The 72,089-nt window shown below is 32.5% G+C and overlaps 5 protein-coding genes across 6 annotated transcripts; 2 read left to right on the top strand and 3 right to left on the bottom strand.

Moving 5' to 3' along the window:
* The first annotated feature begins 595 nt into the window (after positions 1-595).
* LOC128241637 (uncharacterized) lies at positions 596-4,004 on the top strand. 2 transcript variants are annotated; one of them, XM_052958650.1, is made up of 5 exons: positions 596-916; positions 1,645-1,836; positions 2,333-2,430; positions 2,886-2,975; positions 3,161-4,004. In XM_052958650.1, the coding sequence occupies exons 2-5, from the start codon at positions 1,670-1,672 to the stop codon at positions 3,202-3,204; spliced, it is 399 nt and encodes a 132-aa protein (XP_052814610.1). In that variant the 5' UTR covers positions 596-916; positions 1,645-1,669; the 3' UTR covers positions 3,205-4,004. The 2 variants fall into 2 exon arrangements, with proteins under 2 accessions (XP_052814610.1, XP_052814609.1); XM_052958649.1 differs by having other exon boundaries at positions 1,629-1,836; positions 3,161-4,003.
* Positions 4,005-15,456: 11,452 nt separating this feature from the next.
* On the top strand, positions 15,457-19,010 carry LOC128241683 (uncharacterized). The gene is made up of 5 exons (XM_052958714.1): positions 15,457-15,662; positions 16,585-16,773; positions 17,204-17,301; positions 17,685-17,774; positions 17,966-19,010. Exons 2-5 carry the CDS (start codon positions 16,589-16,591, stop codon positions 18,007-18,009), a joined length of 417 nt encoding a protein of 138 aa, XP_052814674.1. The 5' UTR covers positions 15,457-15,662; positions 16,585-16,588; the 3' UTR covers positions 18,010-19,010.
* Positions 19,011-22,309: 3,299 nt separating this feature from the next.
* LOC128239844 (uncharacterized) lies at positions 22,310-24,773 on the bottom strand. The gene is made up of 4 exons (XM_052956286.1): positions 24,217-24,773; positions 24,033-24,130; positions 23,560-23,649; positions 22,310-22,609 (listed from the first exon to the last, which is right to left on the bottom strand). Exons 1-4 carry the CDS (start codon positions 24,339-24,341, stop codon positions 22,557-22,559), a joined length of 366 nt encoding a protein of 121 aa, XP_052812246.1. The 5' UTR covers positions 24,342-24,773; the 3' UTR covers positions 22,310-22,556.
* Positions 24,774-29,321: 4,548 nt separating this feature from the next.
* On the bottom strand, positions 29,322-32,700 carry LOC128241567 (uncharacterized). Its single transcript, XM_052958570.1, has 5 exons — positions 32,566-32,700; positions 31,580-31,820; positions 30,911-31,008; positions 30,488-30,577; positions 29,322-30,256 (listed from the first exon to the last, which is right to left on the bottom strand). The coding sequence occupies exons 2-5, from the start codon at positions 31,744-31,746 to the stop codon at positions 30,213-30,215; spliced, it is 399 nt and encodes a 132-aa protein (XP_052814530.1). The 5' UTR covers positions 31,747-31,820; positions 32,566-32,700; the 3' UTR covers positions 29,322-30,212.
* A 25,410-nt stretch (positions 32,701-58,110) lies between these two features.
* On the bottom strand, positions 58,111-61,275 carry LOC128241599 (uncharacterized). The gene is made up of 5 exons (XM_052958605.1): positions 61,129-61,275; positions 60,129-60,377; positions 59,474-59,571; positions 59,073-59,162; positions 58,111-58,852 (listed from the first exon to the last, which is right to left on the bottom strand). Exons 2-5 carry the CDS (start codon positions 60,293-60,295, stop codon positions 58,809-58,811), a joined length of 399 nt encoding a protein of 132 aa, XP_052814565.1. The 5' UTR covers positions 60,296-60,377; positions 61,129-61,275; the 3' UTR covers positions 58,111-58,808.
* Positions 61,276-72,089: the final 10,814 nt, after the last annotated feature.

Below are 72,089 nucleotides of genomic sequence, written 5' to 3' on the forward strand. Positions count from 1 at the left end.
AAATATTTTTGCAAAAAGCTACAGCAACAAGCTCATTAGCAAAAAGTTTAAACAAAAACCCGGTTAAGTGGCACTGGGTAAACGCCAAAGACATATAACATAAAATCACAAACAAGAAACATACATAAAACATAAAACATAGGTATGTTTATCAAGAATAGTTAGGTTGGAACGGTCAGTAAAATGTACATTTACTGGGGATTTAAACCAGTGTATGTGCAAAAACCATACTCTTATCCCAACAATCCTTATTAAAGATAAAACGCAAAAGGTAAATCTTATCAAAGTATCAATTAACTTGAGGAAACTTATCAATAAAACAAATAATAATAAACGTATAGGTAAACCCCAAGTACTTCTATGATTAGAGAATCCAACTCTATCTGCAGACGGAGGGATACAATTCAGAGCACCTAATGCAAAAACTTTTAAAGTTATAAATCTTGTTTTATGTGATATACCTCACCTGATATATGTTTAATATGAGTAACGAGCGGATTTGAAATTAATCATTTTGCCAAAAATCTTTTGATGGAGAAAAGGTTATTACAGAGCAAGAAGTATTTACTTCTTATCAATATATTCCAGAAACAGAGTTCCCAAATGATATATTTTTTTATTATTTTATTTTACCCTCAATCATCTCAACGGTATTTCCAGTTAATGTTCCCAATTTATTTCTCACTGGTGGGAAACATGACACCCGGAACCTCTGTGGTAATGTTTGTATTCACCCGTAATATTATACTCAACCCCCGCTAGTTTGCTCCTGAGGTATAAATTAGATACAAACGAATGAAAGTGAAAATCTCCAACTTGATTTTATATAAATAAACGTCGGATTTAAGTGAATTTAAAATACTTTAACGTAAAAGCATTTTGTAATATAACTGGATTATTCGACTTTGAGTCAAAGGTAATTATGATATTCTTTATTTATTTTATGTTATTTTTTCACTTCCATTGATTGTTCATTGCTTCTAGTGAAAATACTACGGGCCAAGAAATGGACAAAAATACTATTAAAACAATGAAAAAAGAAGTAGTTTATTTTAGAGTTTTATTTCTGAATGCAGATTAGGTATTTCAGTAAAGAAGAACAACATATGTATTAATATCTAAAAACATTATTTGTCTTTAAAATGCTATGATATATTTCACAAAATCTGTATTCGTTTGGTTTTAGTTTGTTTTAAATGCCGATACGTCTCTTTAATACCTTCAAATGTTTGTCTTACGATAGCATGGTTTCAAACAACGATTTATTTAAGCGATTGCGATTATGAAGTATATAAATTACAGTTGTGGTATGCATTACAGCATATTATTTAGAGTCTTTACCGTAATGTGAGGTGGTTGACTGTTTAGGAAATTCAGCTAGTTTTAATGTAATTGATATGCCTGTTATGTTAAATGACAGAAAACATTTATTGCGGATACCAATGTCGATGGGAAACATTTTGCTTCTGTAAGTTCGTCTAAAGAATGATTCAATCAAATAGTGTCCCACATGTGATTCTGATCATATAAAGAAATACTGACCAACGTTTCGGATATAAAATCTGAGTTTTAATAGTCATAAAATATTTGTTGTTTTACTTTTATTTTCCTTTACTTATCTTCAACAGAGCCCACGACCGTAACAAAATAAAGAAAGACGGTAAACCTTATGATGTCCGTTTACAATAAGAAGTTTATTCAAACGTTCCTGTTGGCGTTGTTGATTGCCACAGTGGCGGGACGAGCATTTGAACCAAATACCTCAGGGGAAGGAAATATATATAATGACGCTGTTGTCATTAAGGCTGAGGAAAGTTTGCGGCAATTAAGTGGACCGTAAGTTAAAATAATATGCATTTCTTATTTATTGGAAGAAATTGTTAAGTAATGTCGCTTTTAGGAACTCGTTTATAGAATCTTTATTTAAGATTAAACAAAACTTATTATGCTGACAACTGTTTTGAATGCTACTCTTTGAATTGGAACTCCTAATATATTAGACAGAGAGACTTTCAAAACCCATGTCAAAGATCATCTACATAATGCACGCTTAAAATGTCTTAAATTGCATAAGTACAATTTTGAATGTAAGTAATAGTTTTTAAAATAATGGCAAGTATTCATCAAAATCTACCTGAAACTTTTTTCAGAAGCAAGACAATCATTGTATTTAATTAATAAGGCAACTTCATTATACAAAGAAATGTTTTATCTTAAATATTGTAGAAGACAAACGTGAAAAGTTGTAAATTTTTGGATTAACACTGAATACGTTTCGATAAGATGCAGTCATGTGATAATTTCTTCCCTAAATATCATTTTCATATTTCAGAACAATTCACCATTTCGCAAGACACAATGTATGTAATCATCGGTTCGGCAAAGTCAGATTCTTCAAGGCACTGGCAGATTATTTCCAGAACATATCTGGTTAGTTTATAAGATATTATACATCTGAAAGATACTTGTTTTTGTTTATCGGACCGTTGCCTAATATCAGACAAATATAATGCTGGCTCTTGTTAGACCTTGCGATATCAAATACGATAAGGCATAATGAAACAAAACAAAACTGTTTTGCTACTGAGCTTGTTTCTGCAGCTTTTTGAATAAATATTTAAACCCACCCAGCATAACAAACGTTTTATTTTAAAATGGCAATAAAATGTACACGCGGAATAAATTTGATTACTAAGAAAGTATAATAAAACTGTATATCATAGTTGTATAGTATTATACTCATGAATTATTGCATTCAATTCATTTATCGGAATTTCTCCTTTCCGACATTTTAGTTTGTTCTTTCAAAAGTAAACAATTATTAATATAAATTTATTCTTTTGTTTTCCATGAAATATTTTAAGCGTGTTTTTGTTTCTTTTCAGATAATATGAAAATTGCCTTTGTACTTGACATTTGTAAACGAAGAGATCAGATGCTGACAAAGTGGGTTCAGGAAATATTTGACAAAGATGGTATGTCCTGAACTTGATCTAGTAAACATTTTTGTTACGCACTTACAGAATATGCTTTTATCAATAAAGGTATAATTTTACTTACACACGGTTTCAATAATATTTCCACGTAACTTAAAATTACTATAATTAAACAGAAACACTTATACCCAAAAAACTTATATGCTCAATTCTTATTGTTGAAGGTGACGGATACATCAGCCATTTTGAAATGGAGATATATCGATGAGCCAATTGTGTCTTCGTTCGGCAAGAAAACGAAAGACAAGAAGAGCCAATGCATATCTGAAAAGATATATAATTTCTACATGTGACAGTATTTCTGTCCGTGATAAGTAAGATAAGTCGTAAAGGACATACAAGTCTCATTCGGTACGCTACGAAATAAAAATTTGAGACCGGCCATTTATCTAAATGACTCATTCAATTATTCAAATGTGCTTGTGGTATGATTGTTGTTTACCAACACTTACCCTTATGTATCCAGCAATAGGGTTGTATTTCATCTGAAAAATTATTTTACTGAACGTTAACTGTGTTCCTGTTATTCAACACTACACACTGTGATACATTTTTTTCTGTTTATAAGTATTTTTATCATTCGTTGGTAATTTTGTATCGATGTGCCAAATTGTAATATCAAATGCTTGCAGCTTTCAACAAAAAATGTCTGTTGATAATGAATCGTACAATGGTGTAAATATTCGCTGATCGAGACATTTTGATAACGAAAATCATTAATTGCTTATTATTAGTTCAAAGTCATGCAATTTTTGGTATTGTACAATTTGCATTTTGCATGAACTTTACAAGGCCTGTGGTTATTATTTATTTAGCATAATGCTAGCGTTATGTAAATCTATTTGAATTCTTGTATATTCCTTTTTCTATGATTTGACGTCTGTTATTAAATCTGATTGAGTTTATTCCAAATTGTTTGTATTCATCCAATCTGAATTTAAAACACCAAGTTAAAAACGAATTACGTAACACGTATGATCCTATTTTTATGATTTTACATCTGTGATTAAATCTGGTTGAGTTTATTCCAAATTGTTTGTATTCATCCAATCTAAATTTAAAGCACAAGATTAAAAACGAATTGCGTAACACGTTTTAGAAACAGAATCGTTGACTATCCATCAGATAACTTCACCACATCCAGACAAAACAGTGATAAAACGGTAAACAGATTTGGATTATCACTAGTTGAGATGTGCTCGACACTAGGTATTCATATACTAAATGGACGCTATCCGAGCGACGCGTGTGGTCAATATACATGTTTCGCGAATGGCGGGGTTAGTGTAGTAGACTACGTTATAGCATCAACCGAACTGTTTAATTACTTGCAGTACTTCGTTGTAGACGAGGAAGATTTGTCTGATCATTGCCCGTTGACTTTCAAACTAACTTCCTACACTAGATGCCATAACGTCACAGGTACCACTGAAAATGTAACTGGCACAGTCACCCCGCACAAGCAAACGAAATGGTGCAAAGAAAAAGAAGAACTGTTTTTGCAAAACTTCACTGAGTTATATAATGACTTTTCATCCACATGCGATGACCTAAATGATAACGTCGAGACAACACTGCCGCAATTCACCGATATTTTACAGTCTGCAGGAAAATGCATGCGATCCTGCAACCGTCGAAAGAGCCTGTATCCGATGAATCAGCCAACATGGTGGGATAGCTCGTGTACCCAGGCGAAAAATCAAAAGTACTTGGCACTTCGTAACTTCAGACGTTTTCAACAAGACACGGACCTTAATAATTACCTGAGAGCAAAACGTTCTTTCAAAAATATGTGTAAAGCGAAACGCTTGTTATATGAATCGAACATGCTCCAGTCACTTGTCGACAAACGCAATAATCCAAAGCAGTTTTGGGATTGTGTAAAACGCGGCAACGGTACAAAGCATAAACCGATAGAGTGCTCAATATCCAGCGATACATGGGTGCAATATCTTTCACAATTGTTTGCAAATCCCACAAATCAGACCGAAAACAGCCAATTACTTTCGCAACTATATACCCCAGTAGACTGTAACGGCTTGGATATAGAAATAAGTGCCGATGAAATAACCAGTAGTATAAATTCATTAAAGAATTCATGTGCGGCGGGTGTTGATGGTCTTTGCATCGAAATGATCAAGAGCACGATTCACATTACATTACCATATTTACACAGACTCTTGAATAGTATTCTTCGCAGCGGACATTTCCCGTCACAATGGGCACAAAGTATCATTACGCCTATACATAAGAAGGGAGATAATAAAGACCCTAATAACTACCGTGCTATAAGTGTAAGTAGCTGTCTAAGCAAGATTTTTTATGAAAATCATATCGCGTAGATTAACCATTTGGGCTGAAGAAAACAAACTGATTGATGAAGCACAGGCGGGTTTTAGACGCGGTTACTCAACGATTGACAATATTTTTAATATAAGTGCTATCATCCAGAAATATTTAAGCAAAGCAAATGGTCGCATGTACATATTTTACGTTGATTTTCTAAAGGCATTCGATAATTGTTTACACCAGGAATTATGGAAAAGTCTTGAAAGAAAGGGGCTGTTACAATAAACTAGTGTAATGAAAATACTACAAAGTATGTATTCACAGCTTACATCTTGTGTTAAAATTACAGACAATGCATCCGGCATGCGAGTATTAAGTGAATTCTTCACCATAAGCAAAGGTACAAAACAGGGCTGTGTAAGCAGCACGATAATATTTAACTTGTTCATTAACGATCTTATCAAATTATTAAATACCAAGTGTCAAGGTGGAATATTTATCTCGGAATATACTGGTGAACTATACTCATTACTTTTCGCCGATGACGTTGCGTCATTTGCCGACACAGCATTGAAGCTTCAGCGTGAGATCAACGTAATCAGCGAATTCTGCTTGACCACCGGTATGGAGATTAACTTAGACAAATCAAAGATAATGGTCTTCAGAAATGGTGGTCCGTTGAGACATTATGAAAAATGGACATACCGTGATAATCCTATAGAGATCGTAAACTGTTACAAATATCTCGGTGCTTATTTTACTCCTAAATTGTGTTGGACAAAAACGAAAGAAATATTATCCCTACAAGCAACCAAAGCCGTGAATATGATTTATAAATATCAACGAACATTCGGATATTTTGAATACAATGATATTTTCAAATTATTTGACACTATGGTGAAGCCGATACTTATGTATTCGTCTGAACTGTGGGGATATGAAATAAACCGTTTTTGTGAGAAAATACATGTGCAGTTTTGTAAACGCGTAGCTTCATTAAATAGAAACGTAGCGGACCTATTTGCCCTCTCGGAGTGTGGACGCTATCCTTTGTTCGTTTCGACTGCACATCGATGTGTTAAATATTGGACATTACTGACCCAGATGAGTGACAACCGCTACCCTAAACAGTGCTTCATCATGCTGCGACAGTTAGACGCGGCTGGAAGAATCACATGGGCAACCCACATCAAAGCGCTTTTATACCGATACGGATTTGGATATGCATGGGAAAATAACGGTGTAGGAAATGTAGATGCATTTTTAACACTTTTTAGAACTAGACTTATTGACTGCAGTAAACAGGACCTGTTACATAATATAAGTGCATCTCCGAAAGCCTTGTGTTACAAGATTTACAAACGTAGCATTGACGTTGAACCCTATTTGCTAATTAAATTACCGTACGTGCTCAAAAAATCGCTAGCGAACTTTAGATGCTCGAGCCATGATCTCATGATTGAAAAAGGAAGACATATGAACATTGAAAGAGACGAACGGTTTTGTAAATACTGTGCAACACGATCCATATTAACTGTAGAAAATGAAGTGCACTTCATGATTGACTGCCCGTTATATAGCGATATTCGCGACCAGTTTTTAACTTTTATAAACATTTCTCATCTCAATAGCAGAGATGCGTTTCAAAAAATTATGTCTGATAATAATAGGCATAATATATTGCTAACAGCTAAATATATCACAGCTGCCTTTAAAAAGCGCAACCAATATTGTAGCTTGTAAACTGATATATACTTTCAAGGAAATGCAACTTGTAGTTATACATTTGTCTGCTTTATTTAACCCATGTGTAAATACCAAATGACTGTTACATAACAAAATCTTAAGTTATATAATCAATGTTACAAATCGATTATCTATGTGATTACATAAATGATCATATAAATAGCTTGATACTGTAGAGAACGTGTACTTTTACCATAAACATTATTGCATCGATTATATATCTATCTAATTTTGTATATATGCTTGTACATAAATATTTTGTTTATTCATTATCTGTACTTTGGAATGTGTTAACCAATGCGTAAAAAATCAATCGAATTGTGTAAATATGTTTATACACGACATCACTCTATATACTGCATGATATTGTATGCTTGTATTATGGGCTGGAGGCCTTATATATTACAAATAAACGACTACTACTACTACTACTACTAGAATCATTTAAAGGTTATGTTATCGTGTTTGATATTTTGCCTATTCAAATTAAAAGCATACCATTAAACTAGCTTATAGTTTGGTAAACGGTCTGTGAAATCGCCAAAGTCTTTATCATGGTTTTGATTAAATTTAAAAATACTCAAAGGTATTAGTTAAATTGTGACCCAGTGTCACCAAATTATAGTTATATCAATTTGCAATTCTTTAAACACATACTAATATTACATTATTAAGATAACGTATTAACCTTTTGGTCGAGATTAACTTGGTTATACTCGTGACATTCTGGCATGACTCATTTATCTCATTGGCTATTTATATGAATAAATACAGAAACAAGTACAGGAGTCGAAAGTTTAACATTAACCCCGTTTAATGGCACGGGGTATATATAAACTGGGGGGGGGGGGGGGGGGGGGTTATCACGGATTCTTAGGTACCGCCTTGGAACGGTCAGTAAAATGTAAATTTACTTGGGGGTTAAATAACTTTGTGTGCACAACTCGTATCCCAACAATCACGAAACCAAATATTAAATGTATTTATGTTTTTATTCGAATTGTTATAAGCTACCAACAATAGTTTAATGAAAATGATATCACCAAAATTAATAACTGCATTGGTGTTCAAGTACGGGTCAGGTTTCCAAAACGAACAATATGCCTAGTCTGAACTGTTCACTGTCCTCATTTAAGGTATATTGCAAATTAAAGGAACGGTATTGACTAAGATCGACATTTGAAACATTGTTTGTGAATATAATTCTAAGCTGCACAATAAGAATAGCGAATTGATAGGTTGTGTAGCCTAGAGGTTTCATTAGATGTGTCATGCCTTTCTGCCAGTCTCCTACGATTTTAAATATATTGGACACTCCAAATAAAACGTATATCACAAATACTACCTCCTATCCACCATGCGGTAAGATAATTAAACATCAGGGCTGGTATTTAATATAAGTATTAAATGGATCTTAGACGATGTAGCCAATCGGATGCCTTATTTTTAATAACTGACCAACAGATTGAATGAATTCAATAATGTATGACCATAAGATTTATTTAAGTTGAATATTGAATACCACCCCAGAGAGATGAAGTTAACATTGATCGCATTACATACTTATTATATTGTTTAATACATTAGTCAGGTGTGTTAAAGTTGATCTTTTTTAAGCACCCATATGACTAGAATGAGGAAAGCGAGAAAGTGAAAATTTGTATTTTGATTGTTATATTGGCTGAATTACCGTGATGTTAAACTTTTCACCCTATCAAGATGATGATACTTGTAACGTAGAAAAAGAATGAAATTGATTAAATTTGTATGTATTTTATATTGTTTTTAAAAGATACGTAAATCACCGACCAAAAATACAATTGGTTCTCTGAGGGGCAATGTAACCATAGAATTGCAATGAATTATATGTTTACGTTTCAACGTTAATAATTTAATTTATTTTTGACTTTCAATAAAACACTCAATATCCATGAACACATATTTGTTCCATTTGTCACTACTTTACTAAAATCTTCTTTCCATCAACAAAATAATTCCATCTCTTTTTTATTATCTAGGCCTTTGTTCTTCATGTATCCGACCCTCGATTAAGATGCAAGATATATATTTCTATTTTTGTTAATAATGTTTCATTTTAATAATTGCTGAACTTAATGACATATATTAAATACATGCCCAGAAATATATCATAGATTTATGTAATGTAGTGTGTATATTTGTATTGACCATCTTCTCAGTTCACACTCAATGGAGGATTGAGAGTTGTTTTCTTTAAAATGTTATAGTATGTATCTGCGTTGTATTCAGTTATATTTCAAAGTAACAGTACATTGGTATCAGACCAGACACTACCCTCCTTTCGGTTCATATACAATACCAGAGAGAGATCTTTCCGATCCTGCAAAATTGTTGTTGCATGATTCCGAGAAACTGTTCCATGTTTTATACGGCATACTATTGCATGTAATAGTAGTTGATAAAATGTACTGAAACCTCTTCGAAAATTGGAACTTCTTCCAACACATACGCGATCAAGTCGCAGCATTTAATGTATTTTACACATCACTATACCAAAGTTGCAGAAAATGCAAATATTAAGCAAAGTTTCCCAATTTATACTTTAATGTTTCTTGGTTTGTGTTAATTTAAAAAAATTGGGTGCACAAAATAAAACCATCTGATGCGATCATTTTAATTGAATCCAATTATCCGAACGAATGATTCAAAATTACTTTATCATAGAATGGATACTTTTAACGTCCCGTACGTATTGCATTGTAAAAGGGCCGTAGTTAATGATGTTATCAATATATAAGCTATATTTGCTAAAACTTAATAAACTGCAAACAAATGCATTACTAACAGAATTGTTGCTTGCCAAAAATTAGACTACGAGTAATAAGAGCTTTGTAGCATGTCTCATTATTTCAATTCGGGGAATTATGTTAACCTTTTTGAAACGGTATTTACTTGCACACGCATCGTGCACAATGTGATGTGAGGACTGTATTATTTTAATGATTCATCGGTCTATGTATAATAGTTATTTGATTAGTGTTTTGTTGAGTCATTGTTAATTGTTTGACCAATGTAGTCGTAGCTGTAGTTTTTTATGTATTTACTATAGACAGGGGATCTTGTGTACTTATTCAACAAGTAAACACATCCGCCTTTTCACGATCTGTCGCTTTGCCAGAAATACACTCTGCAGGTGCACGAAAATAAAAAGTTCGGTTCCATAAAACACTTTAAACAAACATTTGCAGGTCATTTCAAATCCTGTATTTCTAAGATGATTCGACAGATATGAGTTTCATGATTGATGATTTTAAACGAATATATAATTTTTAACGCGTTTATTTGTGAGCGCTATATCGCTATAATTCCATGAGTATCTGTCTCCATAAAATAGTTTGCGTATGTAAGACATCTAGATGTGGTTCACCAGAATTTCTAACAGTCCATAAAAACATCGCATCTTAATCTTTGTTGCACTGCAGGGTGCAATACCACAGTAATAAAAGTTATGGTCGACAATCAGTTTACCCCACGTAAATCTTTATTACGGATAGAGACGACGTGTATTGCATGTGTTACATACTGAAATTCATATGAATATAATTTAGGGCTATGGATTGGTTAAGACGAAAACACGAACAATTGCATTCTTAGCTAGACGTTTTAAAAACGTACTTGGTATGTTTCTGGTATGCGTCTTGATTAACACCCCTATTTTATTTAGTATACATGTGCTGTGTTGATTGAGGAGTGTTGTGCTGTTGTTCCATGTTTCTGGTTTGTGTTTTTTTTGTTTTGTTTTTTGTTTTGTGTGTGTTCTTTGTCGTGGGCGTTTTCCCTGTGCCATTAAACGGGTTTAATTTCGACTTCTAACTAAAGCTTGTTGCTGTCGATTATCAAATAAATATTTACGATAACTAATTTATCATGATATTAACAGGCATTTTAATGTGTTCTGTCATTTTAATAGTGCCACTGGCCGGCACTCTATTCTAGACAGTTCCCTCTACTTTATAGTTTTTATTCAATATACGAGTATATACAGATACACAACATAAACAGCCTGCCCTCTGTTAAGCAAAATGTCCGTTCTATAAAACGGAACGAGAAAGACGGATGAATAAAAACGTATGTAAGAAGCTTATACAACTTCGGGACGAAGATACGACGAATATACAACACGGAACACCAATGTGACAAGTATTTATTTCCTTTAAAATAACCAGTGTCACTTTATTCATGGAATTTACGTTACAATAATAGGACAACACTGCCTTAGCCTACTATTAGAAGTATGTTCACGCTGTTTCAGTGTATTTCTAAAACTCTATATAGTTTACGGGTAAGGCTTCTGATATGAAGTTACCCAACCTACGTCAGAATTCAACTTAAATATATATGTGCATTTATGAGACTGAATAGAGCGCCATAAAGTAGAATTGCAAACAGAAAACATATACTCTGACAGTTAGAAGAAAGAACAATATCTTCCTCCAATTTATCTACTAAATGAATGCGATTGAGTCACCGGACATTTTAATTTATTCCATGCTTATCAAAGAACATATCAAATATAATATACGGTCGGTCTCCGGTCACCGGTTATCTAAAGGTTACATAACAGAATATAGGAAACCTTAACGGTTTGGCGAATACATGTAACAAATGTGTGCTTAGTGGAAGAATTACACCAGTCTCCAACATCACGCACATTCTCAGAAAATTTCTCTATCGCAATCTCTTATTTTTCCACAAATATACGATGCCTCGTTCAAAATTCTAAATGCTTTACTCACTGACCATATTCTTATGTATAAGGTTAAATAACACCGTATGTTAATAATCCCTAAAAAGTAACTTTAGAGCTAATGATGAACTTTAGTAATACTCATAATTAATATAGTGTACTCAGGTTTTGCCCTGGAATATTATTTGGAACATTGACCAAATTTGTTTTTATTAACAGAATCTCAGAAAGGAAAATTGTAAAACTTGTAAAATTATGAATTTTTTTATATTGTTATGAGGTAATATTGGTATAGATGAGCATCGATAATTATCAAAGGTATTTCTTTAATGTTACAAAGATTTGATACGTTTGCCTTGAACTAAAAACATGAAGTTAAACTTGCATACTTGCAAATGTGTGTCGGGTATTCACCCTATGAGTTAAACCATATACCTAGGAATGATTATAAAGTAAGTTTATAGCACTTGCAGTAAGACTGTCTAGATTATGCACATATCTTTGCGCAATAAATGATACTAATTTGTAAAAAACGCCGAAAAAATCGACATAACCGATTAGCCGTAGATAAGACAGCTTCTAAGTTATAGTTATTTGCTGATGTGATTTCGTCTGAAAATGAAATTCACTAAACAATTTCGAAAGTGTGCGGGGATATAATTCAATGTAATATTATCATGTTAACGAGATGCTAATGCATGTTTCTGATCTAAACACAAAGGAATGTGTTTAATCAACATTCATGTGTACTAAGTTATTTACAAGTATAGTAGGCCTCGTAGGACCATCACGGAGTAAGGGCAGACATAAACTGCATACATGTAATTTAAGCGATAATTTCAAAGGCAACTCCGTATTCTGATTTAAAATAATAGACTAATCGCTAGTAACCTTTAAACAGAAACAAATTTTAAAACCGTGAAACTGTAGGAAGTATTTAGAAACAGTATTCTTAAAGAAATATAGCATGCGTGTCGTTTGCCTTTTGAACTACTTGAAAGTGTTTCAATTGATACACACTTGTATGTATACATGTGTTATTGTTTTTGTTATTATTATTATTATTTATTTTTTTGTTATTATTATTATTATTATTATTATTATTATTATTATTATTATTATTATTATTATTATTATTATTATTATTTGGTATTTGGTACTATACTGTTTTTCTTTGTGTTAATACAGAATAAATGTTTCGGGTTTTTTGTACTGTTTTATTATTCCTTTAAACCACCTTTCATTATAAAGATTAATTGTTTTCAATGATAGTAAGTATAAAGTGTTAAATAGAAATACCTGAAAAAAAGAATAATACGAAGTGTTAAATAAAAAGGACTTTCTACATAATTGAAAACAAATTCATTTGACCAATTAAACTAAACTAAACACAAAATAATAACTATGAAATACAAAATAATAAATATGAAATACAAAAATACCTATATTTTCCTTCTATTATAAGTTACGGGGTTAGTAGATGACCCGATATTGGATATACGGGAAAAAGGAAACCATATAGGGTGAAAGCGAACCTCGAACCCGAATATGTTTTCATGCATCCCGTGTATCCCAAATCAGGTCACATAACCACGTAAAGTATTTGGTCGACAACCTGTTTACATGATTAAATGTTTCATATTTATCCATCGGAATAATTATCGGAATCGGAAATTGGACGCCATTTTTGTACAATATTAATTTGATAACCAAATATGGAAATATTTCGTGTCACCGCGTGACCGGTCCAGGACCAATGACGTTGTGTCATTTCTGTTAAAGGCGTAATATTAACTGATACGTTGCAGGTACTGCCTCCCGTTTAAAGTCCACAGAAATAAATTGGTATATTCAGTAGAAGTCAATGTTACCTTGGATACTGAAACTGAGCTAATGTTCTCATTTTGAATCTCTTTTTATATTAAACTCCTCATTGATTACTCAGAGAATAGATTTCCTTCGAATTTATGATCTGACGGCGTGCAACGGTCATAAACGAATGTTTTATGTACGAATGAAAAACGTATACGTGTATGACGTCATTCCACAATAGTGACACCTGATGAAAATATATTATTTTGATCCCGGACAAAACAAGCAAACGGTATATATTGTATACACTGCATACTGTAGTGGACAATCATAGTTTCATTCACTTCATGCGTAATCAATTTTCACTTTCACGGCGTGATAATAAGAACTTCATTTTTTTATAAATAAAAACAACAACAACGTGAAGTACGAAAAAATGATTCATAGGGCTTACACTATTATGAAAAACGGATAATTTGTTTTAGTATCAAATACAAACTCTGCTCTTTTTTCATATTTGTGCAAAATTAAATTATTACATCTTAAATAAGTTGTGCCTGAATAGTGTATTGGGCGACTCTGGTAAATTTGTCGACTTGTTAAGGTTGCCGTGTGAATTTTAACAGAAAATAAAGTATAAGCATAAAGCATTAACTTAAAACACAATAGTAAACATGTTTTATCATTTATAATCACAATGCAGCTCATTTTTCGATAAGATGCGCCTAAAATCCCGATAATTCTTTTCTGAATAATAACGACAATATTGAATGAATAATTAATACATTGGCCGCACTTTGCTATGATAAAGTCACTGGTATCCGATTTTGGTTGTTTCTGACTTGTGTGTCTATTGATGTTTGAAATGAGCGTTAATGTTTTGCTTTAAAATATATTTAGAGCTTAACAATATGAGTTATGGTGAAATAAAAAATAATTGCCAATGTCCTAAAACAGCGATTACTACGACCTTATGTCTTTGTTATTTTTGTCATAAAATGATGGAGAGAAATTACTGTTTAAGTTGAAACTGATATCCATATATTGTTAAAACTATACAGCATACTCATATGAGTAATGTCATTCATTCTATTGAGCATCTTTACTCGCCAACTAGCTATACAAAACAACGTGTAAGGTTTCATAACATGAGGTAGCATTCGGCCCACAACTATCTTATTCAGTAAGTGGATATTTATGAAAGCATTAGTGTATTGCAATTGAATAACATGAGCCCTTGTTTTGAATGTCACTGTCATTTCTCTGTCCTCATTTGAACTATTAAAAACAAGAGCATTGTCATGTCTAAAATTCCCGTATGTAACTGAAACACCTGTGGTGTAGAATTAATTGCTTTTTGACATTCCTTAACTGAAACGAAGTTTCCAAATATTATTTAAACAAATGATTCTTGTATAAATATTCATCGACCTTTTTTCAATAAATTTTGAAGTAGTAATATAGTGTATTCAATAATATTGTGGACCTCACACACTTTGCCCAGCCCAAATGACATCCACACCGCAATTCATTTCTTGAAGACACACATTTTAATATCATGATTTATATCGTCTTTAAATTTGAACAGGTAGTTGCTTTTATAGTATATACATTAAAACAAATCCAAACAAAACATATTAACAAACAAAAACAAGAAATGGTCAGTTATGAAAAGCCATTGGTTCATAATACACTTCGTAGCCGATATGCGTAATAGACATTCTGAGTAACAGGCGGATTTTAAATTAATCATTGTGATAAGAATCTCTTCAGGGAGGAACGTTCCTAACAAAATAATAACTTTATACTTCTTATCAAGAGATTCCAGAAACCGAGACCAAAAATGATTTCATTTGATGTTTTACACCTTTCGTCAACGGGGTTTCCAGAATTTTTTCGGAGCTTATTCTTCAGAAGTGGGAAACAAGACACCCGTTGCGTCTGTTTCAATTAGTGTCGTGAACCTCTTAAAAATACTTCGACCGTTATTTTGCTACTGAAGTATAAATTATTCACAAACGAAAGTGATAGGATGTATGCAGCTTGGTTTTAAATAAATACACGTTGTAGTTAAAGGACATTATATATTACACGTAAGTTCATTTCCATTATAATAGTGGACAGTTTGATGTGGTGTCTAAGGTATCCATTATGATTGGGGTGTTTTATTGTAAAATGTAGTTATATTATCATTTTCTAGTGCCGAATTATATGTCAGCATATGCAACAGTTACAGAGCAAAACATAAAACATGTACTATAATAAAGCATTCAATACCTTGTATTTAGATTTCAATTGTTTATATTAAGTTCGCATTTATCAAATGCTAGTGGTTGTCGGCTGGTTATTGTCTTACAATGCTTAAATTGATAAATGCATATATTAACAAGCGATAGTGCAAAAATGCCAGTAGATGGCACTACAGAGCTTAAATTTATATTGATATTCAAAGACGTATCTTTAACACGGTTTAAAAGAAACGACAACATGTTACTTGGTGTTCCCATTGGGTCTATTATCGACTTTCAGTGTTTAAGTTGTCATGTTTGAGCAAGGGCACGCAAACGATTAATGAATCTCTCACGGAAATTGCTTCCAATTGGCCATAGTTTAAATACAGAATATATTCTTTTATTCTTTATAGATACAATTGTTTGCCTACCGAAGTTATAAAATTGAGATTGGCGGTTGAGTTAAGTATCTAATACCTATATTTTGTATCGTACATTAATTACATCAATAGTAAACTTAAAAGAAGAACAACTGCAGTGTTTGCAGTAATGTAAAGTCGTGGTTTGTCAATATGAAACCGCTTGATTAAATCCTATAGTGTTAAATGGCATGACAGGTTTACCGCAAATACGGAATATGATTGTGAAACGCTTTGCTTTTTTAATTTTTGTCGGATTTCTAAACTGTGTCTGAAGAGTGGATGTTATTAATGCCATGAAGCTGACCAACATTTCGGGTACAAATATATGTACGATTTATCATCGACCTATTTATTACTTTTAGCTCAATGATGAAGGCTAACCTTAGAATGATCATTTGGAAGGGAAAATTAATTCATACGTTGCTGTTGTGGATGATGTTCGTCACAGTGGCGGGATGGACGGACGAATCAAAGGGCTCCAGAGAAGAACATATGCAAAACAACGATGTAGTAAATACGGCAAAAGAACCATTGCGACAATACAGTGGGCCGTAAGTTAAAATTCAATGTATTATGTTATTTGAACTAAATTGGCAAAGCGTTTTTTGTGGATCAAAATTTACTGTTGCTTTTTTGGGATGCATTTAAATTAATCTAATAATTATAGGTTTGCTAGTAAAGAATAGTCATTAATCTAATGTGAAGCAGTCATCTAATTTTTCTACCAAACGCACTAAACAAAAGCCAAATCAGTCATTGTAATTTATTAAAAAAGAGTTAGTTATAAGTCTAAATCAGATCACGTTATAAATAAATGTATTAAAAAGGTTTAGTATGTAAAATATATATCGCTATGAAAATATTCGTTTGTTCTTGAGTTATATGGTATATAATTAGAATTATTAGTTGTATTTTTGGACTGCCATTTAATAAGTTTGATGTCGTGTATATTATATTTGCTTGCATTTTTTCATACAACAGGACTGTTCACAACTTTGCCAGACACGGTTTATGTCGTCACAGATTCGGTAAAGTCAGATTCTTCAAGGCGTTAGGGAAATATTTCTTGAACATATCAGGTTAGTATATAATACATTAAACATTTTCAAAAGCATATATGTTTGCCATCTATTTGACGAAGAGGAAACAGAAAAATCAATACTTGCGAATATCTCCATATTTTTCTATACTATGTATTATATTGATACTTGACAATAATTCAAACAAACACCACATTTCATGCGTTTTTTTCAAACGCATAATACAAATTCTAGGAAAGTATAATAAAACTGTATACCATATAATTCAAAAGTGATCATCAATTCTGTCTTTTAACACAATTAAGATTTTTGTTTTTAAACAATCCGTATAATTTCTGCTCTCAAATGTTATTCTCTTCTAGAATATTTGTATTCATATTATTTCCACGCAATGCTTCAAGCGGGAATTGTTGTCTTTTCAGATGATATGAAAATCACATTTATCCTTGACATATGTAAAAGACGAGATCACATGCTGACAAAATGGGTAGAGGAACTATTTGACATAGACGGTATGATAAGAATTGAACATGCTTAATCAACGAATAAATATATCTTTGTAACTTGTTTTGATTGTAGTGTTATATCATAGGATGTTAATTATAAAACAATAAACCCACACAGGTATGACAAAATATGTTTTACTCCATAAGACTTATTATATTACAAAAACTCTTTAGTTTAATACATTCGTATTTTATAGGTGACGGATACATCACCCACTTCGAAAAAGACATTTACCGCTAAGCCAATTCTTACAGCAATTTCGCTAGAAATTGGTACAAGTGGCAATGGCTTACCTTATCACTACCAGATGTTACATTTCTGCAGATACCGATAAGTTATAAAGGACAAACTGTCTAAATCTGAATGAAACCAAAACGAAATCTGCATCGGATATAAAAGGGGTCGGATAACGTATTAACTATACCAGGAACTGTTTCTTCGCCAGGATATTAACGTATAGACAACACATTATGTTTTGTTACATTAACTGTTATCCAGAACTTCAGCACTATACTCTGTGATATTTTTGTGTCTTCTGTTAACGAGTGGATTGTCTTTAAGGTGTATTAGCATTCTGTGAAATGTTATTAAGTGTGTTTACGTAAGTAAAAGTAATATGTTGATAGTGCTTTTTACAATACTATAATCGTTATCTAGACATACTATTTACTTACATGCCTTTATTCAAATGTTGTATTGTGTTTGGCATGATTCTTTGTTTACATAAGTTTTTGTTCATGCAAGTGCAGATTTTGCCAAATTCAGTTATGCGATTAAAAATTGAGTGTATGTTTAATACTGTTCATCCTTCATCAGTTTGTTAAAAGTGTTAGCTATAAATAAGTCCATACTACATTTTTGAAACGGGGTGCACCATTTTCTTGAAAATTACGTTAAGAGCGTTCTAATCAAAGTTATAACAAATCATCAATACCACATTGGGCTGCTCCCTTTTAACAGTCAGTGTAATGGAAACTGGGAGTTTCAACTGAGCCATGAAAACGATATTGTAGAACCAGGTTAGTTCAACTCAGTAAGACCCATGAGTTTATCAAATATTCTGTTTTAAATGTAAATACACAATATGTTCATTATTGCCAAGTTCTCCTGCGACTGTTTCAAAATGTATTCCACTTAAAAAAAACATTTAGATATATACACTATACCGGAAGGACCAAGGTAAAAAGGATACTGTCGATGATTTTCGGAAAAAGTGCAAAATGGGTCGTATACGCGTTGTCATGCATGGCAACAATTAAGGGATTACGGAAACACAACTTGTGAACTATTGGCAACTGCACACTATTATATTTTTTATCATTTATATATTGAAATGATTTCACACGTAATGGACTGAGCGATATATACATAATTATCAATATCAATTGTGAAATAAAGTGAAGTAACACGTGTTACACAAGTTTTCCCAGCTTGAACAACACGATGGCTAGAAATAAGACAGTTTGAACGTGTCCTTTTTATTTTGGACTTTATTACATAGTGGTATACAGTATGTGAAAATAAGTGTTGATTTTTAAACGAAAAGCACTAAAATTCGTTTCTTTCCCATTTTTGTACAATCATCATTTATTTTTTGCTTTTATATGTCATTCACTACGTGCAGACAATTTAAATGAAATGAAATGAAACTAATACCTGGGCGGTTTAACTTTCAAACCAAAATATTACGTGACTAAACAAAGGGATGCGCTTTAGGGTCAAATATGTGCAAATACCTCTGCGCTCGCTCCATTTTCTATACATCGCCGAAATGAACTTAAACTTCTACAAAGAACACTGACAATTTCAGTCCATTTTTTGCAGCTGCGTTTCGATCCATTTTAATACAGTATGTAGGTTTTACTGCTAAAATGCCACTCAATCACGATGTAACAGCCCGGTTCCTGAACTATCTTAGGTAATTTCTAGACACAAACATTATTGTTCTTAGTGAATGTTCCTGATGAAAGACATAATGTTACAAGTTTAAACGAGATGATAGTTGTTAAATTTGCATCCTTTTGTGTAATAGAGTAACACCCATCTAAATATAATCTTATATTCATTCCATGAAAACTTAAGTGATCAGCACCGAAGCCAAATATTAAATGAATACCTGCTGTGAGGCACACTTTAAGGCAGGCACTTAGCGAGAAAAACTAACGTTTCAAAACAACTCGAGCAGACTACATATGCATTTAAATAATATTACCCTGTATATATTAATAGCTGCAGATAAGGGTCACCTTAAAAGGAACTGGGGTTAAAAAAAAATTAAACGTCAAATTCAATTGTATCCCAACGAATATAAATACTTGCAAAATTCAAAACATATAATCTTTTTTTATGAAGCAAAAACTTAAAGTCAATGAACGAAAAGGTTAAGCAAATCATATTTACGTAAACACATAAGAAATTAACGACCGGCATCATTGTTTGGAATTAGTTTTACGAATGTCGTTTATACACAACCAAAGTATTGCAATTGAGCAACTGAGGTTCCTATATCAATTATCGAAAACGATAGGTTCATAGAAGTGTCAATGACCAAAATGTAAGCTTTGAGATAAGAGTTGAAATGTATCAATCAAATGCTCTGATATCGTGGTAGGATGCAGGTACTCAATATACCACGTATATCACTAAACGATATCGTATAGGAAACTGTTTGCAAACAGGAGGTGTATTTTTATATAACATGCAATGCGGAGATTCGTTTGTGACATTTAATAGATCTGAGTTGAAACAATTGCTTATGTTTTTTTAACTGTGGGCGAAAGGTGCATTGAAACGTTAGCGTTACAGTCTCAAATACTCGGTAAATATTTTACGGTATCATCTGAAGAAAAAAAATGAATTTCGTTTAATACCGTTGTTGATATTACATCCTCTTCCACTACGTACCCCGCTTTGCCGCTAACTACCAGTATATTAACGGACATGTTAAAATACATGCCGACATATATTGGCACTTTGCCTTAGGAAACAAAGGTTCCATTCATTAAAGCCACGTTTAACATCATCTTAATGAATATTATGTAAATCATTTATGAATGCATATATTATTAAATGTCATATCGAATGTCACAAGGGTTTCAATGTGTCAAGTATTGAATATACATCATATTATGCACAATGAAAACCAAAAACACAATAACATCAGGTTACATGACATACTGTATCAAATTCTTTGTTCGCTTGTCTTAATGTTTCATGCATGGGTTCTTAGAAGCAATTTTTACCAAATACCTTTTTTTTATTTTTCAACAAATGAACCTTGCAAGGTTCTAATTATATGGACAGTCCGATGCATTCATATCCACATTACACATTTAAATGCAAATTTAACTAATGGTCTACATACATGCTATATGTAATGCTCAGTAAACGTTTTGCGCATCATATTTCCAATAAGGAGCTCTAAAGTTAATATCGTTTTTAATGAAAAGAAGCGTTTTTTACAAAAACAAATATGTTTATTTTTATGATCATTATTTCACCCAATAACACCCGCAGGCACATTACAAGTTTTCCCAACAAACCATTTACATGGGACGGAGTTTTACGGCTTCATTCTGTCTTACTAAAACGGTTTACTTGTAACCTTGTTAAAGTGTTTAAACATGATTTGTTGTCCAGTTGGTTAACATATTTTCTTGTATTAGTTGGACTTTTTTCGTTTGTAAAGCGTTTTTTGTTTGAATATTTTTTTTATCTACGCATACGACACGACCATGTACATAGTCAAGCAGCACTGTTAACACTAAATGTTAGTTGAGTGCACGTGCACAACCGGCCTAATTCTTTCGAAGAAAGACATGATTCAGTGTATAATGCTCCTTAATAAAATGGGCGATGTCGTTGTTCTCCCATTTCCAACGTGCGTTAAGGGTCGTTTGACAATATGGTCAACTGTTTACAATTCGTATATGAAAGTGACTCGCGCATGGTTTGTAAAATGCACATTTTATTACAAATAAAGTGTGGCAAATCAGAAAGAGTATTAAAACAAAAGTACCAAACGCTTGAACCCTTCAGCAAATGTGGATATTTGCCTAAAACTCGTCTTTGAAGACCACATTTTTCATTTCAGGTTTTATAACTTGATTGAAAATTGATAACGGTTGTGGTGTGGCGTGATTGGTTGATTACAATTATCACGTGATGTTATCAATGTATCTTTAACAGGTCAAAACATCCACACCTTTTGTTAAAGTCCCGGTGGCCGTGTGGACTGGCCGGCTGTTTTCAATTTCTTCTTGACTTTACCGGCGTGGGTTTAATCCACACTAAAACCAAAATAATTTTTATGTTTAAAGTATAACTGTTGTTTTTTTCTACAATTTCGATATCATAGAATATTAATGAAATAAGTGTTAATAATCAGATGCATTACCTGGAAAACCATTTTTAATCCAAAAACACAAGCTAATAAGTTAAAACCATTATATGTGTTACTGTTATGAAATTAACGGCATTTCTGACCATGGCATACCACACGTTTGTATCTGGATATCCGATCAATCAATTGACAAGTTGACACTTTTGTTTTATTTTATTTAGGATTATCAATATTTTGAATAGTTAGTGCAAAGATGTGCGAAAACCAATAATAATTGTTTTAATGGTCAACCGAGTGTTTGTTTGACAATTGTGTACTGGCTACAAATCAAGAATTGTTGGCATCTATGAAGGTGTACAGGTAAGTGCAATATGTTTCTACTTTCCACGTTCTTTTCAATTATATAAGTCGTTTGATTGGTGATCCCCAATGCGCCCTTTCTCTATCATCGTCTGTTTTCGTAGTATATCCGTTCGAAATGCGATATGGAACTATCACCTGCGGTATGAAAATAAATTAAATGTAAAGTTAAACGATTGTAATAGTGTATAGACCAGACTACACGAACCAAGTACTAGATTTGATAGTGGTACATACGTATTTATCACATTTATTTTAAACAAATCCACACATTCCAGCATACATATCAATATTAAGATATGATTTATTTAAGGATACTTTTTGTCCTGCTTTTATGATGACTTGCCGAAATAGAGCACACAATTCATATATGAAACACTACAGAAACAAGCCTGGTAGCAAAACGTTTAAACAAAAACCCCGTTTAATGGCACAGGGTAAAAGCCAAAGACATAGAACAAAAAAACACAAACAAGAAGCATGGAACAACAGCACAAAGCAAGCCAATCCTATGTAGCGCGCATGCTGTAATCTGTCCATCAGTTGCTTTTGAAGGCACACTATTCGGTACGGGGAAAGTTGTTTCCGAAACGGGCGCCTATGCCATTGCAATAGGTAAATTGCTTTCAACTAAAACAAAATTCTTAAATGATACGATTTGATGAATTTGTTTTGTTTTTGTTTTTTTACGCTTGAAATTTTGTGTTTATACCGTAAAATGGGTGGCGTTTTGGAGGTAGGTGAAACAACATTGATCAACCATTTCCGGATGAATTGATGCGAACAAAAAATTTGGTTGAACGTAATTCCCAATTTTTCTAAAGAATACGTCTTCTGTTATGAACAGCGAGATGTGTTCTCGTAATAATATGAAAAAATGCACTTCTTGTGTCCAGGACTATGAATGCACTCCTAAAATCGCGCAATATTATTCCGCATAAGAGATTTTGCAAGCATGTTCATAATATTTGAATTACCTATACAAATGGCTTCGAAGAATACATGAAACACACAAAAACAAATTATCCATCAAACATAACATATAATGACATCGATGCTTAAAGAAGACACGTAATGATACTACTTACCGTCTTTGTCGAACACTTCCTTCACCCACTTAATCAGCATATCACCCCGTCTTGCACACAGATCAAAGATAAAGTTTATCCGCGTTGTTTCTGAAATAAAAAGTTAAAGAATATATAGTACGTACATCACAATGTAAAAGTAACATAGTAATTGGTTTATGCCAAGAAATACTAAAGCGCTCCGAGTGAGTCTCAAGCCTATTCTTCATTCTCAACAACTTCTCCAATCCGTCACATTTCTGCAACCTAAGAACATTTTTTCATACTATTGTATATGTTTATGTATATATATATCGTTTTGTTTTTAAAAAATATATTGTATATATTTCCAATTCAAATCTTATAGTCTTAACAGCTTTGCTTATTGAAAAGGTACAGTTACCAACATACACACGGAAGAAAGATAAACATGTACCAAAATGTTCAAAGTTCAAACACATACATTTTATACAATACTAACATACAATTCATACCCGATATATTGTGAAAGTAGTCATCCAGGGCCGTTAGAAACATTACCTTTCCCCGAATATTATTGCATAAAGTGTGTTCGGAGAAGTGTTTCAACGTTCTGAAAGCAAACAACAAGAACATGTACAAAAGCATCATATTTGACATACGCGAATTATGTTTATAAATAAATATCATAAGACTTACATTTTGTGATGGTTTGGATGTCCATTATTGTGGTTATCCGCCTGTAAGTGAACATCAACCCCTTGCAGTAAAGCCGTTCCATTAATAAGACAGATCATTAAAACTAACACCAGATGTATTCCCATTGTCTCCACTACTTTGACAGCTTTTGAATAGCTGATGTATCTGTATGCAGAACAATTGTAGAAGTTTCTTTGTCAAAGATCCTTTTAATAAACGTCAATGCTTTATATTTTCGAGCTGACTCTTTACTGCTAACTTTGCAATACATGTAGTATATGTTTGAATCATCTGCCGCAGGCATTTAAATACCCGAATCTAAGTTTGGAATGATCATCTCTTGTGCAACATTTTTTTTGGTTGGTTACATAAGAGTACATCCTAGAATGCCGCACTTTTTTTCCAAATCCGTGTTCATTTAGTCCTCGAGTGTATCATTGGTTAGAACAGTGATTTAGTTGGTTCATTAAAATGTCATCTGTAAAGAAATAAGTTTGCACTTTAACGCTGAGATAATGCGTTATGTAACACTAATTTAAACCGTTTATGATTGTCATTTAAATTATTTCCTTACACATTGCTGAATCTCTGTGGCCATCCTTCGTGATGCGTCATATGACATTTTCACCATGTCGATTTTCATATTATGATTTATTTTGAATACAATTATGTTTTTTTTCGCCAACATTCTACACTGCTAACGCTAAGCCTATTATATGCATGATTCATTCTCGGAATTTTATGAGGTAGAATCAAAACGTTTATCCACAAACCAGCAGCAATTTTATTGAAACATTTCAATGACGGTAATCTAACTTATATCTCTGTCCTAACCCCGAGTACCAACTTAGATTCCTTTACCTTTGACTTCATGATAATATCCTGCAACATATATCATGACGAATAATACAATTAAACGACCATTTTCTTGAATAGCACTATTCTTAGGAAAAACATACTTCACTCTGTTGATAATATGTATATGTTTCTATAAGTTTATAAACAACACAAATAGGTTTTGTCGTATGCTTTGTTATACATACCAGGAACATTCTAATTTTAAGAAATATGTTTGAGTAACCTACAAATAATTCTTAGATCAGATCTTTGTAAAGCAGCAATAACAGGCCAAAATATCTTTCAAAGGATTTAACGGTCACAGTGAACGAATAACACATTTAAGCTATACAGTATACCATGTTAACCCTACTGCGACATATTAAAGAATATGGCTCGAATATGCTTAGATTTATCTCCGGGGATGTTGAAGAGATCAAACAATCACGGTAATGTGTCCGGATAAAGGTATATATGTGTCTATGTTATCACCCTGCTGAATGGGCAGGATTTGAATCAGTTAATGAAAGTAAATGATACTCTATAGACACAAACAAATTACACACGTTGGCACCGTATTGTCAACGATCGTATCGTTCGGTTGTTTTTTCGATCGAATTATAATGTATGCTTCGAAAGTAATAGTTGAAATGACCATTTGAGACCATATGTATTTAGTTTAATCAGCTGAACGTTCTCTTTAAATTACAACACTGATTGATAAACGGACTTTTTTGATTTTATTCCTTTTTTGTCAAACAGTCGTTTAAAAGAGAGCCCAATTTACCCCGTTTTCCCGGTGCGGTGAAAACGTTAAAGACAGAGAAGTCGAATACATTGGGTACGAAAGGTAACAAGGGAATGTAGGTTTTTCTCTGCATTGGCATGTATTTTTATACTCATCATAAATCCGCAATCAGGACATATCAGGAAAAAAAGATCAGTAGTAATAAGTAGTGCAATACGTTTATATTCCACTCCACTGACATTTCTCTTTTGCAAATATCAGTAAGCGATGTGAGTTATATTAAATGTGTATTTTAATCGGTTTTCCTCTCTTTTTAATCAAACTGAATTTAACTAGTCATTTATATAGCTGTTTAATATATTGGTTATCATTTATTATCTGTATGATGATTATGATTATTAAATTATTAGTCCCACTTTTTCAAGTGTATTGATTACACAACGGTCACAATTTTTTACAGACAAATGGTTTATTACATTAAAATATTAAGTACAATATTGCTATCAGCTTTAATCTTTTTTCAAGCATTAAATAAACCTTACAACGAAGAATCAATTTCAACAAAGATAGGATACCCGTTTGAATCATTTAGTTATTCGCTACGGAATTTAAAATATACTTCTCATCGTCACCGCATGCCCGAGCAGTAATATTTTAATTTCACAGACAATAAGAGTCATTTGTATCACCGACATGTATCATTTATTACAGCGTATATATGGATGTATGATAATCTATATTACCAGTGTATCAGACTCAACAAAGATAGGCTACCCGCTTGAATCATTCAGTGGTTGATTTTGGTATTAAAGTCACCGCATGTCCGGAGCAATAACTGAATAGTGTCATATATCAAATATCTGTATAAATTAAACCGTTTATAAAGATAAACTCGCGACCGACCAAATTATTCAATCGTTTCACTGCGATGCATTGAAACCAGCTAGCTTTCAGCTATCAAAGCGTATTTGATAAAAGGTTTTTCCACGACTGAATATTTAAATAAGGCGTTTTAAGGATTTAGTTTAACTAAATAAACAAGTTACACGGTTACAAGTGTCAAAATATCTTCCTATATGATTTGATACGTTACGCTCTGGTGCAAAAATGCACTTTATCAGGATATTACATGTAATGAGAAAATGCTTGAAATATCAAAGTAATTTTCTAGACAATGTAATTATTGTTCTAATAACACAATCCAGACAAGAGCCAAATATTTATATCAAACAATAATGAATTGTTTTGCGAAATTGCATCCGTTTTAATATGACAAAAAGATTCTCTCTAAATACAAACTCATGGTGAGTCAATGGAGATAAAGGGAAAGTTAGCAATACATTTAATGAATACCATGCATAGAAAAACAAGTTTAAAGCAAACAGTTACCGAGAAACATATAACAGTACACAAAAGCACAGATGGAATACATATGAAACAAAATACATATATCATCATGTGGTTACCGCCATTGATCGGTCAGCTAAACAGGAATTTACTTGGGATGATTATTTTTTATTTTTTTTTTATTTTTTATTTTTTTTTGGGGAGGGGGGGGGGGGGGGGGCGGGAGGCAGGGTTATATAAGTTATTGAGTATTTAAACCCACGTATTCCAACATTTATGAACTGAGTTGTGTCACTACAGGTCTTCGTAGGATGCTGCACCTAAATGATTTGTTGTTTATAGCTAGTCCCAGATTATGACACAGATAACAACAGTGGTTCATTTGGTTTACTGAAATGTCATCTGAGAGCAAAAGATGATATACGCAATATGCACTTAAACGTTTAAATAAGGTGTTACATAGCACTTCATTAAATCATTTACATTTATTCATCGATAGTATTTCCTAGGACCAATTGGATTTGTCTCTGTTTATTTTTCAGGTTGCGCCTTGAACTCTTTCCAATGTCGAGATATTCACATAGTTACAATAATAGTTTAATTATATGACGCATGATCAGTATATAGGCTAGTAGTACTAATTGTAAAAAAAGTGTTCGAGTATTAACTGTTCTTATTTGGAACATAAGATACATTAATCCGAATACTAATAAAATGTTTGCACTAACATATGAGTGAATTATTAAAAATAAAAATAAAACTATTCGAGAAATATTTCTCCATGCGCCGTAAATTGAAAATTAATGACATATAATACTTTAAGAGGAGCGTTTATTGTCAACTTGTATTAAACCGAAACACTTTATTATAACATGTGATGTTCCATTTCATTAATATTTTACAATGTTTAATACACATAATTCCAGAAACATAACGTTCATCGAAAATAAAAGTGTTGTATTATTGAATTTGTTCATTGAAAGTAATGAAACGAAACGCTTTGTCAAAACCCATCACACAAACTCTAACACCTATAAATTTATCTTTTTTTCTGACTGTATAATGTATTATCTTGCGACAAAAATCAATCTGACAGTCAGACCATAGAAAAAGCGAGAACGGCAATTGGCGGAAGCACAATTTGCATTTTCTAAACGGACGTGCTCTATCAATTGCTACAGTCTGATTGACTGATTGGGCAGTTTTAACCCTATGAGCATTGTAATGTTTCCAAAAAAAACACCTACTTGCGACGGTGCCTTCCCAGCATCACGTTTCACTCGAGCATAAAGAACAAAGATTCGTCGAGGTTCAGAGTCCCTTTCTATACAAAATACTGAACAATAGAGAGCATTGTTAACTAAAAACAAAACTAACAAAACAATGCTGATTAAAATACAAGATCTAACAACATGATAATGTCAATCAACCAATCACGCAACACTACAGCCGTTATTAATTTTCAATCGTGTTAAAAACGATAACGAAAATTGTGGACTTCTAAGACGATATTTCAGCAAGTATCATCATTTACTGAAGGGATCCAGTTTTTGGTATTTTTGATGATTTACCACACTTAATTTCGTTAAAGTGCATTTTACCAATCCTGGGAGAGTTCCTTTAACCATAGAGTATCCTTTAAATTATTTTGTTTGGTGGTTTCTACGTATCCTAAACATTTATGCAGATACTTGATATAAATTGAAATGTTGAATGTTTGAGATATGTGGTTATGACTATAATTTATGTATCGTCGTGACACATTTATGATACAAACGGGTATCTAATCTTGGCTAAAACAGGATTAGGTGGTAACGTAGACATTGAGACTGCAATATAAACACTAGTTATAAGACTAAACTAGATAAATAGCCATTCTTTGTTGTATGCGATGCTTGACAATCTAACAACCATATTTCGACTTTTATGCCTACTCACAATTATTGCCCTTTATTACCGTCACCGCCTTTTAATCGGAAATAAAATATTATGATTAATTAAACAATGTTCAATAATACAAGTTATAATATAGCAAATTAATTAGAAATTAGTCCGTAATTTTTAGGGGTCTTAAGATCTTATCTAATATGCAATACAACCAATGTATTTTCTTTGATGCATTAAATATGGGGAATTCGACAGACCTCTCCGCACCGGGGTTGCATTTCAATAACAAATAATATTGAATGTTAGACCATGTCGTATTATAACTTGGGGTTTCTGCTCAATGTTGATTTATGCATCTGGAGGTAAGTCTCAGGGACTTGGCCAATGATGTATAAACTGTTGAACTGGGATCGTCTTTATTTATATAAATGGTAATATACATACAAATGACTAGTTTTAAATAACATATGAACTTGTATTATATTTCAACATACATGTAAAAAAAATGTACACATCAGATTTTTTAAATTGAATGTAAGTATCACTTCGCAATCCATCTTGTTTTTTTTTTCTATTTTGGACGCGCATTAGAATAAATAATAACATGGCTGGAAAAAGTACCAAAAACATTAACAAACATGACTAGACAATGCAGTAACTATACATGTACATGTGAGGCTGCGTAAAACATAAAAGGTAAGTTTGTAGAATGAAAGCAACAACATTGTCAACTAATGAATCCACAAATACCCCGAAAACAAGGCTATCACAGACTGTAGATGTGTCCATAAGGATCACCGTTAACATAAGCTTACGTAACGTATCGAAAACCTTGGAAATATTTAGAAATGTCATTATATCACAAAGGTGGATTTCTGGGAGGTTTTCGTTGCTTTCTCAACATATATCCGTTTCATTTTTGTTCTCGAAACTAGAAAGCTCCTTGTATCATAGAATATGCCCAGGACATTTGGGAAGTTTATAAAAAATATGAAAGGAACTTAAGATTGAGACACGCTATATTGTCATTATAACCGTCCGACTGAAACATCCGATTACTCCCCTTTGGAAGGAGACAGGTTTTTCCCCGAAAACGTGTCCGGTACAGATATACTGTTACACGGATGTGTTACATATCTGTTCTTCATTAAGTGTGACAAACGCTGTCGTAATAAACTCATCTGTCGATCTCCCTTTCAAAATGGCTGATGTATCCGTCACCTTTAAAATAAAAATAAAAACGTAATAAGATGTATTTAGCGCGAACGTATATCTGTATCTTATTTAATTGTTTGGCAATATTGCATAACAATTAGAGACCTTTGCTTAATAGTTCGAGTATTCCTACAAAAAGTAATTGCGAATAATATAATATAAAATTCGAAATGCGTAATGGAAAAGCAACTTGTTAGAAATTGTTTCTTTTTAAACCATGTTAAATTATGAACATACCGTCTTTGTCAAAAATTTCCTGAACCCACTTTGTCAGCATCTGATCTCGTCTCTTACAAATATCAAGGATAAATGCGATTTTCAAATCATCTAAAACCACCAATATGCATTGAAATATTATGTAAGAGACAAGCAAAGAGAAACCCCTAACTGATATACAGATTAGATAGAGTGTCTGCGAAATTGCCAGCACATTTATTGCTATTAAGTAATTTAGTATAATTTGATACGAATATGAAAGACAGGCCTATGTGTGCTGTGACTCCGTTTTGTTTTACACAAACCATACATTCCACAGACGATGAGTCATGATATTCCAAGAAATAAATACAAGTTGTACCAGATACGCTTAGGTAATAAGTTGCAACATGGTATCTACAGTACAAATAATGTACATGTATAACACAAATGTGTTTAACGAACCTGATATGTTATGGAAGTGCTTCTTGAGAGCCCTGAAGAATCTGACCTTGCCGAAACTGTGGTTACACAGACCGTGCCTGGCGAAGTGGTGAACTGCTCTGTTGAATAAAAAAGTTACTTTAATATTTCACAAATAAAAAGCCTTCCTTTCGCCGTATGATGACAGTCATGCATGTGGAACCGATACAAATCATTATTTTGATTGACAAATGCTACACTTTCGAATCACCTTCTTCTACGGTGTGTTATGTTTGAAGAATCATTTAAACACTATTTCAATGATCCAGAAGCAGGATACAAATACATTTCGCAGACACCACACAACTCATAACGTTACTTTTTATGTTCTAGCTGTTATTCACATTCATATCAAATGTAGATATTGCTATCTGTTACAACCATGAATCCGAATTATGACAGATATTAACAGTAATGTTGAAAAGGCTACATTTGCAAGATATTCCAATTACGAGATTAGTTCTTTATAAGCCATCAGGTTTTTAATTAATCCTTCAGGTTTCATTCAAGTAGAAAGACATCTTTGTTGTAAATATTTGAACTGTTTTAAACAAAATACTTAAAAAATATTATGCTAAAGTACAGTAAGTAACAAACAACTTAAAAAATCTAATAACAATAACTAATTTGTAGTTTTCTTTTTCAACTTACGGTCCATTGTATTTCCGCAAACCGTCTTCAGCCTTAATGACAACACCATCATTTTGCATTTGATCCGCACCAGAGACGTTTGACTCAAGTGTCCGTCCCGCCACTGTGACCACAAACAGCACCAAGATAAACATCGGAATAAATCCCACTGTGTCTACAGCCATCATGTTGTTATTCTAAGTTTCTTGCTTCTTGAAATCCTTTCCTTCACAGTACTCTGGTTTAGGAAGTTTGCAAATAGCTGAAAGTAAAACAACTGAGTTTGATGTTGATGATAAGCCACACTAAGTATATCCAAAGGTTTTTTAGCTATTCATCACAACTTTCCAACAATTGGCATCATTCTGTTGTGAGGCACAATCGCTTCGTCAATTAGTTCTAAATTGCATCGGTATCCAGCGTAAGCTGAATATATCATTGAACAATTCAGACACATAAATTTCCCAATAATAGTTGCATTACTCTTCACACAACCGCGAATACTGCAAACACACATCTCTTATGCGTACGACAGATGTAATTTATAAAGTTTATACTGGCAAACATAGTTATAGAGCGATTAAGCTAATCGCCATACTCTATCATTTGTTATCGTAACCCAAACATTTCAAGGTTTGTATGAGTAATATCTGTAACTGAATAAAAGCTAAACGGATACAGTGTCTGTGTGAGATGTATTGAACGTCGCCTGACCTTGTTCACAACTGATAACCCACACACTTGTAAGGTAAACAATACACCCATTGGAGAATTTAGAAGGAAGTGGTTTATTTCATATCAAACAAACGTCAAACTTTGTCTGTGAATAGTCATGCTTGTGTTTGTTCTGGTATGGAAAATCGGATATACATTTATGAATAAAATCGAAGAATATACTTCTAAAAGCTTATTTTCCATTTTTCAACATTAAAATTAAATCTATGTATTAAACTAATGTGTTTATCTTACGTATTAGGTTAATTAATGAGTTAATAAAAGTTGGTTACCTTAGAAAATTAGTGAAATAATCCAATATATATATATATTTAATCACTTATGTTACAGTAAGTTAAACAAATCCAAAAATAAATGAAGTCCAACTTATATATAGTATGATTAAGCCGCACGTATTAACTTATCTCGTCCGTTGTATACAATGAATGAAACTTCAGTAGCAAACTAGCGGTTTAAGTATGTATAGAGTTGGTTATAACAAAAAGCTATCACAGAGGCTTCGGGTGTCATGTTTCCCATCAGTGAGAAACGAGATGAACACAAAAACTGGAAATACCATTGACATGATATAGCTTGGCTGCTCGCTGTTTGGAACATCTCGAATAAAAAAGTAAATAATTGCTTTTTTGTGTTAAACTTTTCCCTCTCTCCAGAGATTCTTATCACAATGATTAATGCTAAATCTTATTCAGGATATTCTTTTAGATTGATACTAAGTGACGTATATCGTATAATTGATGATAATATATTATTCCATTTTGTATTCAACATGTTTTATATATTTATACATGTTATACATTTTATACTTTTTATACATTTTATACATTTATTTTTTTTAAGATTTCTTTAATCAAATTGTATTGATGTACTACTTACGTTCAGTTCGATCAGCTTCATGTTAAGGTGTACTTAACGCTAAAATATTTGATCTGTGAATATAGTTCAAACGAGGACAGCGTTAACCACAATAACATACCAAATAAGGACGCTTTTGTTTCGTGTATAATACCCAAAGCCTGTCATAAAATATCCTTATAAGTTTAAATAGTTTTGGAGTGCGTGTTTGCTCACTGTTTTGAAACTTAATACTTGTTTATATTTGTGATACTTATAGTGTATTTAAAGAAGATCGTTTTCAAACTGCATAGTCATATATGACAATAAGAAATAGTAATTATTAGCTAATCTAGGATGTTTTAATAGTCAAGGCTAATATTTGTATCTTAATTAATTTCGGAACTTGTTTCGATTATCTTATATTTTCAAAGTGAAGTATTAAAAAGTGTCTAGGTGTATTTAACATGAACAGTATGTATATTACATTAAATTAATGAAAATAAAATATTTTTAATGTTTTAAAGTTATTATATCGTATGACCAGTGATATGCTTAATTTAGAAAAATGCCTTACGTTAGTTGGTTATTGACTTATTATAAAATGTTTAATGAATATCAGCCATGTTAACTATATTTGTTGTATTTACTGATAGTACGCTAGATAGAAATGGTTGTAAATTAGGTTAGGTTGTGGTCAGGTAAAAATGGATATTTATATGACAGAAAATGCGGCTATATGTGTGTTACATTTAATGGGAATACGCCGATGCTTTTTGATAGAGACTGCATTAAAGTCTGATATGATCACAGTTGTACTTTTGTGAATATTTTTTGAGGTAATCTCTTGCATAAACAAGTGTTTATCAACAATCAAAAAAAAACATTTCAAGGCATTTGCTTGCACTTCATACCTTATTGAAATCTTTGAAACCATGTGTGCTTAGAAAACATGTGTAATGTACATATAATAAACTACACTGCAAAAACTAATTACAATACATTAAAAAAATAACTAAAACACAGAATAACTTAAATTTGTATCTTTTACTTCTACACCATGAGCCAATTGTTTAAAGTTAACAACGTCGTAAAAATCATCGTAGTTTACTCACTTATTGTTTCTACTTTTTGAGATTATTGGATATAGTTATGATTTGGTAACAATATTTTAGACAAGTGTTTCAGCTGTATTTGTTTTGTATTTAAAAAAGGGCGCATGATCAAATATTCATGTATAAAGATTAACAACGCTATTCATTACTTTGTTATCACCTAACAATATACTTTCGTTTAAAAACCCTAATCTGGAATATTTTCATAGACCAGTTTCTTTTACATTTTTGAATTGTATAGACGAAAACATATCAGCTAGGCATTTACTCGTTATATGTAGCATCGCGTTATTGTACCTTTATTACACCAGATGGCAACTACATAGACTTTGACAGTCAATCGCCGTTGTGTGGTATATTGCACCGCAGAGTACAGTATTAATACTCTTCTAGGTCGAATGAGTATCATTACAATGCTTGTAGTCATCTGCTATACTACATTAAAAGTGTTACTACACGGGATATGCGTTTATGACAAGACGTGGATTTTAATCACCAACATTAACCACTTTGTGATTCAAACGGGAATTCTGTTAGTGTTGAAAACTTATTTGGTGGCCATATAGACTATTATACAGCATGATTATCGTCGTGAAAGATTACATATTTAACCGATACAAATGACTTTTCTTTGTATGGCATATTTGATGGTTCTAAACGTACTAACTTTATGATGGTACTGAATAGTTTAGTATTGCTTTGCAGATTCACGGCATATTTCATGCAACAAACACCTGAAAGCAATAAATCCCTTTCAAGGTATAAAATGGGGTTCGAAGCCTTGCTGTGCAATTTTAATTTAAGTGCGATATTTGAAGTGGTTTAATTGCGGTATTTGATTTAACTGATATCAGAGCAGATAGGGTGAAATAAAGTGCACAAGTCTTTTCCAAATAAATATAGACAAATATTACACGACGAACACATAAAAGAAAAGCCCACTCCATATTCTGATTGATAATAATCGGAGTATTGAAGACATACTTAACCTAGAAAGCATAAAAAAGGTTTTTAGCCGTTAAGCAGTATGTAGTATATCGAGAAAGGTCATAGACATTGATGTATGGCTTTTGACTTAAGAACTTATGCAACTATTGCACTGTGACTTTAATGTTTAAAAGCTATTATTATTAAATGGACTCAATATTCGAAATATATATTGATTTAGTACAATTTACCGAGGACAGGGCACCTGTTTTACCTACAATGATCACCTCCTATCGGCTATAAATTATGGAAAATTGTCATTGAATATAAAGCCCCATTCAGTATTGATTCATAATGTTAGTTCTTTTTAAAACGATACATGTATAAGTACACTTTTGTGCATATACAATTTGCCTTCGAAACCTTTTTATACACAGCTTTGATAGTTTGACTGTACTCATAGTCCAATATTTGACAACATAAAATAGGCTTGATCATAGTATAAAAAAACTCTTTCCCTTACACAAAAATAACCGAACGGATTCTGATATTCGACTCGAATGGATTATTGCAGGTTCGGACTTTTGCAAAATCCTTGAGAGTCGAATGTGAAAGTCCGGATCAAATTGCAGTACTAATTACCTTTTTACTATATTCATTACTTGTAAAACCGCTTAAAAGACTCATGGTTCCATTAAAGATGTCATTTTAATGACCAACTACTTCGTTATTTGACGTTTTTTTTTAGCAAGTCTGTATATTAATCAATTGAAATGAGTGTGCCATTATTCGTCATTTTAAACGTTTGCGAAGCGCGTGAACATGGTCCTAAAACGATCTAGCACAAACACATAATCATGAATTTTCATGTGTTGGTGTCCTTTGTAACCAATTATTTTAATACCTCTCCTTAAGTGTACAGCAACTGCTTCGGATATCTAAGGAATTCTTACCGTCCTGATAGCAACATTATAAAATTTAACGTTTTTTTATAACTTGTGATGACTGCCAGCTTCGAGTGCATACTGATAAATGATACTGAATTATGACCGTAATTTATTGCGATTCCCTTATTACATTTGCACTACAGAGAACTGAATTAATATTGTTGGGTCATTACTAAGTATTCGTATCTTAAAAGCAGATATTTGATGTAAATTGAAACATTTTCTGTAGAGGATATGTGGTTATGTCAAGCAGTAAACCACCGACGAGAGACATTTATGATTCAAGCGGGTATCCTATCATTTATTAAAACATAATAAAGTGACAATATCGAATGATATACAGCAAGGTAAACACTGTTGTACTAAGTAATCTAGACAAATATCTCGTCTTTGTATTATATGATGCTTGACGGCTTAACAGTTAAACGAGTGTGGTATTTCTATGCAATTCATGGTAAATCACAATCGATTTTTATGCCTCATCACATATTTGGCTCTATATTCCCGTCGGTAAAAATATTGAAACCGACTTTAACCGGTTAAACGTTTTACAACTGACTATATAAAATAACATTATACCAAAAATAGTTTACTAAAACCATAAGAACGTACCAAATAATGCATGTGGAAACGTTTCGTGTTTTTAAAAAAAAGCCAAAACTTTGTTTTAGCGCAAAGCAACGAGTCAAAACAGAGGCAAATGTTTTTAGAATGCAGCGTTAAACAAAACAAGATACCTTATACCTTCAAAAAAAGGTTGTCATATTCTTTGAAATACTTTCAAGTCTAAATTATATGCTTTTATAAGCTGCATTTTGGGAAAAACTTCCTGTTTCACAAATTACATAAACAAGACTAAATAAGTAGAATTCAAATGTCGACATATTGTGTCGAATACAAGGACTTAATTATTTTTTGTTACACAATGACCGTATGGTTTAGTGGTTTAGATATGAATGAATAATATCATTTCAAGTGATATAATTACTAGCTAATTATACTGTTGCTTAATTGGACTTAAGAAATTATCAAAGCTGATTGAGGGAAATTAAATTCATACATTTAAACAAATGTACAGGTAGATAAAAAAAGTGCAAGTTCATTATAAATATCAACTTATGTATGCTATACCTTACTTGCGATATGCCACATGCTTTTTCTGAGTAACAAGCAGATTTAAAATGATTCATTTTTAATGAGAAAGCTAGACGGAAAGAAGATAAGATACTTCAATTCAATATAATTATTTTAGAAACCGAGCAGCCATACTTTATCATGTCAATGGTAATTCTTCTTGTTGTGCTCGTCTTATTTCTCACCGACGGAAGCAAGACATCCGAAGCTTCAGTGGTATTTTTTATGACCCGTTCCATACATATCTTATCTGCTAATTTGATACTAAAATATGATCAATTGTGTGTAAACGAGAGATGAAAATATAACGAAAAAAATGCGGCTTAATTGTAAAAAATAAAGTTAGGGCGAAATAAATGACATAAAGTTAGATATAAAATACGACTGAGTTATTGGACCAACTCTTTAAGATAATCATAGTATTAATATGTTATTAGAATAATTAACTTTAATTTACTGTGTAGTTCAGTGCATCTGTTAGATTTATGTCATTACGAAAAGGTGAAAACAGACGCCTTGAAAAGAAATGAAAAGAAACAAGTAAAACTTGTTTTCGTTTTTAACCCTTTAGTATGCCCAATAAGCATTTCTCATGTTCCAGCAGCCGACATAAGTATTATTTTTCATATGCAGTTGATTTGCATGCATATTCCATGAGATGATCGACGGGCTCTGTTGTTTCCCCAGTAGGTATTTTCGTATTCAAACGTGTGGGTGGGTTAACAGTTTTGAACAAGGTCAAGCGACGTTCATTATATCTCTCATAACGAATGTAACTATCCTTTTTTACATACCTACAAATGTTTGTTTTAAGATAACATGCGATATAGATCGACGATTAACCTGAGCGCTATATACCTGAGTTTGGAAGTTATTAGTTAAATCTATCTGACGTATAAACTTATAAAGATTGTGGCCTGTGCAGTACAGTCAAGCAATCTTAACTGAAGCGGTATAATGTTAAGGTAATGCAGCTATGTTTATGTTTTAGTTTTGTTTTTAGACAGGGCAGATTTACTTCACATAAAGTTGCGAACTCATTGCTAATGCGTTTACGCCTCAAAAGGGAATTAAATTTAAACAGTGTCAAATGTATCAGCGAAAACCATAAAAACGGTATTATACACACGTAATAGTGAATCTAGCTTTAGTAGGAAATAAGATGTCACCATTTTACATTTGAAAAGAGAACATTGGTGCTAATGATAGTCTATGCTGAACAATACGACGCCAATCAATGACAAATGCATAAATTATTATAACGAAGAGACCCACTTATTTTTTCGGTTCATATTTTAAAATATTATAGTCCTTCCATGCAAACAGATTTTACATATTACAACAAATGTAATACTTAATAAGAGTAAAAAGAAATGATTGGTGAAGATCCAAATGGAATAAACCAAACATCTGTCCTAAATCAAACACCTTCTCTATGAAGCCTTAAAACCTATTTAGATTAATACTTTAAGGCTTTATACGGTCACACATATGGAAGGGTAAACTGTATTGCAATGGATTCATCATTATAGGTATAGTGTATACTGTTTTGCCTCGTTCATTTGCACTAAAACACACAGATATTATGAGTTTGAAATCAAATCAAGAAATTCTACAAGAATCTGTGCGATGGTGAACCATATAATAATCTTATTGATAATATTGATAAGCTTGTGATTGAAACGTCTTTTACCTTTCGAATGTATCGGTTAAATGATATCTCACTTGAAATGTTCTTGATATGTTTTTGGCGGGGATTTCAAAACAGTTGACGGACCGGTTATTACATATTATATTTCATAAAAAATATCTACTTTCCTTTTAAACACAGATACCCTTCAAATAGGTAAAAGTGTCCATTCAACGTCACATTTATATGTGTTGGTCATAAAATTAGAGATGCACTCTTACTCCCAAACAAGATTAACCAATTAATGCAATTGTTTGAATATACCAAAAAATGTTAAATAAATGTCAAAAGCAATGGTTTTATGAAGGAAACCGAGTTAAATTTTAAAGATTGGTGCAAAAAACACGATATTTCCACCTTATGAGACGATTGTAGAGGACAGTGAATATTTTAGCACTCATCAATCATTTAATAATTTTGTGTTTTCAGCTAATAAACAAAAGGTTACAATCTTGTTATCATTAATTTATACTTTGCATTGTTTAGTAATAAGATAAATGTTGATCACACAAAATTTATGTTTGTTATACATGTGTATGTATTGGTTTTGAATAAGAGTGTAACTTTAATTACAACATATTATACGCCTGAAGGTATTCATAGAACAACAGTTTAGGGAAAGGAAATACTCATTCAAAACATTCTTTCTAATCATTGTTCAAATACCAATTAAAGGAATTTTAATCGTAGCATTTTCACTTTTTAAATAGTTAAAAAAGGACAGGGTTAATCATAATACTACTTAACAAAGGGATATATTGTATTAACTAAAAATACCTTTAGCATGTCATGAAGTATACTAAATGGTTGTGGGCCTAATGTAATGAAATCATATACTTGTTTACTGCGTACATTCCGTGATACTTATCATTAATTTAAAGTGTCTCGTTTGTTTGACATATGTTGTAGGTTAATACATCAAACTGTACATAAAATGATACTACTACAACAACTTCTACTAATTGATAATAGTTATAATAATAATAAATAAAGTAATAGTAGCAGAAGAAGTAGAAGTATTAGAAGTGGTATTAGCAGTATCAATACAGTAGCAGCACCAGTAGAAGTAGCGGTAGTAGTAATAGTAGAAGTAGTAGTAGTAGTAGTAGTAGTAGTAGTAGTAGTAGTAGTAGTAGTAGAAGTAGTAGTAGTAGTAGTAGTAGTAGTAGTAGTAGTAGTGGTAGTAGTAGTAGTAGTAGTAGTAGTAGTAGTAGTAGTAGTAGTAGTAGTAGTAGTAGTAGTAGTAGTAGTAGTAGTAGTAGTAGTAGAAGTAGTAGTAGTAGTAGTAGTAGTAGCAGTAGCAGCAGTAGCAGTAGCAATAGTAGTAGAAGTAGTAGTAGCAGTAACAATAGCAGTAGCAGTAGCAGTAGCTGTAGCAGACGTAGTAATAGTATTATTAGAAGTATTGTAAAAGAAGAAGTATGAGCAGCAGCAGCAGCTGCAGCAGCAGCAGTAGTAACAGCAGTAGCAGTAACAGAAGCAGTAGTAGTAGAAGTAGTAGCAGTATAATAGTAGTAGTAATAGTAGTAGTAGTAGTAGTAGTGGTAGTGGTAGTGGTAGTGGTAGTGGTAGTAGTAGTAGTAGTAGTAGTAGTAGTAGTAGTAGTAGAAATAAAGCATACCTTAAGTACACAAAAAATCCTTTCTGTTCAAGAAAGAGAACTTATAAACGCTGAATTTAGTTTTGCTTATTTTTTGAGAATGTTCGAATGACATCTGAAATTATTCTTACGTAAACATTTAACGTTCTGTTCCCGCAACAATGCAGATTAAGTTTAAAATATACCTGCCACTTGTAAATAAGGTGAAGTTTTATGCCATATATAAATGTCTCGTTTCATCAACGTTGAAATCCCAAAACATCTGAGCAATCAAATGCTCATGGGATTATTAAGCAAAAAGAAACGTAGTAGTGTATAATCCAGATTACTTGTTTGAAAAAAGGAGGCGTTTGAGACATCATCACCGGCTTGAAAATAGGAATATGTACTTCATTAAACAGTGATTTTCTTCTCATACTGCGTAGACATAATACTTATTTTAGGAGGGATTCTTGTGGTGTGTTGTGTATTACCTATTCACATTGTAAGAAAAAATTGCCGTTTTATGTACGTATAAGTGTCAATTAAAATTGTAGAAAAATCTTCAACTTATTCCAAGGTAAATTCCGGAAGGAAAAGACCTGTTTTAGATTAGAATTGTTCACACACATAAATAAAATCACTCTGTCGAACCTCAAAAACACCGGCTTCAGGAACCAAATTTTCACTTTTGGTCCTAATGCTCTTGAAATGGAGTCTTTACAAACACCTGTTCATCTGCAAAGCGGTTACCGAGAAAGTTACCAGTCTCGTTGCCCGTGTTAAGCATAAATATAGGTAGGAAATACGAAATAAACTGTCTTGAACAAACATGCACGAACAAATGACAATTCGAGGATGTCATTTTCAAAAATCAATGCTCATGTATATTTTGTCGTTTTTAACGAATGTTTGTCATATTCCAGTCACTAAGATAAACTTTATTGTAGCGTATGTTCAATAGTTATTGTAATCATTTATGGTTTTTAATATATTTGCTGATATATAAATGTTATTGACGCTATGCAGTAAACACAATTTGATTTTCATGGAGTCAAAAATCTTACACATTTAACGATCTTGCATTTGAAAGCGCCAGCTTATCATTATGAATTTGAGTGCAAAGGTTGCATTGGTTAAATTTCAACTGATATATCGTCGTCCAAATATAGAAATAGATGCAGATATTGAGTTATTGCACTAAGGTGACGATATAACTTATTTCAATACAAAAGACATGGGCGAGTTTTGCTTAATATGCGCAAACATGTTTTATGCGGCGAGCATATTGGTGAAAAACCGTATTTGGTTATCTGATTTATAATGACCGTCTTATTGACGGGATGTTTAAACTAGTAAGCCTATTTGAAAATGTAGCGTTTAGAAACATTATAACAGTAAAAAGATCAATATGACCGGGGCGTAATATATATTTTAGAACGATTTTGAAGGAAGCTAAGACAACTTATACTAAGTCACTCTCGTTGGCACGATGTTGTGCGAGAGTGTGGTCTTGTGTTTTGGTGGAAACCGAAGTACTCGGAGAAAACCCACTTGTCCGGCATGGTGACTACTAACCAAACTCACATGCGCCCAGGCCGGGAATCAAACCCGGGTCGCCTTGGTGAGAAGCGAGTGCGCTAACCACTGCGCTTACCGGACAACCATTTCCCTTTCTAACGTACTTACTGTGTTGTAACCTGGTGATGGAAACAAATAACAAACTGTATGTTTATAAGGTGTTGTTTTCATTCCTATTTAAACTTGCGATTCTGATGTTTTATGAACGTATTAGAACAAGTGTTTGCTCTTGCTGTTGATTAGAAGCGTTGAAAGGAATGGTATAGTTCGTCTAGCTAATTATACAAAATAATAAAATCAGTTGATGTTTTACTTGCTATGACGCAATTTGCCATTTAATTAACCAATTCCGCCAATAAGGAAATAAATAATAGCACATGATTGTATTATCCAATGGAATGATTTTACCATATCAGTCTATAAACTTCTGTGATTTGACCAGGTAGACGTAGGCTCCCATTTGCAACACAACTCTTACTAGTTCATTTCTTCTAATGCTCGAAGTCGGAAAATCGCAGTTGTTTTTATTGTTTAGTAATACATTTATTATAGTCTTAACACCATAAAAATACAATACAAACATAAAAAAGGCCAATGTACAACCGTATTCGGTTAAAAAACACACTAAAATTCAAGCTGTGAAAAAGATATATATATATATATATATATATATATATATATATATATATATATATATATATATATATATATACTGTTTTCGTCATTTTCATTACACATTAGTAAACAACAAGTTATATTCTCCTCAATTGAAACAAAGATATTATTTAGTCACTAGAAATCAAAATTCAAAATTATCTCCGCTCTTTGTATTCATACTTAGTCTTATAGATTGTAGTAGATACTTAACACTTTAACTGCATAACTCAAACGAACAAGATAAAGGGTTGAGATACATGTAAAATAGTCATACACAAAAAATATCGATTCATTTAAACGAGTAAAAATGAAAATGAATTGCACAAATAGCAAGGCATATCTCAGAGAGACATTTCATTGGTTGTCAACAGAGCCAATCAGCAAATTAAACATACGAGTTTAAATAGCCGAGTGTACAGAACGAATTAACCAGCAATCCATAACCCTGGCAATTCACCAGAAGTGTCCCATAAAGGCTGGAAATACAAAACGGATTGACCAGCAATCCGAAAGCTGTCCAAACTAGACCGGATGTGTTTAATAATACAAATACACTGTTCCTAGTTTGGCGAAACCTCGTAATCATTGTAGAACATATTTTCCTCAAAATGGGATACCCGTCCATCACCTGAAAGTATATATTACAATCCGTTTTATATTTGTTTTTGTTTCTAAAATAATCAAATAGTCTGATACTGAAAGGCATTTGTTTTGAGTAAAAATAGTAACAACAGCCAATCTTACCATCCGTATCAACGTGTTTGAGCACCCAATCCGCGAGCCAGCCACCTGTATCTTTGCAAAGAGTGTGGACCACGTACAGCATGAAATCATCTAAAAAGCGTTCAAGCAAATTGATAATACCTCTTCAAATGATCTCTCACAAATGAATCCATTGATCAATGAAAACAAACTCCTTCGTATTCCATTTCTTACAATGCAATTCTTGTTCTGAATTTAAGTACTAACAGCAAATGACTTAACACACATGTTATGTGAATATTATGATAAAGACAGAATAGTGTTTTATAAAAAAGATATATTTAAAATAAACATAAAACTAGACTGAGCTAATGGTGTCATTTATGCTGAATACAATATCATATATATATAATACAAGCTACTATCTCAACATACCATTTGTAAAACTTGTGTTGCTCTGCTTATCAGATGATGAGCAGACCTTGCCAAGTATTGCCCTCTGGAGCATCAGTCTCTGATCATAGGTCTGGCACAGGTTTTCTTGTCCGAACTTTTGGGCACTTTCTCTAAATACAAAAGCAACAACATACAGTCTTTCTGCTATCATATTTTGGCTGATACACAATGGGGCCTTTGGAAATATCTATTTAACACGTTTTGACGCCCGTCGCTTTTTCGCATTATTTCCGTTCTTGTATGTACTTGTATATTTTACTTGAAGGCAAACGAAGGTACACCTTCATATAATTTCATTATATTCGTCCAGAATTTATGTTCGTATGAAGTGTTACTCTTACGTTCTATAATGTCTTTCCATAATCAATGTTTTGTAAAATGTACCTTCTTCTGACGAAACAAAGTGTGGCAAATCATATGGCTTGTTAAATCTAAGATACTGACGCCTTGAACCCTTCAACAAGTTTTAATTTATGCTCAAACAATGTCTTTGAAGTCCATGATATATAACTCTTTTCAACAAAAGCCTTAAAGATATTTTTTTTTCCTCAATTTACTAAGAGTCCTCGTGGGCGAGTTGTTTGATGTAAGTTTTCTTTTTTTCTTGATTGTACCGGCGTATGTTCGCTCCCAACTCAAACACTGTTTTTTATACTTGTACTGTTTTCCTAATTTAATGGGGTATTTTTCAAGTTCAGCAAACACAAAATATTGTCAAACACTTAGCATATGAATATGCATTGACCAAATTAACGTTTAAAATGATAACAAAAATATTTAGAAAACACAAACTTTTACTTTATGAATAAAATAAACATATGCTTTACAGTCATTAAGCATACTACTTACAAATAGTGGAAAGACTTTCCAGATACACATAAAATGTCCATTCCCAAAACACTGAGAACCAACACGACAAACTGTTTCATATTGTGTTTAATCTGTAAATAGAAGAAAAATGTGTGCATTTTATTACAATTATTGTAAAAAAAAACAAAAAAAAAAACAACAACAATGATATCTACAGGGACAAACCGTAGTAAAAAAACGCTAACGAAGGCCCCGCTGAATTACACAAAGATTACCGGATTAAAGGACTGACGGACAAGGAACGAGATTAACGGATCGTTACATAATTACGATACTATAATACTACGGATGACTTGTTTGTTTTTATAACACTTTTCTTACTTTAAAATTAACGAAAACGAGCGGTCCACATCATCACATAACAAACATATCAATATATAATATAAACTTTGCAGTTACAACCTTCATCAAAGTTGAATAATATTATTTTCACACAAATTCCTATTGCAACGTGTTGTTATGGTTTAGATTAACACAGAATTAATATGCATGTGTTTTGATTGTATTAACAATATTCTTATATAATCTACCATTCGTTGTCATCATTATTCGTTAAGAGTTCTCATTTACATATTTGAAGAGTTTTATGTAATAACTCCTGACAAAACACTTAATCGTATTCGATTACCTTTATTCCTCACAAAAGATAATAATTATGAATACTCCACACAAATAAATAAGTGTATTCAGTGAAACTCAATAATACCTTGAAGACTAAAACTGGGCTTAAGTGAGACAAGAATCTTATTTTATAGTAAAGACTACATTCATTACTCAGATTATAGATTTCCTTCGACTTTGTAATCCCTCCATACGCCTACAAGAAAAGTCTATTGAATCACGCAAGTACTTCCACTCTTACGTGGTAATCCAAATATTGGTCGGAATATAAATGCACGAAATAAAACCATGCATTTCTGTGGTAACATACCAATATTCTTATTTTCAAAGATTGACAAAAGTTAATGTAATATTAATTGATTGAAGGATCAAGTAGAAACCGACTACTGGTACTGACAAATATATATGAATGAATTTATTTGAAACTAAAAAATAGATAAACATCATATGTCCCATATATTATAATTCATATCATATGTCAAAATGACAGTAAATACACTGTTTACGCCGCTTTATGTGCTGAGGCTTGTATAGAAAGGAAGATTTATATTTCCATTAGCACTCTCCTTAATATGTTGTAATATAATATACCAAACAAATTGTTTGCCTGTCTGAGCGCACCTTTTCTGAACTTTAACTGTTAACATAAATTGATTAAACAAGAGATTGAGTTTGAATGCAAATATGTAGTTTGTATTATTAGTGCTGCCTTCCTCCCTTTTTACCACACACTCGCACATTTCCATCATATAGAAGCTGGATTCATACATGGAGTGGTTATTTATTAACTGGTCCTTCATGTTTAAACCCCGATTATATGTTTCAAGCATTGTTGCATTCAATGAACAAATTAAATTAGACCGAATTTATCTGTTAGTAATACATTCAGTTTGCGCAAATGAGCAAAAGACGTAAATTGTATATTACTGTCCTACTTTTGAATGATCCAAGTCTTTTTTAAGCTTCTGTCTTTATGTTGTTGTTTTTTTCCTAATAAATTTGAAAATACATGAGCTATTTCAAATGCGTTATGATTGCAATAATACTATGCTTCAGACCGAGGAAGATAATATTAAATGACATAAATATTGTTCTTGGACATTCTAACAATGCCTTTTACATTCACCCACTTGATCAATAAAATCCATAGTAAACGTAGTATAATACATAAACACTCTCCTTAACGAGTACCACATTAACATAAGACAAGGTGTGTAATGATTCACCCTACTTATGTCTCAGATCGAGTTATTAACTAGCTCGATGCCAGAGACTGAGTTATTCTGATTGTAGGCTTCAAACGCAGACCCTTCTCGACGATATGGGATTTAAAGTATGATACACAAAGTTGATCAGCACCATAAAAACTGGAAATGGAAATTCTAGTAAAGTATAGCTTTCTTAAGAAACTTAATTGATTTGAAATACATAGTTTTTGCAAAACTAATGTTGTGAATACTATTGATGAGTTTGTTTCATTAGAATAACTTGTAATTTATACTGATAAACATTTGTATTGTCACCAAACAAGAGTTGAAATTAATTGTTTCTGGTTAACAGGCTTTAAATATATTCATAACAAATTAAAAAGCAACTATTAATGACAATGACATTTTTACAACGGGTGTATTTGCCGTAATTATTTACTTAGGTGAGAAATCAGTGATATGTTGAAATGACAGGTAATTGCGAATGCCCTTGACTATGTGAAACAACCGCAACAAACAATGACACATTTACCATTCAATGGTGCTTAAAACAGTATAGCAAAAACAGCTACACATAAAGTACACAGGACCACCAACAGTGCAAAATAGGTAACAAATATACATATACACAGATGCTTTATAATATTTTGAAATAATATCCAGATGAATACGGCACTATACATACAGGATAAATTTTAGGTATATATTGGTATCATGTGTATATTGAATGATCGGAACTGTTAAACTATATGTATTTTTAGAATGTACATCAAAACGATCAGGAGCAATATGATTCAAATAAGGTGTTTTAATTACTTGTACTTCAATGTGTACTTACCCTATAAAGTAAAAATGAGATAATAAAAAAGTCGTTTGTGAAATCCCTCTGTCCACTGTGTGTATACCACGTGATAAATTACGTCATATATTCTTTGTCGTCAGGAAACATTTGGCTTAAGGTGATAACTTAAAACAAAGATAACCTTTCATTTACTACACCATTTTAAAGGAAACAAAGAGCAGTCAATGTCACTGAACGAGTCTCGTCTTCGTTTTTTTACCGGAATGTGATAAGGTGATAAGTTTCTTTACAAACTCCGATAAACCTGTTTCATAATAAATGTTTTGACAATGCTCCTTCAGACGCCCGTTTTATGAAAAGGTTTGTGTTTAAATATACTGAACTCACAATCAATATATGGTAAAAGATAGTTGGGGTTTCGTAAGCGGCGTAGACTGTGCTATGTTCCATTCAAAAATTGTGAAGAAATTGTGAAGCTATCTTTCAAGTCTTCATTCCAAGCATACTGTTGCCTTCCGACGTAGCATTTATGACGCAATTTGTCAAGTGGAATACACACACTGGTGCCAATCCTATGACACATCACCGTTTGAGTTAAGTGCACTACTGTATGACTTATATCACAAATATAGATCACTTCCGTAGTCACTCGGTAACGAAGGTCTGAAACACAGTGTTGGACATTGCTTGGCTAGTTGTTGTCGATCATCTGGTAACATTCAAAAGAACTGTATGCCATCAGTAATTGATACGTCCATGCTTTGATAAGGTCCGCCAAGAATATGACTGATAAGCAATAAGCTTAAACGAAACAAAGAACAAGGCATTCGTTCCAAAAATGTTTAACATATTACGTATTTTTTATGACAGGATTTGCGTCCAGTGGTTAGTTGAGTAGAAAACATTATTTTGCTGTTTCATTCATAGAACAGTTTTGTTTGTAAATAAACATCGTTAAATTAATTTCGAGGCGCCATTAAAACCTACGACTACATGGAGTGAGATTGAACAAAACAATAATTGTAAATATTGATAAAACTTCTGTCGAAATAAATGGATACCCCCTTGCCCGTGTTCTCCGAATGGATAATATAGTGTCCAGTACGTTACAAGTAAGTCATCTTTTATCAATCGAAAATTAGTTTCACGTATACAAATTAGTGTTTCTAATGCTCTTTAGTAGTTAAGCATCGGAAAGGTTGAAGATTTAGCATTAGACTAAGCATTTATATACAAAATATCTATATCAATTGTATGATATATTAGTCACACATGTTTAAGTTGACCGATTTTAAACGATGACTAAAATCTAGAAATCTCGAAAGTGATTTTAGATTTATTACATTGTGGTATACAATACCACAATATTTTCATTGTAACGTTGTCAAGCATATCAAATGTGATCTAGACAGAAACGCCGTTTGTCTCGGGTCATTTTATCTCTTTTTAACAGGTTCACCTTGTAATATTATATGCTACTATTCAATCATGTATCATCAAAGATAGGATACCCGGTTGAATCATAAAATATCTCGAATCTGTAATAATATATACTTCTTGTCATAACCGCAATAACCGAAAATTAAGCATTTCAATATAAAATCAAATATCATCAAAAAATGAAAACAGATACCTCAATAAACAACAAAATAATGTGAATGGTTCTTTGTGGTGTAAACGAAACCAGAGAACCGCAAAAAAGTATCTTTATTGTATTCAGTGTCGTCATTAATAAATGTTTTGGGTTTCAATACAATTCACAACTTCTTTACACACTTATCACAACTTCTTTACACACTAATATTGCGAGTCATTACTTCTTTCTCTTAACTGTTTTTCTTTGGATCATCAAATTAAACTTTTAAAACTAAAAGCATTACTCGGCTTGAAAAAGTATTTATTCAGTCGTTGCTTAGGTGAGCTAGATCAGATGGATGTATCACTAATTTAAACCGTTTATGATTGTCATTTAAATTATTTCCTTGAACAAGCCTGTTTTGTATATGGTCATTTTCACGTCGCGTCATGTGACATTTTCGCCATGTGATTTTTTTTTTAAAAATATTAACATATTATTATTTATTTTGAATCCAATTATGTGATTTGTTTAGCCAATTTCCAAACTGTTGACGCAAAGCCTATACTACGTATGATACATTATCGGCATTTTATAAAGTAGAAGCAAACCGTATATCCAAAAACCAGTAGCAATTTTATTGAAACAATACAATGATAGTTTAGTTAGCTTAGTTTACTTTACCTTTGACTTCATAATACGCTGCAACATATATCATGACGAATAATACAATTAAACGACTATTTTCTTGAATGGCACTATTCTTAGGTAAAACATACTACACTCTGTTGATAATATGAATATGTTTCTATAAGTTTATAAACAACACAAAGAGGTTTGTATAATGAAATAGTATACATACAAGGAACATTATATTTCTAAATATGTTTGAGTGAGCTACAAATAATTCTAAGATTTTGTATCCATAGTTCCGTTAAGATATGTTTACTGTGAACGTGCCAATTTATGCGAAATTACATGGAAACCAGAAATACTGACAAACAATAAGATCGCAGTTGTTCATACTTAAGTTCAACAATTGATGTTTTATTGTTCTTAAACCGTTAGTAACGCTATTAGCCATAAAACTTTTTGTTCGAACGGAAACATGAAAATCTGCGATCTGATTTTTTGTCAGCAGCCCTATCTCACTGGTTCGCAGATATTTACGCAGAAATCTGATCATTCCAGGACATAAAAAGTTGACAAAACGGTAAATCTGTGAGAGGGCAGCTTTGAGTTAAGAAATGACTAAAGATATGTTATGAATACCGCTCAAGATCTTACTGAAGCGGCAATAACAGGCCAAGATAACTTGCAAAGGATTTAACGGCCACATGGAACGAATAACACATTTAAGCTATACAGTATAACATGTTAAGCCTACTGCGACATATTATAGAATGTGGCTCGAAAATGCTTAGATTTATCCCCGGGGATGTTGAAGGGATCAAACAATCACGGTAATGTGTCTTTCCGGATAAAGGTATATCAGTGCCTTTGTTAACTCCCTGTTGAATGGGCAGGATTTGAATTAGTTAATGAAAGTACACAAACACATTACACACATGGGCACCTTATGGTCAATGATCGTATCGTTCGGTTGTTTTGTCGATTGAATGATAATGTAAACTTCGAAAGTAATAGTTGAAATGACCAATTGAGACAATGCGTATTTAGTTTAATCAGCTGAACGTCCTCTTAAAATTACGACACTAATAAAACACAGAATTTCTTGATTGTGTTATTTTTTGTCGAACGGTTGTTGGAAAGAAAGCCCAATTCACTCCGTTTTCCCGGTGTGGTGAAAACGTTTAAGACAGAGAAGTCGGATACATTGGGTACGAAGTGTAACAATGGGATGTAGGTTTTTCTCTGCATTGGCATGTATTTTATACCCATAATAAATCCGCAATCAGTACATATCAGAAAAATATATCAGTAGTAATATCTAGTGCAGTACGTTCATATTCCTCTCCAATGACGTTACTCTTAAGCAAATATTGGTAAATAAGCGATATGTGTTTCATTAATTGTGTATTTTAATCGGTTTTCGTTTCTTTTTAATCAATTTAAATTTAACTAGTCAGTTATATAGCTGTTTAATTGATGGGTTATCATTTAGTATCTGTATGATGATTATGATTATTATGATAAGCATTATTCAATTATTAGTCACACTTTTTCAAGTGTACTACTGATTTCACGACGGTGACAAGGGCATTGCAACATTGCTATCAGCTTTAATCTTTTTTCAAGCATTGAATAAACCTTACAAGGAAGATTCATTTGTTTCGGTGACATTTATCACTTATTACAGCGTATATCTGGCTGAATCATATTCGATATTGTGCTACTATATCAGGTTCAACAAAGATAGGATACCCGTTTGAATAATTTAGTAATTCGTTTCGGAAATTAAAATATACTTCTGATCGTCACCGCATGCCGGAGCAGAATTATTCAATCTTTTCACTGCGTTGCATTGAAACCAGCTAGCTCTCAGCTATCAAAGTGTATTTGATAAACGATTTTCCTCAACTGAATATTTAAATTAGGCGTTTTAAGGGTTTAGTTATACCACATAAACAAGTTACACGGTTTCACATTGGTTAAGTGTCAAAATATCTCCCTATACGATTTGATACGTTTATCTCTGGTGCTATAATGCACTTTGTCAGTATATTACATGTAATGAGAAAGTACTGAAATATCTAAGGAAATTGATAATGTAATTATTATTCTAATAGAACACTCCAGACTAGAGCCAAATGTTTATTTCAAACTAGGAGGAATTGTTTTGCAAAACTGCATTCGTTTTGCTATGACAAAAAAAGCTTCTCTCTAAACAATCTCATGGTGAGTCAATGGAGATAAAGGGAAAGCCCGGTAGCCATACAATTAATTAATTCCATGCGTAGATGCACAAGTCTTAGGCAGACCTTAAACGAGAAACATATAAAGGTATAAAACATCAAAGATGAAATACATATGCATCGAAATACCCCAATATGTCATAATGAGGTCATTAAAAGGGTCAGCAAAACAGGACTTTACTTGGTTTGGATGATGGGGAGAAAGGGGGGGGGGTAAATGAAGTACTTGAGTATTTAAAGGACCACGTATTCCAACATTCATTAATTATAGCAAAAATGTATTCAGTGTTTAAAATCACACGTATACCAACAGTTATAAATACTTGCGAAAGGTTATTAAGTATCTAAAATCACACTTATTCCAACATTTATAAATAATTGCAAACTTTTAATTTCCAATCGAAGAGAGCATCAACTTAATGGCGATGAAAAATGAAGTTTATCATTAAATTTTAACTTTAACGCTTCAATTCTAAACGACCATGTACGGAATGTCATTTACACAAATCCAAACGAACAAAGTTATCGCAATCGAATCTGTATTGCACTTTAAGGTACATGTGTACACACCACACACACCCTTAAAATGCAAAATCCATTGGTGCGTCTTCCCACAACAAGAATAAATGCACTCCATATCGTTAATAAAATAAAACCAACTAAGACATTTATTTCATGGTTCATGACAGAAAAGCAAAATAGTGCAGAATTACTGAGTGATTAGTATCTATGACGTAATTGATGTCTCTAGCACCGTATGCGAATTATCTATATGATTTAGTTGCAAAGAAGTGTTAATGGCCGACAACCTGTACCATATTGAATATTGGGGATGTAACCCTCAAAACCAGATAAAACTGTAATAGTAATAACTATGAACATTCATTTAATGTATCTTACAATGCGGAGAGAGTGTGACATTAAAAGAAACCTCTGAGCTTCGAGAGATCCCGTTGTCTTTACCAAGTTCATGTCAGTGTTAAACGGTTGGCGACGTTGTACTGAAACTTTACCGTTACAATCTTAAAACTAATGTTGAAATGATTAGATATTTTACCAAGGTCTGATTTTTTAAAATAAATTTAACACATTTACTTATACCAAACTAAAAAATTATGAAATCTCGATTCGATGACATGTACTTTCGAATACTACGTACTCACGTCTTAAATATTCCGTACATGGGGTCATACAAGAATCATTACAAAATACCTCATCTTCTTTAACAAAAACACTTTTAAGTTTCTACGACAATGTATAATCTTATAAATTCATACCGTCAGTAATAATAATGTCATACCACACTATTACAACCCGGCCAATTCTGGTAATGACATACCAGCCAGGCCAGAAGTAGTTATTGCAACAATAAAATATACAGTGAAACCCCCCGAAAAACCCCACAAAAACAATTAACAACTCATTTTTGAGAGTTAATGACTAGATTGATTTCAATTGGGTATATCGGACATAGTTTTATAATACTGGGAATTATAACAACACAAATATATTAGATAGAACGACATGGAATGGCTACCATACTATGACATACCACACTGTTGTATTTGGATAATACTGAATCAATTAACTGATAATTTATTGTGAATCTTGACGGTTGCTTGGTGATTTTCAATTACCAGTCAGATAAATATGGTCGTATTATTGGTAAATCGAGCGTTTGATAATCTAATGTCAACTGGTTATAGCTGTACAGTTAACATCGCGATAACGTCATCTCGTTGGTGGAAAAATTCTGGTATTGCTATTTGTTCCTCACTATTCTCGGTGTGTTTAACGCTATACGTCGTTTGACAGGTTATTCATCCATATGCCTTCTCCATGTAACCTCCTGTCGTCGTAGAATATCCGTTCAAAGTGTGATATGTAACCGTCACCTGCGTTACGAAAGTATATCATGTTTAAACAAAATTTACTTGAAAGTACAATCACAGTGGACATGAATCTTCTGTTTTATATGAATAGTCTAATGGACACAAAATACTTTCGTGCCACATTATTTTCGGTACTTTTCGTTCAGCCTATTTCACTTTTCGTCAATTTTCACCAATTAATTTTACCACCAATTTGTGTTTTTTCATTGCGTATAATAACTTTCTATACCTGTTGAATAGCATTGTTTCAAACAAAAGTTGCGAATTGATATAAAACTATTTGGATTTGTACTCGCGACGAACATCGTGCAATATTACTCGGACGCGGAACACAGCACGGATGCTTAAATCATCAAGATGTCCACGCATAATACTATTACTAACCGTCTTGGTCGAATATTTCCTTTACCCAACCAATCAGCATGTCATCCCGCCTCATACACAGATCAATGATAATTGTACCCGCATTGTATCTGAAATAAGACGTATGACGTATAGGGCGGAGGAATAATATTTATGACCATCAAGCAGGACCAATTTACAAGAGATAAACGATGCTATTTTCAATATTCAGGTTTTAAAAATGTATAATGTATTGCAAATGGGGTAAGGATTATAACCCCAGATATATATTTAAATCCGATAAATTAATAACGGTGCATTCATACCTGATATTTTTGAAAGTAGTCTTTAAGGGCCGTCAGGAACGTTACATTTTCTCGAGTATTTCTGCATAAAGTGTGCCCTGAAAATTGTTGTAAAGTTCTGAAAGAAGAACTATATTTCAGCTGATGAACCACTAATAAAGCATTATTAGTTTACCATTAGAAACATGAAAGAGGTTATAAATGTTTGTTCGATGTTACTCGTTGAAGTATTGGTAAATACACGCATCATAATGCGGATATGAATGTCAATGTGTAGATATGAAATGAAACTATGATGTGAACATGTACAATTTTACTATAATTAAAGGTACTGGAGCACCTGCTGAAGTACGACATGCATTAAAGACACAAGGGTCAAAACAAAGATTACATAAACAGCAAAATACATGTACAAATAACATAAAACTCACATTCGCTGATAGTGATGATGCCTGTAACTGTTTGTGTCAGTCTGTAAAGTAAGGTCAATCCCGGACAGCGAAGCTGCGCAAAATCAATCAATTAAAAATATCGTTACAATTATCGTCAAACTGAATTCCGTATTTATAATGCGCAATATATATCGTTGATCTCCAACTGATATTGAGATTTTCGAGAATGTTCACTCCGTTAAAGATTATTTCCTCTTCATTCAAAGTTAGTGTTTTTAAATAATGTTTCTTTCTTTCTTTAAATGTTTAATTGTATGAACGTGATTTACAGTACGGTAACAACACGAGAATGAACACTTTTCTGAGACGGCCTATTAATAGCCAAAACTGGTTTTGGAATGTGTCAGCCCCAGTACAATATTGGGTGGTGTCACTACAGGTCTTCGTAGGATGCTGCACCTAAATGATGTTGTTGTTTAAAGCTAGTCCCAGAGTATGACACAGATAACAACAGTGGTTCATTTGGTTTACTGAAATGTCATCTGAGAGCAAAAGATAATATAAGCAATATGCACTTAAACGTTTAAATAAGGTGTTACATAGCACTTCATTAAATCATTTACATTTATTCATCGATAGTATTTCCTAGGACCAATTGGATTTGTCTCTGTTTATTTTTCGTGTTGCGCCTTGAACTCTTTCCAATGTCGAGATAGTAACATAGTTACAATAAAAAATTAATTATATGACTCATGATCAGCATATAAGCTAGTAGTACTAATTGTAAAAAAAAGTTTTCGGGTATTAACTGTTCTTATTTGGAACATAAGATACATTAATCCGAATTATAATAAAATGTTTGCACTAACATATGAGTAAATTATTAAAAATAAAAATATATTCGAGAACTATTCAAGAACTATTTCTCCATGCGCCGTAAATTGAAAATTAATGACACATAATACTTTAAGAGGAGTGTTTATAGTCAACTTGTATTAAACTGAAACACTTTATTATAACGTGTGATGTTCTATTTAATTAATATTTTACAATGTTTAATACACATAATACCAGAAACATAACGTTCATCGAAAACAAAAGTGTTGTGTTATTGAATTTGTTCATTGACAGTAATGAAACGAAACACTTTGTCAAAACCCCTCGCACAAACTTTAACACCTATAAACTTATTTTTCTTTCTGACTTCATAATGTATTATATTGCGACAGAAATCAATCTGACAGTCAGACCATAGAAAAAGCGAGAAGTGTTATTGGCGGAAGCAAAACAGTTTGCCTTTTCTAAACGGATCTGCTCTATCAATTGCTACAGTCTGATTGATGCACTGGCAGTTTTAACACTAAGAGCATTGTAATGTTTCCAAAAAACACCTACTTGCGACGGTGCCTTCCCAGCATCACGTTTCACTCGAGCATAAAGAACAAAGATTCATCGAGGTTCAGAGTCCCTTTCTATACAAAATACTGAACAATAGAGAGTATTTAATGTGTAACTTATAACAGGCGTACACTGCAGTATTGCATTCGAAGTTTTTTGGCCACTTTTTAACACTTGTTTTCACTGTCATAGTTCGTGCTATACACTTTTTGACTATGTTAAGAGGATATTGCTAATGATTTGTGGTGAGTTATTGTAACGGCATATGTTTAAATGTTTATGCAGAATATTAAGTATTTCGCTCGTCTTCTAGTTACAATTTTATGGTAAAGAGTGTACACGTTATGTCGTTTCGATAATATGTTCCAAGCACAACCATAGCCTTTAAATATTGTTTCATTATATTTTTGTATGTAACCATGTCTGAAAAAACTATTGCATAGTCAAACGACAGGGCATAAGAAAATATAATTTTCCTGCCGTAGCTATGAAATAATTGAGAACATGAAATAAATCTATCAATCTGCTTTACAGAAGCCAATCATAACGGACGTATGTTGTTTGCCAGTTGCAGCAGTATTCCTCATCAAGTGTAGATAGGGAAATATTCGTAGCACTTGTAATTTACGCATTCTCACATTGTAAGCAAACGAAAAACTTTTATATGATATCATTACATGGTGTCTGCATTAACTTAACGACAGAAGTTCTTAACGGTCTAGTTAAATTATATTTTTATATGTATTAAAATTATAAGTTTTGGTAGGAACACCTTATGCCAATCACAAAGTTATTTTGTTGAAACAATAATAGTCAATTTATTTCCGTACCTATTTTAGTTTTATTGGCGGTATTTGGTTGCTTTATTCGCCATGCCTATGCCCGAAGCTAAAACAATATGACTAAGCCTCACAGTTAAACTAATTAGTTGTTACAAAAATATCAACTTACGATGATCAAAACACATTAAAGCGTATTTGCATCGTTACATAACGCTTCATACCATGTGTTTGCATTAGCAGTACGCATTATATTGGAGAAAACATTACTTTCAATGTTTTTGAACATGAATGCATCAAAATGAGTTCAACTTGCAATATGGCCGTCATAAACATCCTAAATTGTGTTTGTGGACATTTGATGTCCTTGATACATACTCAGCTGTACTTCCCCTTCAAATACACATGCATGACGACACATTACGATACGTTTTGTCTTTTAATATGTCATGTAAAATTCGCATTAAATATATCGCCTTCTGTTTCGTGAATCCGCGAGCAGAGCGTCTAGATATGAATCCGTTTGTTATCTTACGGATAGAACAGCTGACAAATTGAGTCTGCCAAAGATTTATCATCCATTAGGTGTGCTCATTGCTAAGAACTGGTCGGGTCACAATAGTTTCTAGCACAAACATATCTAAATATAATTCATATTTGAGTGTCCCTTGTTTCCACCCATTTTGATATTTGAAAACGTGCGAAACGTGTGTCATTAAGTCTACATGAACTAACAAATAGCTTATCAATGCTTCGTATCTAAAGACTTTTAGCCAACCAGAGAGCAAATTTATAAAGTGTTCAAAGATTAAGACTGAAGTGAACGTGTACAAGATAAGATGACTGCGAATTCAGAGTGCATATTGATAATGAAAATTATATTGAATTATAAACGTTATTTCAATGGTAGTTTATTGCGCCTTACTTGTTACATTCAACTATAGAGTATCTTTTAAGAATATTTTTTTGGTAGTTTCTACGTATCCTAAATATTTATGCAGCTACTTGATATGAGGTGAAAGGTTTAATGTTCGGGATATGTGGTTATGCCAATTTTGTTTTCGTGTCATATCTTAACTTGGGTTTTCGGTTCAATGTTGCTTTATGCATCTGGGAAGAAGTCTCAGATACTTGGCCTATGATTAATATATTGTAGAAAAAGGGATCCTCTTTATTCATATAAGTGGTAATAGACATACAAATAAATAAATCACATATAAACATGTATCACATATCAACATTTCTACGCGATACAACTTGTTGGTGTTTTTCCGACGCGCATTAGAAAGAATAATAGCATGGCAGGAAAAGGCATGCAAAAAACAACGAAATATAACTTAACAAACATGACTAGACAATGCAGTATTTACACATTGACGTGATGACTGCATAAAACATATAAGATATGTTTGTAAAATGCAAAATAACAACAATGACAACTAATGAATCCCTATATACCCCGAAAACAAGGTTATCACAGATGGTAGTGGTGTCCATAAGGATCACCGTTAACATACGCTTACGTAACGTATCGAAAACATTGGCAATTTACGTTGCTTTCTCAACATATGTTTGTTTCTTTCTTGTTCTGGAAACTAGAAAATTCCTGGTAGTATAACAAACGCTCGGCACCATTGAGAAGTTTATATGAAAGGTACTTAAGTTGACACATGCTCTATTGTCATTATAATTGTCCGACGTATAAATCCGATATTCCATTTAAGGTTCTTCCCTTCAATGTACGTATCCGGTTCCAAAATACTGTTTCACGTTACACGGTTGTATCACAAAACTGTTCTTCATTGGGTGTGACGAACGCTATCATAATGAGCTCATCGGTCGATATCCCTTTCAAAATGGCTGATGTATCCGTCACCTTTAAAATAAGAACGTGATTGTATGTGTTTACGGCAAACGTATATCTGTATCTTATTCATTTGTTAAGCAATATAGCTCAACAGTTTAAGACCTTTGCTTGATAATATCTTTAAAAAAAGCCAATTGCGTTTAATATAATCACCAATTCAAAATGCGTTGCAAAAATCAAATTTGTTAAAAATAGCTTTTCTTTAAATAAGGTCAGTTTATGACTATACCGTCTTTATCAAATATTTCCTGAACCCACTTTGTCAGCATCTCATCTCGTCTCTCGCAGATATCAAGAACAAATGATATTTTCATATCATCTGAAACAACCAATATGCAAATGAATTATTATGTCAGAGGCAAGCAAAAAGAAACAAGTTATCTGATATATAGATTAGATAGATTGTTTGACAAATTACCTGCACATTATATTGCCATTTTGTATATTTAATACAATTATAAAATACAACGCTATGTGTGCTGTGACTCTAGTAAACATCATTTTACACGAACCGTACATTCAACAGACGACGAGTCATAATATTTCAATAGATAAATGCAGGTTGTACTAGATACTGTTAGGCAATCAGTAGCTTCAATAAAATAATGTGAAGCACGAATGTTTTTAAACCTGATATGTGATGGAAGTGTTTTTCGAGTGCTCTGAAGAATCTGACCTTGCCAAAACTATGGTTACATAGACCGTGTCTGGCGAAATGGTGTACTGCTCTGTTGAATAGGAAAGAAGCATATTTAAAACTTAACGAATAATAAGCATTCCTTTCCCCTAACGTATGAAAACAGTAATGCATGTGTGATCGATACAAATCATTGGTTCGATTTACCAATGCTAAACTGTTGACGACCCAATTCACCGACTTGAGTGGTGAGGTTTATTTTGTTAAGAACCATTTAAACACTTTTTTTATATATGTAACTGTTATTCACATTAAAATCAATTACAGATATTTTTAGTCTACAATGACCCTATCAAGACCGAAGGAAGCACCTACATATATTTGTTGAGCCAACAGATATTAATTGTATTGTTGAACTAGGCTAATTTGCAAAGTATCCCAATAAAAAGATATCTTTTTTATAAGCATTGAGTTTTTTTACTAGATCTCTGACATTTCAGTCGTGTCAAGACGAAAAATGTATTCCTAATTTTTGAAAACTGAAAATACGGAAACCCACAAGCTATACTTACGACATCAATGTTACTAACAACGATAATAATCCAATCCAATAACACTAACTATCAAATAGTATTCAATTTAACTTACGGTCCTCTGTATTGCCGCAAACCGTCTTCCGCCCGCATGATAACTCCGTCATTTTGCATGTGTTCCTCACCAGAGACATTTGATTTTAGTGCCCGTCCCGCCACTGTCACCACCAACAGCGTTAAGATCAGCATCGGAATAAATCCCATATTGTACACGACCATCATATTGTTATTTTTATTTCTTGCTCACAGAGATGGTTTGCTGTTCTAGAAATCCTTTTCTTCACGGCATTTATTTTGCAAATAGCTGAAAGTAAAACACCAAAGTTTGAAAGGTTGATAATAAGTCATATGAATTATATCCAAAGATTTGTCAGCTCTTTATCACAAGGTTTAAACAATCGACATTATAATTCTGTTGTGAAGCACAATCGCTTCATCAATGAGTTTTAAATTGCATCGGTATCCAGCGCAAGCTGGTTATATCATTTAACAATACAGACTCATACATTTCTCAATAATAGTTGCATTACTCTTCACACAACCGCGAATACTGCAAACACACATCTCTTATGCGTACGCCAGATGTAATTCATGAAGTTTATACTGGCAAACATAGGTATAGAGCGATTAAGCTAATCGTCATACTCTATCATTTGTTATCGTAACCCAAACATTTCAAGGTTTGTATGAGTAATATATGTACTAAAATAAACGCTAAACAGATACAGTGTTTGTGTGAGATGTATTGAACGTCGCCTGACCTTGTTCACAACTAATAACCCACCCACTTGTAAGGTCAACAATAAACCCATTGGGAAATTTAGTAGCAAGTGGTTTATTTCATATCAAGCAAACGTTGAACTATACCTGTGAATAGTCGTGCTTGTGTGTGTTCTTGTATGAAAAATCGGATATATATTTATGAATAAAATAGAAGTATATACTTAAAAAAGCTTATTTTCTTTTTTTCAACATTAAAAAATAAATCTTTGTATTAAACTAATGCATTTATCTTATATATTAGGTTAATTATTAAATTACTAAAAGTTGGTTACCTTAGAATATTAGTGGAATAATCCCATATTATTATTGTAATCACTTATGTTACAGTATTTTATAAAACCCAACAAAATAAAGTCCAACTTTTATTTATTATGATTAAGCGGCACGTATAGGCTTATCACATTCGATTTATACAATAAATGATACTTCAGTAGCAAACTAGCGGTTTAAGTATGTATGGAGTGGGTTATAACAAAAGCTTCCACAGAGGCTTTGGGTGTCATGTTTCCGCTCAGTGAGAAATGAGGTGAACACAAAATCTGGAAATACCAGTGACATGATTCAGCTTAGCTGCTCGCTGTATGGAACATTTCGAATAAAAAAGTGAATAATTGCTTTTTTGTGTTAATTGTTTCCTTCTCTCCAGAGATTCCTATCACAATGATTAATGCTAAATCTTATTCAGGATATTCCTTTGGACTGATACTAAGTGGTGTACATCGTATAATTGATGATAATATATTATTGCAATTTTGCATTCAATATTTGTATATATTCATACATGTTTTTTCATTTTATACTATTTATACATTTTATACATTTATATTCTTTAATATTTCTTGTGTCAAACTTTATTGATGAACTTCTTACGTTCAGTTTGATCAGCTACATGTTAAAGTGTACTAAACGCTAAAATATTTAATATTTGAATATAGTTTAAAAGAGGACAGTGTTAATCGCAATAACATACCAAATAAGGACGTTTTTGTTTCCTTTATAATACCTTAAGCATGTCATACAAATATCCTTATAAGTTTGAATAGTTGTGGGGTGCGTGGTGGCTCACTGTTTTGAAACCTGATACTTGTTTACATTTGTGATACGTATAGTGTAGTCAAAGTAGATCATTCACAAACTGCATATCCTTATATTTTCAAAGTGAAGTATTTAGAAGAGTACAAGTGTTTATAACATACGAAGTATGAATATTGCATGAAATGAATGAAAATAAAGTAGTTTAGATATGCTTACAGTATTCTGTCGTATGACAGGTACTACTCTTTATTAATTATAATGACTAACGTTAGAAATTGAATTCTTATAGAATGTTTATTCAATACCAGCTCAGTTGACTCTGTTTGTTTTATTTACTGATAGTACGCTAGATATAAATGCTTGCACACTGTAAAATATTATAACAAAGGTTGTACTTTTATATGAAAGACAATGCTGCGCTATATTTGTGTCATATAAAGGTAATAAGCGGATGTTATTTGATATTTACTGCATTAAAGTCTGATAAAGGCACACATGTGTTTTTGCTTTAGTTGTGAATTTATTGTTTGAGGTAATCTCTGGCATAACCAAGTGTTTATCAACAACCCCAAAATAATAAGTCTTAAGGCATTCACTTGCATTTAAGTTAAGTTTAATAATCGCAAAGTAAAATGAAGGAGACTTTCATACTATATTGAAATCATTGAACACATGCTCGCTTAGAAAAAAAGTAATGTACAAATAATACATGTAATGCCAAATGAATTACAAAACATTATGATAAAAATAACTGAAACACCTACCATACTAAATTTGTATGTTTTACTAAAACACCATGGGCCGACAGTTTAAGTTAACAACGTTGTTAAAACCATCTTTGTTAACTTCCGAAACGTTTATGCTTTTGAATGATTTTCATTTACTTAATATGATCTGCTGATCTTCTGGTTTATTGTTTTTATAACAAAGTGCTTCAGCTGTACTTGTTACAAAAAAGAGTTCAAAATAGTTTACGTTTAAAGGTTAACGATGTCATTAATCACGTTTTTTTACTTTAACCAAGTTCTGAACAACCGGTCTTAACATTTGGTGGTCAGCTTCATGGGCGGGAGGTCCAAAAGAGTTTCCCAGTCTGGCGGCGTCATTTCAACGGCAAATAATACTTACGGAATTAAGAGAAATAGTTTATTGTTATCGTCACTGAACTAATTGGTCTTTTTTAGAAGGAATATATGTATAGCTGTATTCACCAGATACGTAAATATATATATTTACTTTCTTCTTAAAGGCACCGTATGACACATAACAGTTAACAGAACATGGGATAGCTTGTTTATCAATACATACTGGAGCAGTACGTGCAAGCACTGAAACAAAATCCCTGTAAGTACTCTGAAAGGTTGTGCTTATTTTGTATTGACTGTGTTACAAGGTATACCACAGGTTCACCACTAGCAACCATGCTTAACGGATTATTAATTCAACGCAGCATGAAAATAAGATGTTTACATTAAATTAATATAGATTCGTGATAATGTTTTGTACTTCCTTCTGCGTTGTAATCCAATGAACATTGTATTGCGCACATAGTCTCGATCATATTTTGGTTTTTATGTTTGCGCATTTTCTTGTACTTCTGTTTGGAAACGTTAGTTTTCTACGCTTTTTTCCTACTGTCATATCACTGTTCAAGAAATGTCCATCAACTAAATTCTGTAAAGTAGCGGATTAAACACTCGTTTTGTTTTCGTTTAGAACAAAAAAACTTCTTCTAAATAAGAGAGACTTTATTTGCAATTGTTATCGTAAATAAAAACGGTTTACTAACAGTTTACTACTACCATTACAACTGGTACTACTAGTACTACTTCAACTACTACTACTACTACCACTACCACTACAACTACCACTACAACTACCACTACCACTACCACTACCACTACCACAACACTACTACTACCACTACCACTAACACTACCATTACCACTTCTACTACTACTACAACTGCTACTACTTCTACTTCTAATATTACAACTATTACTGCTGCTGCTGATACTGCCGCTGTGTAACGAAGAAGAAGACGAAAAATATCAACATAAACAAATCCAAATGGGTTTAGGGCAACTGCACTTTCCGCAGAACTATTTAAGAACGATTTGACTATTTACATATTTTGAATCACTGCGCGCATATCTATAACAACCACGAATTATCACATATTAATACGCGAATTATTTTCTTAAGCATAAAAGAGTTCCAGCGAAAAAAATACGTTTTATCTTGATTCTGTTTACCTAAGGTGGGAGAAAAAGCTTCTACCATAGCAGCTCATGTAAGATAAGTTCATCCGAACCATAGCGAATTTCACAACAGTATAGCTTACATGATCATAAGAGGCTTGGATTTCACAAGTATGTGGTATGTTATGATCATAATAGGCGCAGATTCTACAAAAGTGTGGCTTGGCATGATTATTACTTGCCTGGTTTCTGCAGTAGCAGACATGGTGCGTTTACCCTAACGGAGAAAAAATGCTGCGTACACCGGAGCAGATTGAAGCAGTGTGTGCGAATCGTCGCATATTAAAACTTAGAGGACTACGAAATTGTGAATATAACATATTTTATCAACGCATGATGCGTACCATCTAGGTTATAAAGACATGATGCGTACATCCTATCCGATTAAGAAATAGTGCGTATATCCTAGCGAAATAATACATGGTGTGTATATCCTACCTGATTGAAACATAGTGCGTCGAATCTATCGGGGGCGCCCTACCAGATTAAGACATCTTGCACACCTCCCCTGACACTTGGAAAGAGAGCATATTGTTTCAAATTCAGAGTTAAGCGTGCATACGTACAAACTAAATATAACCTTTATTGAAAACAAAAGAATCAATTCAAGTTTACATACTATTAAATAATACGAAATTGTATTTCTTTTATTATACACTTTATGTAACTTAAAGCATAATTAAGATATTTCAAAAGATGAGTTCTATAAACATTAACTTTACAAAATTACACCTTTAAAACAAAAAAACAACATAACCCTTAAATTACGTGATACTGAAGGAACTTTTTTCTGTATTAAAAGTGAAAAACTACTGCGCGTCATGACGTCAATAAACATCATCGCGCGTGCTTTTTGGTAAAATGTACAACACTGAGCTTTTTTATGTATTTTTCCCAAAAAAAAATGATAATTTAAGGTAAACTAGAAAAATATATCAATCATTTATATCAGGTCCGGGTAGACTCGGCAAGCCTCGCTACCTGGCAACGCAGGTGCCCTTCGTAAGGATTTTTCTATCCGAACCAGAAACTCTTGTCAGAAATTATTAATCCCGATTGAAGCACTAATATCGAATATTTTCAAAGAACAATATTTATTTTAATTTAGATCATTAAAGATATGTCAATTAGGCATTTCCTCGTTACATGTAACATCGTGTGTAAGTGCCTTTATTACACAATACACAACGTTGAATGTGCAAATAGCTGTATTTTAGTTTTAATGAATCACATAGAAAAGAAATAAATATGTTTGTCGGTCGAAGGAGTATCATTTTAATATATGCAGGCATCTGATATATTTCAATAAATTGCAACTGCTCGGGCCATGCGATAGTGACAAGAAGTTGATATCAATTACAAAAATCTCTTTATGATTCAAACGGGTATCCTTTCTTTGTTGAAAACTGAAATAGCGGCAATATAGACTATGATACATTACGATAATCATCGTAAAAGGTGATAAACGTTAGCTAGACAAATGACTTTCCACTGTGGGACATTTGATGGTTGACAACTTAATAACTCCAAGAATGCGGTACTGTATGGTTTAATGTTGCTTTGTAGATTCACGGTTTATGTCATGCCACAAACTGTTAACAGTAACGGATTCTATAATTTACGGTTCATGTATGGTTTGAAATAAGGAAATAGAGAGACAGTTTAAAAGAAATTGCTGTCCAAGGTTAAATGCCTTGCTGTGCAAAATCAATTAAAGTGTGATATTTGCAGTGGTCAAATTGCGGTAAAAACAATTTTAACTGATATCAGAGCAGATAGAGTGAGCTCAGGTAAACTAGTTTTATCTAAATAGACATAGACAATTATTACACGATGAACACATTAAAGAACACCACACTCCATATTCTGAAGTCAACTATTCTAATAACATATAAATAAAACAACTATGTTTATCTTAGAGAGTTGGTCCAATAACCCAATACTACTTTATAGCTATCTTAATGTCTTTTTTTTTCTTTTACCCTACCTTTATTATTTACTGTAGCAATTATGCCACATTGTTCGTCATATTTTCATTTCTCGTTAACACACAATAAATACTACCTTATTAGGGGATTAGAAGATTAAACATGTACGGAACGGATCATAAAAAAAGTTACCACTGAAGCTGCGGATGTTTTGTTTCCGTCGGTGAGAAATAAGACGAGCACAAACAAATGGAAATACCATTGACATGATAAAGAAATGCTCCTCGGCTTCTAAAATAATTGTACTGAACTGAAGTATTCAATTTCAGTTCTATTCCTCTACGGAACGAATATATTAGAATGAATAATTTTGAATCTGTTTTATACTCAGATAAAGCATGGTACATATTGCAAGTAAAGTAAAGCGCATAATTGGTATTAATTACTTAATTGCACTTTTTTATCCTAACATTGTTATTCATTTATGCATTTTAAGTCCATAGGATTTTTGTCCGTCAATCTGCCTTGTTCATTTCCCTACTTTCAATTAAGCAGCTGTATATCAAGGTCATATAAACATTTAAAAAAGATAAAAATGATATATCCAAACCACAATACCATATTAAAATTAATCCATTGCTTATTTTCAAAAAAAAAGTTGACATTTGGATTCTACTTTTTTAATCTTGTTTATGTAGTTTTGTGATAACAGTAAGTTTTTTTCCCTATATTTATCATATGTTACCATGTTTTATTTTTCCGAAATTGTGCCAAAGAATATAACAACCTTGTTCTGAAGGAAGAAGGTTCTTTGTTGTTTGTGTTTAACTCTGCCTCATAAAGACTTTTGTTATTGTTTTGACTCCTTGTTTTGCACTGAAAACAAAGAACATACGAGTTTGAAATAGATAAATCCAGAAATTATATTATGACTGTGTGCAAGGATGTGCAATATAATAATCTAATTGATTTTAGAATGTTGATAGACATGAACTTTAACTCAAGAGTGTTCTGCCATTCTAATGTAAAGGTTACATGTTATAACATTTGACATTTTTCTCCGATATATTTATGGCAGGGAACTAACTGAAAGACCAGACTTTTAATCTTATGATTGTATAAAAAGAGATTCACTTTTAACAAATGTACCTTTCATAAAAACTGTCAATTGAACGTCCAATTAAGAATATGTGCTTGTCGTACCTATATTAATAACACTACATTGTACGCTCGCAGGTATTCATTACACAATAGTTTGGGGAAAGGAAAAGACTCATTTGATAGACACTTGCTCATCATTGTTCCAACACCACTTAAAGGAATATTAGCTGTAACCTATTCACTTTTAAAATAGTTCAAAAAGGACAAGGTAAATCACAATATTATTCAACACAGCGTTTCATTGTATTCCAGAAGAATACTCTGGGCATGTCATAAAAATATACTAAATATTTGTGGGATTAATATATTGAAATCAAATACCACTTTGGCTAGAAAACTGTTTACTTTTCGTGGTACTTATCATTAATTTGAAGCATCTCATTTGCAAACAGCTATGTCATAGTAATGGTAAATATACGATTTCTTAAGACTCATCTTTGTTTTTTTTCGTTGAATACAATTATTGTTTGCTATAGTAGATTTAAAACAGCAAACTGTATAAGATACTTCTACTAATAATAATATTGATGGTAAAAATAAAATAATAATAATAATATTTGTAATAATAATAGTAATTGTGGCGAAGTTTCACTTTATCTAGCACCGAACTTGCCACACTGGAGTTGAGAGATCACAAAAACACATTTAAAATGTGTTTTAAGTACACAAAATTAACCACAGAGGAGTATTTCTGTATTTAAACCAATTGTTAGTAAAAGTCCAAGTATATATTTTAAACACCTTTTAAATCCAATATGAACTTATAAATGTAAGTCCAATAAGTCAAGTAAAACTGATATTCATGGTACAACTTGCGCACCGATTTATATACTAATTATTCCCGCCAACTACACATGAACTACCACTACCACAACACTACTACTACCACTACTACTACCACTACCATTACCACTTCTACTACTACTACTACAACTGCTACTACTTCTACTTCTAATATTACAACTATTACTGCTGCTGCTGATACTGCCGCTGTGTAACGAAGAAGAAGACGAAGAATTTAAACATAAACAAATCCAAATGGGTTTAGGGCAACTGCACTTTCCGCAGAACTATTTAAGAACGATTTGACTATTTACATATTTTGAATCACTGCGCGCATATCTATAACAACCACGAATTATCACATATTAATACGCGAATTATTTTCTTAAGCATAAAAGAGTTCCAGTGAAAAAATTACGTTTTATCTTGATTCTGTTTACCTAAGGTGGGAGAAAAAGCTTCTACCATAGCAGCTCATGTAAGATAAGTTCATCCGAACCATAGCGAATTTCACAACAGTATAGCTTACATGATCATAAGAGGCTTGGATTTCACAAGTATGTGGTATGTTATGATCATAATAGGCGCAGATTCTACAAAAGTGTGGCTTGGCATGATTATTACTTGCCTGGTTTCTGCAGTAGCAGACATGGTGCGTTTACCCTAACGGAGAAAAAATGCTGCGTACACCGGAGCAGATTGAAGCAGTGTGTGCGAATCGTCGCATATTAAAACTTAGAGGACTACGAAATTGTGCATATAACATATTTTATCAACGCATGATGCGTACCATCTAGGTTATAAAGACATGATGCGTACATCCTATCCGATTAAGAAATGGTGCGTATATCCTAGCGAAATAATACATGGTGTGTATATCCTAGCTGATTGAAACATAGTGCGTCGAATCTATCGGGGGCGCCCTACCAGATTAAGACATCGTGCACACCTCCCCTGACACTTGGAAAGAGAGCATATTGTTTCAAATTCAGAGTTAAGCGTGCATACGTACAAACTAAATATAACCTTTATTGAAAACAAAAGAATCAATTCAATTTTACATACTATTAAATAATACGAAATTGTATTTCTTTTATTATACACTTTATGTAACTTAAAGCATAATTAAGATATTTCAAAAGATGAGTTCTATAAACATTAACTTTACAAAATTACACCTTTAAAACAAAACAAAAAAATACATAACCCTTAAATTACGTGATACTGAAGGAACTTTTTTCTGTATTAAAAGTGAAAAACTACTGCGCGTCATGACGTCAATAAACATCATCGCGCGTGCTTTTTGGTAAAATGTACAACACTGAGCTTTTTGGTAAAATGTACAACACTGAGCTTTTTTATGTATTTTTCCCAAAAAAAATGATAATTTAAGGTAAACTAGAAAAATATATCAATCATTTATATCAGGTCCGGGTAGACGGTTACTCGGCAAGCCTCGCTACCTGGCAACGCAGGTGCCCTTCGTAAGGATTTTTCTATCCGAACCAGAAACTCTTGTCAGAAATTATTAATCCCGATTGAAGCACTAATATCGAATATTTTCAAAAAACAATATTTATTTTAATTTAGATCATTAAAGATATGTCAATTAGGCATTTCCTCGTTACATGTAACATCGTGTGTAAGTGCCTTTATTACACAATACACAACGTTGAATGTGCAAATAGCTGTATTTTAGTTTTAATGAATCACATAGAAAAGAAATCAATATGTTTGTCGGTCAAAGGAGTATCATTTTAATATATGCAGGCATCTGATATATTTAAATAAATTGCAACTGCTCGGGCCATGCGATAGTGACAAGAAGTTGATATCAATTACAAACATCTCTTTATGATTCAAACGGGTATCCTTTCTTTGTTGAAAACTGAAATAGCGGCAATATAGACTATGATACATTACGATAATCATCGTAAAAGGTGATAAACGTTAGCTAGACAAATGACTTTCCACTGTGGGACATTTGATGGTTGACAACTTAATAACTCCAAGAATGCGGTACTGTATGGTTTAATGTTGCTTTGTAGATTCACGGTTTATGTCATGCCACAAACTGTTAACAGTAACGGATTCTATAATTTACGGTTCATGTATGGTTTGAAATAAGGAAATAGAGAGACAGTTTAAAAGAAATTGCTGTTCAAGGTTAAATGCCTTGCTGTGCAAAATCAATTAAAGTGTGATATTTGCAGTGGTCAAATTGCGGTAAAAACAATTTTAACTGATATCAGAGCAGATAGAGTGAGCTCAGGTAAACTAGTTTTATCTAAATAGACATAGACAATTATTACACGATGAACACATTAAAGAACACCACACTCCATATTCTGAAGTCAACTATTCTAATAACATATAAATAAAACAACTATGTTTATCTTAGAGAGTTGGTCCAATAACCCAATACTACTTTATAGCTAACTTAATGTCTTTTTTTTTCTTTTACCCTACCTTTATTATTTACTGTAACAATTATGCCACATTGTTCGTCATATTTTCATTTCTCGTTAACACACAATAAATACTACCTTATTAGGGGATTAGAAGATTAAACATGTACGGAACGGATCATAAAAAAGTTACCACTGAAGCTGCGGATGTTTTGTTTCCGTCGGTGAGAAATAAGACGAGCACAAACAAATGGAAATACCATTGACATGATAAAGAAGTGCTCCTCGGCTTCTAAAATAATTGTACTGAACTGAAGTATTCAATTTCAGTTCTATTCCTCTACGGAACGAATATATTAGAATGAATAATTTTGAATCTGTTTTATACTCAGATAAAGCATGGTACATATTGCAAGTAAAGTAAAGCGCATAATTGGTATTAATTACTTAATTGCACTTTTTTATCCTAACATTGTTATTCATTTATGCATTTACTGTATATCAAGGTCATATAAACATTTAAAAAAGATAAAAATGATATATCCAAACCACAATACCATATTAAAATTAATCCATTGCTTATTTTCAAAAAAAAAGTTGACATTTGGATTCTACTTTTTTAATCTTGTTTATGTAGTTTTGTGATAACAGTAAGTTTTTTTCCCTATATTTATCTTATGTTACCATGTTTTTTTTTTCCGAAATTGTGCCAAAGAATATAACAACCTTGTTCTGAAGGAAGAAGGTTCTTTGTTGTTTGTGTTTAACTCTGCCTCATAAAGACTTTTGTTATTGTTTTGACTCCTTGTTTTGCCCTGAAAACAAAGAACATACGAGTTTGAAATAATTAAATCCAGAAATTATATTATGACTGTGTGCAAGGATGTGCCATATAATAATCTAATTGATTTTAGAATGTTGATAGACATGAACTTTAACTCAAGAGTGTTCTGCCATTCTAATGTAAAGGTTACATGTTATAACATTTGACATTTTTCTCCGATATATTTATGGCAGGGAACTAACTGAAAGACCAGACTTTTAATCTTATGATTGTATAAAAAGAGATTCACTTTTAACAAATGTACCTTTCATAAAAACTGTCAATTGAACGTCCAATTAAGAATATGTGCTTGTCGTACCTATATTAATAACACTACATTGTACGCTCGCAGGTATTCATTACAAAATAGTTTGGGGAAAGGAAAAGACTCATTTGATAGACACTTGCTCATCATTGTTCCAACACCACTTAAAGGAATATTAGCTGTAACCTATTCACTTTTAAAATAGTTCAAAAAGGACAAGGTAAATCACAATATTATTCAACACAGCGTTTCATTGTATTCCAGAAGAATACTCTGGGCATGTCATAAAAATATACTAAATATTTGTGGGATTAATATATTGAAATCAAATACCACTTTGGCTAGAAAACTGCTTACTTTTCGTGGTACTTATCATTAATTTGAAGCATCTCATTTGCAAACAGCTATGTCATAGTAATGGTAAATATACGATTTCTTAAGACTCATCTTTGTTTTTTTTCGTTGAATACAATTATTGTTTGCTATAGTAGATTTAAAACAGCAAACTGTATAAGATACTTCTACTAATAATAATATTGATGGTAAAAATAAAATAATAATAATAATAT

The sequence above is a fragment of the Mya arenaria genome, chromosome 7 (genome assembly GCF_026914265.1).
Source record: "Mya arenaria isolate MELC-2E11 chromosome 7, ASM2691426v1".
In the NCBI taxonomy this organism is placed as follows: Eukaryota; Metazoa; Mollusca; class Bivalvia; order Myida; family Myidae; genus Mya; species Mya arenaria.

What these genes read in the sequence shown, in the direction of transcription:
- LOC128241683 (XM_052958714.1), top strand. Translation starts at nt 16,589, where the DNA reads ATGATGAAGGCTAACCTTAGAATGATCATTTGGAAGGGAAAATTAATT. An exon ending in TTGCGACAATACAGTGGGCC is followed by an intron (nt 16,774 to 17,203) that starts GTAAGTTAAAAT and finishes TTCATACAACAG; the next exon opens with GACTGTTCACAACTTTGCCA. An exon ending in ATATTTCTTGAACATATCAG is followed by an intron (nt 17,302 to 17,684) that starts GTTAGTATATAA and finishes TTGTCTTTTCAG; the next exon opens with ATGATATGAAAATCACATTT.
- LOC128241599 (XM_052958605.1), bottom strand. Translation starts at nt 60,295, where the DNA reads ATGATGGTCGTGTACAATATGGGATTTATTCCGATGCTGATCTTAACG. An exon ending in TTGCGGCAATACAGAGGACC is followed by an intron (nt 59,572 to 60,128) that starts GTAAGTTAAATT and finishes CCTATTCAACAG; the next exon opens with AGCAGTACACCATTTCGCCA. An exon ending in ACACTTCCATCACATATCAG is followed by an intron (nt 59,163 to 59,473) that starts GTTTAAAAACAT and finishes TGGTTGTTTCAG; the next exon opens with ATGATATGAAAATATCATTT.
- LOC128239844 (XM_052956286.1), bottom strand. Translation starts at nt 24,341, where the DNA reads ATGGGAATACATCTGGTGTTAGTTTTAATGATCTGTCTTATTAATGGA. An exon ending in CTACTTTCACAATATATCGG is followed by an intron (nt 23,650 to 24,032) that starts GTATGAATTGTA and finishes TTTTTATTTCAG; the next exon opens with AAACAACGCGGATAAACTTT. An exon ending in GGAAGTGTTCGACAAAGACG is followed by an intron (nt 22,610 to 23,559) that starts GTAAGTAGTATC and finishes TTCATACCGCAG; the next exon opens with GTGATAGTTCCATATCGCAT.
- LOC128241637 (XM_052958650.1), top strand. Translation starts at nt 1,670, where the DNA reads ATGATGTCCGTTTACAATAAGAAGTTTATTCAAACGTTCCTGTTGGCG. An exon ending in TTGCGGCAATTAAGTGGACC is followed by an intron (nt 1,837 to 2,332) that starts GTAAGTTAAAAT and finishes TTCATATTTCAG; the next exon opens with AACAATTCACCATTTCGCAA. An exon ending in GGAAATATTTGACAAAGATG is followed by an intron (nt 2,976 to 3,160) that starts GTATGTCCTGAA and finishes TTATTGTTGAAG; the next exon opens with GTGACGGATACATCAGCCAT.
- LOC128241567 (XM_052958570.1), bottom strand. Translation starts at nt 31,746, where the DNA reads ATGATGGCTGTAGACACAGTGGGATTTATTCCGATGTTTATCTTGGTG. An exon ending in TTGCGGAAATACAATGGACC is followed by an intron (nt 31,009 to 31,579) that starts GTAAGTTGAAAA and finishes TTTATTCAACAG; the next exon opens with AGCAGTTCACCACTTCGCCA. An exon ending in GCACTTCCATAACATATCAG is followed by an intron (nt 30,578 to 30,910) that starts GTTCGTTAAACA and finishes TGGTGGTTTTAG; the next exon opens with ATGATTTGAAAATCGCATTT.